The 72089-nt window shown below is 37.8% G+C and overlaps 1 protein-coding gene across 1 annotated transcript; it reads right to left on the bottom strand.

Moving 5' to 3' along the window:
• Positions 1–25863: 25863 nt before the first annotated feature.
• On the bottom strand, positions 25864–69170 carry LOC121376435. Its single transcript, XM_041504301.1, has 21 exons — positions 68671–69170; positions 66195–66297; positions 63832–64032; positions 62859–62986; positions 60180–60288; positions 55560–55720; positions 53841–53963; positions 51327–51438; positions 49855–50018; positions 48538–48615; positions 48096–48179; positions 46244–46367; positions 43717–43890; positions 42555–42779; positions 39663–39775; positions 38464–38533; positions 35983–36219; positions 33181–33423; positions 31571–31810; positions 27879–27947; positions 25864–26965 (listed from the first exon to the last, which is right to left on the bottom strand). The coding sequence occupies exons 1-21, from the start codon at positions 68674–68676 to the stop codon at positions 26814–26816; spliced, it is 2916 nt and encodes a 971-aa protein (XP_041360235.1). The 5' UTR covers positions 68677–69170; the 3' UTR covers positions 25864–26813.
• Between the last annotated feature and the right edge of the window lie 2919 nt (positions 69171–72089).

Below are 72089 nucleotides of genomic sequence, written 5' to 3'. Positions count from 1 at the left end.
ATACCTAGACACCTTTTTCTCTTTCACTAACCATTTATTTAACTCACTGTCCTGGACAGACAGCCCAGATAGCTGAGGTGTGTGGCCAGGACAGCGTGCTTGAACTTTAATTGGATATAAGTACGAAAATAAGTGGAAAAAATGCCCCTCCGAATAGATTTCTATTCTATAAAGTAATTTTGTTGTGCTAGAATTGATTTGACATGTAAATTAACCCTTCAGTAATAACGTCTCCTGAGATAAGACTGGTGGAAGAATGGTAGGTCTTACATGAATGCAACTGGCCCCCTTGCCCCCCTGCTAGCTACGGCCCTGCAGATTGTAAAAGTTGCACCTGTATTAAAATAACTTTTTTATTATTAAAAATTCAAGTCTCCCAGTTGTTAAAAACTTAGCCCTCTCTAAAGTTTGAGAAAGAAGTGACTTCACTCTATGATTTTGACCTTGCGTGAGGCCTGATATTGATTGTGTGGGTTTTTAAAAATTATTATTGCACTTTAATTACATTAGGCCAAAAACGGCCCAGTACTTTGAAATCTGTTTACAAGAGCCACCTAACGAACATAATGCTTAGTGACGTGTTCTGGTGGGCGGGCGAACAATTTGACTGGTACCATCATCTTGTATCATATCACATTTCATAAAACGTCAAGCGCAAAAACCAGTCGCTCGACCTCCAGAACATGTCTCGGGTAACATTTAATGTGCTATTAATACGAGCTACCGGCCTCGGTGGCGTCGTGGTTAAGCCATCAGACATAAGGCTGGTAGGTACTGGGTTCGCAGCCCGGTACCGGCTCCCACCCAAAGCGAGTTTTAACGACTCAATGGCTAGGTGTAAGGCCACTACATCTCTTCTCTCCCACTAACAACTAACCCACTGCCTTGGACAGACAGCCCAGATAGCTAAGGTGTGTGCCCAGGACAGCGTGCTTGAACCTTAATTAAGTACTAAAATAAGTTGAAATGAAATGAATAATCGGAGCAAGCTGTTGTGAAGCGCGCCCAACACGATCACACGTTCTGAATTTGACTTTGTGTGTTCAGATTAAAAAAAATATATATACATTTTTTAAAAGAAACAAAATAAAAAGCTAAGTGCCTTATGACTAGATGGTTTTTATAAACCGTTAAAAAATACACGCATGGGGAAATGTATCTCAACTGCCCGGTATAGACAGGTGGTTGTTATTCAAGGTGACCTTAATATCCGATTCGACTACGTGAACCAGTCGAAGTAAGGCTTGAGAACGTCATTGATCTGTTAGCAAACAACACCATCAATGAGGTTCTTTTTCGAGTCTTGTTCAGATCGATAAGGCCGACAGCTACATTTTCGGCTTCAACGAACCAATTATTATATTTCACAACAAAATGGTGCCTGCTTTTTATACCCGTTTTAAAACATTATTGGGGTGAAATAAATCGATATCAGTCTAATAAAGTTAAAAGTTTACTTTGTTTAGCAACATCACAACAGCACATTGATTGATGAATCGCCGGCTATTGGATGTCAGACTCTTTTTTATATATATTTCTGACACACTGTACATGCGTTGAGAGGAAACCCGCTACATTTATTTCCATTAGTAGCAAGAGCTCGTGTATACGGACTTTCAAAGAGTGAACTAATAAGGCAGAATGTCATATACTGATCTGCAAAGGAAACGACACGTCAGTGAGGTTTCAATACGTTTATTTTCAAATGGTCGAATATACATGTATGATTTGGAACTTCTGAGAATGTCTATTTTTGTACACATCATCTGTGGTATCTGGGGGATGCTTCCTCAATGTCATATTGACGAGAAGGACACACTATTTACAGGAAACAGTTCGGATGCTGCAAGTTGGCCACGAACAAACATTTCCCTTGCATGGAATAAATAAGGTGGTTGATGGTAGTACTAAACCAAATAACTTCCGGCTGGGTCAAAGTTCGAGGTGCACCCAACTTTTGATAGAGAAGTGAACACCACAAGTCCTGTGATTGGTTATAAATGTGAGTGTGTTGGTTGTAAAAAAATAATAGTTTTATCTGGGTAAAAATAATATGCAATTTTATTTCAGCTAGTACCAGTGTGTCAAGTAGCCTTGTGCTTGAAACATGTATGGGGTACCTGTGAAAAAAGAGTACTTGAATTTTGTGCGGAACTAGGGTAGTCATAGACGCTACCCGTTATCTCAGAAACGAGCAACTTCACCCCCATTTTTTCTGATTCACTTTAAGTGTGAGGGGTGGTAGTATTTATATCCGTAGCGTTTATGTCGATTGATACGCTGCAGGTAGTTTTAGCCACATATATTACCATTGTCGTCTATGGGACTTGATTTGGTAGTATACACCCTGATAAAGGTCATTGGAATCTGGGTCCATATCCCGAGGAACGCTGCAAGTAGATCTACTGCAGGTCTCGATGGAGCTTTCTTAGGACTTCGTGTCACATTTAAACCCGACCTGAGGGCAGACCAAGGCATGGTGTTGTGCTGCCATAGAAAGTCGCTGGTGGCTCTGGCAGAGTGGACTCGAGAGTTGTCCTGCTGGAACATGTAATTCTGGTGATGGGCAAAATTTGAGGTCTAATATATATATATATATATATATATATATATATATATATATATATATAGATAGATAGATATCGGAGGGCCGTGACACCATTGTCTCTGTCAGGACTAATATTCTCTGAAAGATCACAGGTCCATCTTTGTGATTGATCCCGAATCCTCCCCAAAATATGATGCTTTGCCCTCCCCCCCCCCCCACCCCCATGCGTCTCTCTCCATCAAACACACTTCTATGTAACGTTTGTCCCCTTCTTCAGCAAACCCTTCACCTGCCATCCGTCACGAAGTATTGATTTGCAGCCTCCCAACTGTTTCCTGTAATGATTGTGTCCTCCTCGTCAGTGTGAGGAAACATTCACCAGGCACCATGATAGATAATATGTGCAAACAATGGACTTCCACGGATGTTCCAAGGTATATATATTAGACCATTTTAAAATAAAAATATTAAAACCTCACTTACATGTGACGTTTCTTTTGCGGCTCAGTATACATAGATTCTGATTCGTTTATTATAGCCTTAAGAATCAAGAATCTTTTTTTTTTTCGAGAATTGTTTTTCGTTACAAATGCCCACTGTTCCCGTGTCCATCTCTCTCTCTCTCTCTCTCTCTCTCTCTCTCTCTCTCTCTCTCTCTCTCTCTCTCTCTCTCTCTCTCTCTCTCTATCTCTATCTTTCTCAGCTATTAGAACTATGACAGTGTATACTATGATTTACGGTGTTTGCTTTATTTTCTTACTTTTAGATTCATTCGCTACATAAAGGTTGTTTTCTATTAAATATAGTGTGACTGTCAATAAATATTCAAATTAAGAACAACTAATTATTAATTATTGAATGTGCATGTACAATCATTTCTATGGTTCGTGGTTTAGCTAGTGCTAAACTTGAAATAACTACTCACGCTGTTTGCTCTATTCTTTAACAAACAAACGGAGAAACAAAAATAATTGATAAACTTCATTTATAATTAATTTAAACATGCACGTCTAGTAGTATTCACTTGTCAAGCCAAAGGGAGGATATTTAAAGCAGGGTTCTCGAGTTAGCTAAAGGGTGCAGGTATGTTCAATCGTGATTTTTTTATTATTATTTTTTTTTTTTTATCTCTGCATGGTCATGAGTGCAATTTTCCATACAGTAATGAAAACAAAATAAGCTAAAATCGATTTCATATACAGTAATGAAACAATAATCGATTTCATATACAGTAATGAAACAATAAGCGATTTTCCATACAGTAATGAAAACAAAATAAGCTCAAATCGATTTCATATATAGTAATGAAACAATAATCGATTTCATATACAGTAATGAAACAATAATCGATTTCATATACAGTAATGAACACATAAGGTACACATAAGGTACACATAAATATATATAATTTTCAGATGAGACGAAAATTGTTATTTAAAAGACCGATTTGCTCTTCTAGAAATCGCATTAGGACCAAAACAAAATATGACTTTCAAGTGAAGGCGAATTAAACTGAAGTGGAAAATTGAATGTAGTATACACATTTTACACCATTTCCAGTCTGACAAACTTAATATGTGTGTGTGTCTGTGTGTGTGTGTGTGTGTGTGTGTGTTAGCAATCCATAACTTTGTAATGAGGACGAACCCAGACAGGTGTTCAAGGGGATTCTGCTGTCCCTCTGAGACAATCTGTGCAGGCATAGAGGGAGGGCACAATCTCTACTGTGTGTGTGTGTGTGGGGGGGGGGGGGGGGTCACAAACCACATTTGAATCTTTTTGTATATTTAGTAGGAAAGAAAGAATGTTTTATTTAACGACGCACTCAACACATTTTATTTACGGTTATACGGCGTCATACATATGGTTAAGGACCACACAGATTTTGAGAGGAACCCCGCTGTCGCCACTACATGGGCTACTCTTTCCGAGTAGCAGCAAGGGATCTTTTATTGGCGCTTCCCACAGGCAGGATAGCACAAACCATGGCCTTGTTGAACCAGTTATGGATCACTGGTCGGTGCAAGTAGTTTACACCTACCCATTGAGCCTTGCGGAACACTCACTCTGGGTTTGGAGTCGGTATCTGGATTAAAAATCCCATGCCTCGACTGGGATCCGAACCCAGTACCTACCAGCCTGTAGACCGATGGCCTAACCACGACGCCGGTGTATATTTAGTAGGATAAACACAATTCCAAAAAAAAACGTACATTTCTTTCTGTCCACGATTAGGGGGGTAGATGCCTCCTGCCCCCCCCCCCCCCCCCCCCCCAGTTATGCCTTTCTGCTGTGTTGCCTTTCAAATCCATGCAATGCCGAAAGAAGTAGTATTTAAAAAAAAAAAGCAGTTTAAATTCAATTTTATTCTAAGGGCGCCTTGAGAAGTCAAAGCCGCCATCTCTTCCAATAATCTTGGATCTGCCCCCTGCTCTGTAAACACACTTTAACAATAATTACTTCCAATTCGTATTTAACGTCGACCGGAACAGTAAAATCAATAGGTGCGAGACACCGAGAAAAGATCATGAACGCGCGAAACGGTTCCTTACCACTTCCGCCGCACGAGCTACACGTTATTTAGCTTTAATCAACCCATTTCGTGGACTGCTAACACAAATGCGGTAAAGATTAAGTAGGCATTATGATGGAAATTACGTTTTCTCCGGATCTCAACGATCAAGTAAACATCGTGGAGATGGAATATCGCCGACAATTACTTTAGTAAACTGAATTGAAAAGCCGAATTCGTGTTGAGCGTATAGGAGAAACAATAATCCCATGCATATTAGTGCATTTTAGGATCGAATCCCGTCGGCGGACCCATTGTCTCATCTCCCTTCGCCAATCCCAAACTGTCTCACAACAGTAGTAGTTATATGTGTTTTGTCTGTGAGTAAATCAAGCTCTAGCCCCAATTCTGAATAAAAAATATTATTGGCAGTAAATATTAAGGCAGAGATAAATTTTACTTGTAGAATGCAGGAAGAAATTGCATTTCAGGAAATCGATTTCAAACATACATTTATGGATGAACTTTCTAGAAACTTTGCGCCCTCGAGCTGAGTCAAACTCCCCCCCCCCCCCCCTCATTTACTTGCTTCCGCCGTGCCTATATATGTGTGTATATATAAAGGATACCTTGGTGCCATGGCTACTAATGGAAAAATGTAGCAGGTACCAGAATGACCATATGTTTAACATCCAATAATGAATATACTCTAGGTGTGTTATTAAACAAACCATTTTTGGTAGGTTTTTATTTGTTTTGCCGGTTTTTTGTTTTTTTTTAGGGGGGGGGGGGTTGCTATTTCTTCCTTGTGTTGTTTAACTAACCACATGCTTCAAAATCAACAATTCTATAAATTCGACTTTCAGAGCATCTAAGTACTTGAGCGAACGTTCCTATTTCTATTTACAGATACAGAATTTTCTGAAAGGAGTGGACCGAACCATGTCACCGGGTGAGGGAGGGATGAGCGGCTGTTCCTGCCCTCTCCTTTTCTAGCAGCTAGCTACGCTAATCAACTGCTTAAAACAGGCTTGCTCTTTATTGATATCTCATTGCATGTATAATAAAATTATATACATTACTATTCTCTTTCATTATTGATTCGCGGTAACAACAGTGAGACCATGCACACTCGCGAAGTGTTTTCCCAGCTATAGCATTAGCATTCGCTTTCCTCTAACATTCTAATGTCGCTCGATATAATATGCTACAAAATTGCAACGATCCAGTATATTTTGGCGGATATTTCTCCTGGAATCCACAAATCGATGAGTTACGTATTTCCGACATATCTCTAGGATCATCGCCTTGTGCAAACTAAAATTTCCATGATAAACTATCTTTTTAAATCAATCGAATGTCACAACTCGAGAATGTCGATAGATGAATGAGCCGTATTGAACGATTCCATGACAGAGATGCATTTCGCTGGATTTGATGACGAGCGCTCGAAAAGTGCGACCATCAAGAATCGCGCTATATATATTTTTTAACACGCTGAGAAGCACCAACAAAATGAATTTAGGCAAAGGACTTATCTCTGGAAGCATTTTCTTGTAGGAAATATCTTGCCTGTCAGTGAGATTTCTTCAAGTATTCACCAGGCTTCAAGGATGTTGGATGGATCTGTCAATATTCGTTGGTTTGGTATCGGTGAATGGGATCTCCGTATAAACAGACCGTAATAGTATTTCTCGGTACTTGTAAAAAAACAACACCTGGATATTTTTTGGAGTGCGTATTGAAAAAGGTTGTTTTGGATACATTGGTGTGCTGTTAACAACATATTCTTCTTAATTAATTCATATTTTTCTACATGTTGAAAGTTAGAAAAATACTATTTTTTTCTGTATTGGAGTAGAAAATAAACGCAGAATGTTCGATTTCGAATGAGGATGAAATATTCCTGAATTCGTTTATGTGATGTTAGAACTGTAATTCCTTTTACGGAATATATACGTCTGGTGCAAACTGCCCAATTCTTGTCACGGAATCTAGGATGGTATAGGCGGCCTATGGAGTAATATAATTATAGATTAACGAAAGAGTCTTGAGAAAAGCCAGTCTGTGTTTACGTATTGTTAAGTGTGGAATTCTTTTTAGGGAATATAAATGGGCATTTAAATTCTTTCGAAATGTATGAAACAGAAAAACCCGTTTAAAGAGTTAAATTCATTTTGGATTTCTGGTGTTATAATTGTATGAAACATTCGTGTTCAATGTGTGCCCGTTACCTAAAGTGCTCTATTAACCTTAGAAGAAAACATCTATCATACAAAAGACCAATGATATGTTATCTAACATATATTTAAAGAAAGAAATATACTAAAAGTACTCTTAAAACGACAGCAGCAGCAGCAGCAACAACAAAATCATCAGCAGCAGCAGCAACAACAACAACAGAAGCAACAACAATAACACAATTCACACCAGAGCCTAAAATAGTGTAGGTCGAAATGATCACGTGAAGTTTCAAGGAGTGACAATCCCAGTTGGAGGTATGTCAAAATCTAACCCCAACATCGAATCGGCCTTTGTATCTGCCGTGTACCGCGCGTGCGTGAAAGTCCACAACCACACCTTGAACGGAACGGGAGAGAGGAACGGAACGGACCAAAATGTGGACCCCGAGTCTGAAAACACGGATTTCGGCGCCATCATGTACATATCGGCCGTGCTGCTGTTCTACTCGACTGGGATCATCATCATGATCGTCAAGTACCTGAAGACGGAGAAGGCCGAGATAGAGGAGGATCTGGCGCTGGAGCGATTCTTCAAACACATGCCAAGTAACAGGATCGAAAAGGAGTACCACGTGAACAAGATGGCGATTCGCGCCTTCCACACGCTGACGACTTCCGGTCACGGCCAGGTGGCGAAGAGGGAGATACCCGGCGAACGCGGCTCGTTACGATACGTCGCCCCGAAGTCTAGTGACACCGTCATCAATGTAGACAACGACCCTAAGACGTTGCTCGTAACAGACGTTTGATCGTTATATAATAATTATTATAATTAATATGCTGCTAGAAAGAAATAAGGGAACATATGGTGGTCACAGAAATATATCCGCGCGAGTAGTCTGCTGTTTGACTGATTATTTCATGGCAGACAGCTTTGAAGTGGCAACCATTAGACTGAAGTTGACGGGGGAGAGCATGTAATTTCCAAACGTAACTTGTTGATATTGAAGACTCTTTTTGTGGTAGTTCCGGCTCATGCAAATGTAGTGGGGTTTGTTTTGTTTTTTTAGTAAAATAGGTATAATTCGGCCAGGTTTAGTGGGTGTGTTTGTTTAAATCAGTATCCTGGAAGAAAGAGCTGGACAATAGGGGTTGTACCATTTCAGGGTATGTTGCCCTTAGGAAGGCAAATGTGCAGTTATAGCCACTAACGCTATATAGACTCATATAACGTAGATAATTGTGGTCTGTGGCCTGGTGCTGAATATGCAATTTAATTCACTATTAGCGTCATACTGTTGGTATAAAATACACATAGGTAAAGTTGTACTGAATGTCAGTAATGTGTGGGATTCATTACCAACATCACGATTAACTTCCTGACACTAAGGGTGATAGGCTTGGTTGCAGCTACTGTTTGCTGTTAGTGTTGGTGTAATCCCTTATTTTCTCCATCAGTATAGTACTGTATTAAAGGTACTTTGTCCTCTTCCAACATTTGATCCTGGACACAGTCAATGGCGATGCTAGACATCGAACCCAGGCGGGGTGGGGGTGGGGGGATACGTGCCTGAAACTTTTTTAAGATGGGGAAACGTAAAAACAAAAAGGTTGAGCAAGCAAGGGTGCAACATTGTACAGTACGTGTTTCAAAAACATAGCTTCTTGCTTGAAATTATAATATATCCTGGCAGTTCGCTAGGGTGTATTTCTAATAACAGTCCTCCACTTCACAGCCATCGCTTTATAATGAAGCGATCGTGCGATAGCATTGCTGTGAGAATATAGAATATTTTGGGCCATCTTATAAAGGCTCTTACAAAATGTGATGTGTGATGATTTCGGAATTCCTGCGTTTCATTGTATGATTTACGGCCACCAAGTGATGATGCGACAGGGAATCCATCACACGATCACCAAGTACAGGATGGTCATAAAAAGTATTTAAAAATCCACTGTCATTCAAATTCTGGTAGGCGCAAAACTGTGACACCAAGAACATGTCTTGAGCTCTGTAGATTCGAGAACAACTCGGAACACACCGTGTGCACAGGAATGTTGATTCTAAGCAAGAAACTAAGTTTCAACCACAGGTACTAAACATGTTAGAGGACTACATGCATGTACTTTTATAGCTGAGATATTGAAAATAATCGTATATCTTAACAATAATAAATGTATGTAATTGTTTTTGTATAGTTTTTAATGCTTTATATGATGAAGATATATATATATAAAACTGGAACACTAATTTGATCAATGTATTGATTTTGATTATATTCTGGAGAATCTTTTTGTCTATTTGAAACGTTATTTTTTTCCAAAATTGTCTAGATTATACCCTGATATTTGTTTGTTTATTTGTGTTTCTTCATTTGTTTCTTTAATTTATTTTATGTTATTTAGTTATATTAGGTATTTATTTATAGTAATTGTTTGTTTATTTATCTTTAATTTTGTTAATGGTGGTCAAGTGATTGTTAGACAAAATCAGTCGTATGATTGGTTGTAATGAATTCAGCGTATACCTGACCTGTCTGGCTTTTATGAAAATTCTGTTTATGACGTGTGGTCATTATGAGGGAAACTGCCCACTTAGACTTGAGGATCTAAATTCCAGGCCATTTCATGTCGTGTATTGTGACCTTTCGTCGTGAAGAGTTATTGAGTACGCGTTAAGGTTGCACTATACCAATTAATTTCCGGCTGGGTCGAAGTTGGAGGTGTACCGAACTTTTGATAGAGAAGTTAACACCACAAGTCCTGTGATTGGTTATAAATGTGAGTGTGTTGGTTGTAAAAAAAATTAGTTTCATCTGGGCTAAAAATGTATGCAATTTTATTTGATGTAGTACCACCGTGTCAAGTAGCCTTGTGCTTGGAACATGTATGGGGTACCTGTAAAAAAAAGTACTCAAATTTTGTGCGAAACTAGGGGTGTTGCAGAAACATCTGGTTATATCGAAAATGAGCCATGAAAGGTACCATTTTCTGCAGTTAATACTTTGAGGTAGGGGTTGTAGTACTGATATTTATGGGTCACAGTTTGGTTGATATATTGCATATAGTGTTTTTAAACACAAACGTTAACATGGTCGCCTATGGGATTTGAATTGGTATAGTCCAACCTTAAGGCATCTTTAGCTGCTGCCATTTTCCCATGGCCCGCAGTCAGTACTTAGTTACGCGAGTATCTAGTCTTTCCAAATAGTAAGATTAGTATGTTTTTTTCTATTGGATTGGATTTATAACGCATCCAATATTATTATTACGAGATAGACAGTTTCTTTCTTTAAATATTAATTTTTGTACACATTTCATTGGTATGTAATCTTTCTGTAGCTAAAATATTTCTAAATTCTTTAAAGGAAAAAAAAAACATTGAAGAGGTTGGTGTGTGTGTGTGTGTGTGTGTGTGTGTGTGTGTGTGTGTGTTGTGCGTGCGATATTAACAACGGTCAGCTGATATTAATAATAATGCAAATAAACAACAGACGAACGTTCTAGCCTCAAATAGGGAAAACCCTGCGTGAATTATCGCAGAGGGACATCATATTTAACGGCGAATAACAAATTTCCAGTAGCTTGTTGGCAAGGTTGTCCACCTAGGTTGTGATCCTAGATATATGTAGATATGATTTTAGGTGGTAAACCTTTTACAGCACGCCGGGTTCATTTTTCCATTTTGCCCACCAGGGGATTAGCGTGATCTGGACCGGGGGGAGGGGGGGGGGGGGTCGAATATGAACCAAGTGGACCCTTTTTCTATTTTGTTTTTGCACCACCAGAAACTCCATATGTATAAACCTGTATGTTTTAGTTCTGAAAGCGGACCATTTTCTTCAGCGGGGGGTGGGGGGGGGGGGGGGTGGTCGTCCGAACCCTTCCCCCAGCCAACACCCACTGCCCCCGCTGGGTATATGTTGGCTGGTCACGGTCATGTGCCTTTTAATAGTTCATGTCATGAAACACTTGAAGTATGTGTGTACCATTTGTTAAAGCTGTATTATACAAAAACAGTTAGTTACATGATAGAGTTTTACGGATACTTCAAAAATATTTAAGAAGTAAAATCACCTACAGCTCAGGTTGATAGTAATATGTGACATTGATTATTTTGTGTATTCCAGATCAATTAATATATTTTTATTTCATACACATTTGTTATGCAGTATACATTTAGATATTGAAACTAGTACAATTAAAATACATTTTTAGCAAATGCTGGTAATAAAACATTCTTTAAATTTCTGTAAATGTCACGTTGCACCCCATTTCTGCAGGTATATTAAACAGGTAGTGTAGAAGTCCCACTATTTGACATGTGACCCTGTTAACATCATCAGCAATGATTTGGCCCAAAAGAACCTATTATTTGTATGATCAATAATATCGAGTGACACGTTTGGAGGTGCACCAGGTCAATTATAGGCGTACGGGCTCTCATTTTTGTAGGGGGCAGGCCGAATTCTGCTCGAATTCAACTAAAATGTCCGAATTCAACGAAAATGCGCAAATCTGTATAACAACATTTATTCATATTAGCAATACTGCCAAACAGCTGAATAGGGACTGGACTGGACTGGACTGGACTGGACTGGAAACAATAGTAACGTCCTCATATTCACTTAAGATTCAGGCACAACCATCCCGGAATTAACCTCTGATATCGCCAGTGACTAATTTCGGGACAGGAGAGGCTTAACAGTGTTGCAAATGAATATAAATGCAACTATGCATTTTTACATGGATTACCAGGGCCGTAGCTACCGGGGGGGGGGGGGAATCCGGAAAAATATTATAGTAACTTAAAGAAAATTTATCTCCTTAACCGTTTCAGAAGTTTTAGACTATTAACAACTCAGTTGCTTCCCCCCCCCCCCAAAAAAAAACAACAAAAAAACCAAAAAAAAAAAAACAAACAAAAAACATCCTAGCAACGGCCCTGATTACAACCAATATTGTGGGTAGAATGATGGAAATATATGGTGAAAAGGCTTCATGCCAGCTCATTTTGCTCGAATTTCTCTATAAATTTTGTCCGAATTTGATTATTTGCCCTCCCCTGCCCCCGTCTCGTACGTTTATGAGGCCAATGTATAAAGCCCACTAGATCTTTGCATCATTGTGCAATTAAAGCCGGGTGCATGTATCTCTGTGATTCCGCCGTACAATAAATATCGGTTGTTGGTGCCGATAAATCGGAAGCCGTCGGGCAGTTCTTGTTTGCAACGAGAGTGCTCATATCTGTGAGATATTTGCACGCAAACCTGTTTTCCCGCCGACATCCGAAAAAAAAGTGGTGTTCTCAGTACCATATTATTTTTAACTACATGCTTGGCTTGGAGACGTTTAGATGTGACGTGGTGGCCATACAATGGGTCCCCCCCCCCCCCCCACACACACACACACAAAATATGACCGCCGTGTAGATAGCCAGCCCTCACTAGCCGAGGCTATTATTCATGGCTATCGTGTATATAGCCACTTCTATGTTAAGTGACAAAGATAGCGACTTCCATTGCCATTGAATTTATGAATTTTACCTTTGTACATAATATTTAGCACGCTGTGTGTACGGTAGTCGACTGGACCTGAACGCCAAAAAGCTATTAAAGCAGCCTTACGTGCCTGAACCTGGAAAGGATATAGACACGTAAATACAGCTTAAGTCTAACTGTAAAACGGGTTTGCGTATTATATTATAGATTAATTTTTCGGGATTAAAATCGTCTTATATAAATGTCCATAAAGTCGGCCAAACATATGTTGTTCCCGATATCATATCTCCTGGGCCGAGACGTAGCCCAGTGGTAAAGCGCTCGCTCGACTGGTATATCAAAGGCCGTGGTATATGCTGTCCTGTCTTTGGGGTGGTACATATAAAAGATCCCTTGCTGATACTCAAAAAGAGTAGCCCACGAAGCGGCGACAGCGGATTTCCTCCCTCAATATCTGTGTGGTCCTTAACCATATGTCCGACGCCATATAACCGTAAATAAAATGTGTTGAGTGCATTTCCTTCCTTCTTTATATCTCCACGACGACATGTTGGAAGAAACAGTCTGACACTGATTCTATTGTACGACAGAAAGAAAGAAATGTTTTATTTAACGACGCACTCGTCACATTTAGTTACGGTTATATGGCGTCAGACATATGGTTAAGGACCACACAGATATTGAGAGAGGAAACCCGCTGTCGCCACTTCATGGTCTACTCTTTTCGATTAGCAGCAAGGGATCTTTTATATGCACCATCCCACAGACAGGGTAGTACATACCGCGGCCGTTGATATATCAGTCGTGGTGCACTGGCTGGAACGAGAAATAGTTGTACGACAGCTCCTATTCCGACAAAAAAAAAATGAATCATAAAGTATCTCACATTATTCAGACACAGCTGTTTAATCAAATTTTATCGTACGACGGAATAGCAGAGATGTGTTCCCGGCTTTAGTTGCATGCCACAAAAATCGTACTTAATTGCACCGAGTGGCCAGCGATGAGAGTTTTGTTGCCTGCCACAGAAATTGCTCCGATCTAACCAAATTGCCGCACGCAACTAAAATTGCATCTTGTCGCAAAGGTCTTCCTCGGTTTAATTTGTGAAGGACGAACGATAATACGATACTGGCTCATTTGTTTAGACCAAATTACCATGACACTGTGCAAACAATATACGAGTCTACTAAACGTCCTTCGGTTGTTGTTTTCTCTTTGTGGTTTACTATACACAGTAAGGATTATCTAGAGGATATGAGAAGAAGAAAAAGTTTGTTTTGTTTAACGACGCAACTCAAGCACATTGATTAATTAATCATTGGCTATTGGATGTCAAACATTTTGGTATTTCTGACACGTAGTCATCAGAGGAAATCCGCTACATGCAGCAAGAGATTTTTTATATGCACTTTCCCACAGGCAGGAAAGCACATACCACGGCCTTTGTCCTTTGTATTAAACACAGAATCAACTAATGACGATTTTTTGTTTCATGTAACAAACAAAACGCCTTTCTAAAGTAAAAAATTACATCCACTATGCGTTAGTGAATCGTTCTAAAATCAATGCCAACGTAAATACCAATGATGTTTCGTTTGTCCAATTAAAATATGGTTAAATTCCACCTTTATTTAAAAAACCATATACGCGGTCCGTGTGGGATCGATGGCCGTCGGCGGGCCCAGTGGGCTATTTCTCGTTCCAGCCAGTGCATCACGACTGGTATATCAAAGGCCGTGGTATGTACTACCCTGTCTGTGGGGTGGTGCATATAAAAGATCCCTTGCTGCTAATCGGAAAGAGTAGCCCATGAAGTGGCGACAGCGGTATCCTCTCTCAGTATCTATGTTGTTCTTAACCATATGTCTGACGCCATATAACCGTAAAAGAAAATGTGTTGAGTGCGTCTTTAAATAAAACATTTCTTTCTCTTTTTTTGTCTGTGTCACAGTTCGACTTATGATAAAAGTAAGTGTAGCTCTGACTGGAAGTAATTATGTGAAGCGGATTATTTGCACAAATACTATTATCTAGTTCCAATAAATCGATAATGTACTTTTATTTAATGTGTTGTTCTTGTGCGGCGTACATTATTGTTTAAAACCAGAATGGCATACTATTTTTAAATTTTCAACTGTGATTTTCAGAAAAAAATAAGGATTATAATTAAAGAATAACAGTTATTATTATTTTATTTTTTTTTATTTTTGGGGGGGGGGGGGGGGGGGGGGTGGGGGAGAACACCCTTTGGATAAAACACTGCGGTATTTTTCCTATTGCACGGAACTGATTGGCTACTACATGATGATGACTTTGACAGCAAAACTAAGTCAGCTAATAAAATGCGCCAAAAATAAGCAGTACACGAAGTAATTAGAAAAGTCGTTTAAATTTCATTCAACTACATGGCTTGGTTGACACACTGCTTATATCAGAATATATAATAATAATAAATAATAATAATAATAATAATAACAATAATAATCTAAATATATCAGGGCCGTAGCTAGGATTTTTTGTTGTTGTTGTTTTTTTTGGGGTTTTTTTTTTTGTTTTTTTTTGGGGGGGGGGAGGCAACTGAATAGTTAATAGTCTAAAACTCCTTTTCTTTAAGTTTCTATAATGCTTTCCGAATTTTTTCGGGGGGGGGGGGGTCAACTGCCCCCCTGCTAGCTACGGCCATGGATATATAAAGGGTCCAATGGAATAACCTCTGGTGTCACACTTTTTGTATTTTGAGATCATTGAATTTAAATCGTGGAATATTTATATCAAAGCAAACACGATTTAACAACAACCCTTAAAGAAATATTGTCACAGATCACTGACCTATTTAATGACCTAACAAAGTATAACCTGAACAAATATAATTTGATTTGTCCTTAAATGTACTTTATTCAACCATCTTCATAACCACCATAGTCCATTTATTAATGATATTTTGTAGAAATAATTAAATTATGGAAATGGTCCATAATTCAAAACTAAAATTGCCGAGAGGGTTGGCATGGATTTCACTCCATCATGGATCAGTTAAGGTGATGCGATAGCTAGATTTGGTTTCCAGCAAGTAATGTAATTTTTATTTATTATCCATTTATAGATAAATAAGTCCTTAAATCCGTGACAGTATGCCTTTAATGGCCTACTATATGGCTTTATTCTATTGTGTCATTGTGACCTGGGCATACATGACCTTTATAATATTGACTCTGTTTGGAAGGGTGGGACGTAGCCTAGTGGTAAAGCGCTCGCTTGATGCGCGGTCGGTCTAGGATCGATCCCCGTCAGTTTGACCATTTGGCTATTTCTCGTCACAACCAGTGCATCACAACAATCAAAGGCCGTGGTATGTGCTATCCTGTCTGTGTGATGGTACATATAAAAGATCCATTGCTACTAATGGAACAGTGTAGCGGGTTTCCTCGCTATGATTGTCAACATGGCCATATGTTTGACATCCAATAGCCGATGATTAATATTCAATGTGCTCAAGTGGTAACCTGGTATTCTAACACAAGCTGCTTAAATTCTAGCTATTTTTTATATTTATTATGGTGTTGTTATCTTCCATTGTTGCAAACTATCATTACATAATAATGCAATGAACAACAGAAGGTTGTTAATTTTAAAATGATAAAAAAGGGTTGTTTGTTTTGTTTAACGACACCACTAGAGCACGTTGATTTATCAATTTAAAATGATAGATAAGCGAAGTATATCAAAATACACTAAACATAATTGTAGGATATAAATGTCTTCGAGACAGAATTATATTCTCGACACGCATTATTATATAGCAGACAAGACGGAAGCAAGTAGACATTGAGGGGGGGGGGGGGGTTATCACTTTAAACTCGTTGTTTAAAAACGTATCAAACTCGCTTTTGCTCGTTACGTTTTAAAACAACTCGTTGTGAGATAAATGGTATCTAACGGCCACTCGATGGTGCATATAAAAGATCCCTTGCTGCTAATCGAAAAGAGTAGCCCATAATGTGGCGACAGCGAATTTACTCCCTCAATATCTGTGTGGTCCTTAACCATATGTCTGACACCATATAACCGTAAATAAAATGTGTTGAGTGCGTCGTTAAATAAAACATTTCCTTCCTTCTAACGGCCACTCATGTATTATTCTCTATTAAACAGGCGAATCCACCGAGCAGGTGCAAAGGTCTGATCTGACTATATAATTATAGTTTGTATGTTAGGTAGGTATTAATGTGCTTATATCCATGACTTCAAACACTTACTGTGGGCTCAGCCCCTAATTAAAATCAGGGATTGTTCCCATAGTAAGACGGGGAAAGGAAGGGAGAAATGCTATGTGTAGAAGTTTGCAATACGGTTTGTTTACTAGTAAAATTTAATTCAGCAAAAAAAAAAACCCCACAACAACAACAACCCCCCCCCCCCCCCCAAAAAAAAAAAAAAACACCCAACATTTTAAAAATTGGGTCACAAATTTAGATGGTTCACCAAAATAAAGTGCTGACTATTAATGTATTTTAGAATAGCGGTGTAAAATTTGTCCGTCAATACGTTGTCTTTGCACACACAATTGCAAATCGACTGTACAAGTTAAAGTTTGTTTTGTTTAATGACACCACTAGAGCACATCGATTTTTTTAATCATCGGTTATTGGATGTCAAACATTTGGTAATTTTGACATCTACTCTGAGAGGAAACCCCCTACATTTTGTCATTAGTAGCAAGGGATCTTTTATATTCACCATCCCACAGACAGGATAGCACATACCACGGCATTTGATATACCAGTCGTGGTGCACTGGCTGTAACAAAAAATAGCCCAATGGGTCTATCGACGGGGATCGATCCCAGACCGATTTGTTTCAGAGCAAAGATCAGAGTCCCACACTTCTATATCTTGTGACCTGTACTGCGCAATGTTCTGCATTCACACAAAGCACCCCTGTGCGTGCTGTAACCTCACCGTGGTGCAGGGGTGTAACATTTTCTTTCAGAATGGCCAATACAGCACAAAATTGAAGTTTTCAGTAAAATTCAGTATCCGTAAAATTCTGTGATATTTGTGTTTTTGCACAGTTCTTTACACTGTTCTTTACACTATTTTTGTTTAAACCTTGAATTTTTATATTGATGTTAATCATCACTTTATTTATTTGCATTACCATAGTTTGACACCAATAGCCGATGTATTTTTCGTGCTGGGGTGTCGTTAAACATTCATTCATTCATTCACACAAAGCAGGCCCGTAGGAACGGGTTGGGGGGTAGGGTGGGGAGGGGGGACAGTTTGTCCCTCTATATAAATAAAGATACAAATATAGCTTGTGCCCCCCCCCCCCCCCCCCGAACTAGAGGCAATTAACCTATCACTAGAGCGTGTGCCCCCCTCCCCCATTCCATATATCGTTCCTACCGGCCAGCAATGGCCGTCCATGATTCTATTGATGTTTGACCGACCTCGGTGGCGTCGTGGCAGGCCATCGGTCTACAGGCTGGTAGGTACTGGGTTCGGATCCCAGTCGAGGCATGGGATTTTTAATCGAGATACCGACTCCAAACCCTGAGTGAGTGCTCCGCAAGGCTCAATGGGTAGGTGTAAACCACTTGCACCGACCAGTGATCCATAACTGGTTCAACAAAGGCCATGGTTTGTGCTATCCTGCCTGTGGGAAGCGCAAATAAAAGTTCCCTTGCTGCCTGTCGTAAAAAGAGTAGCCTATGTGGCGACAGCGGGTTTCCTCTAAAAACAGTGTCAGAATGACCATATGTTTGACGTCCAATAGCCGATGATAAGATAAAAAATCAATGTGTTCTAGCGGCGTCGTTAAATAAAACAAACTTTACTATTGATGTTTGAAGACATTTGCACTTAATCAGGGCAGGAATGGGAAGCAGGGCTAATCCTATCCTTAGAAACAGCATTACGTACAATTCATAAAGTTTTATAGGTAATTCACCGATTTCGATTTCACCCTAAATAAATACTTATAAGTTTATAAATAGTTTCATAATTTATTGATTTTATGTGGGTGTGAATATTTTTTTGGCAACCTTTCCTCAGAGAATACTGTTCTTACTTCGATTGAAAGTGCTGTAAAATTGAAGAGTTGTGTGTAGTAGCTTATTATTGGCATTAATCATTAGCGTTATGTAACACGCGGCGCCAGTATAACTGCATGACTTGACAAGGGTTCCAAGAAAAACAAAATCTTTATTTTCTGTTTACGAAACACTACCGTTAAATCAAAAACGATTGTTGATTCATGGCAAATATATATTCGAGTTACTTTATGGAATAATTTCCTTTACTCGTAAAAGTTTCTTTGGTCTGTGATTTATTGAGCAAGCGCCGATCGTTCCATATATAACTCGAATAGATCTTTTGTGCGTATGGATTTGACCTCTTTGCTTTGCTCACAAAAGTTTCTATTCAATAGTTTAATGAGCAAATCACCTAAAGTCGTTATTTAAACAAACATACAGAAAAATACAGCACAAAGTGTTACATCTATCGAAAATAATAAAGATCCCAGACAGTAGCTATTTGAGTTACAGAGCGATCATTTTGTGTACGGACTAACGGAACCATCAAAGGGATATCTGATGTGTGTGATGAGTGTGGGACAGATATCGGGTAATCAACCCCTGATTTGTAAATGTTAAAAGACCCCCCCCCCCCCCCCCCCCCCCCCCCCCCCAAACAAACCAACCTATCAACAAAAAAACCACGCTGTTGAAAAACATTAATAAAAGAGTTCCGTGGAGAATTAAAAAACTCCACGGCATTACCGATTGTTGCCGGCAATTGCTGGGAGTTTGGATGATTTAAATAAAGTCTCATTTTATTGAAGATGAATAGCGGGAAAATATTAAATGAAGAACATTGGAGTTTTACGCAAAATCAATTTATTATATATATATTATCTGTGGATAATAACAGTTTGGCTTTGATATACAGTTTACATTTATAATGCTACATGATACACACACATGACGTAGTGTCCAACATTGATATACAGTTTACATTTATAATGCTACATGCTACACAAACATGACGTAGTGTCCAACATTGATATACAGTTTACATTTATAATGCTACATGATACTCAAACATGACGTAATGTCCAACATGGCTATACTGATGAAAGGCTACTGTATATACTGAAGTTTGTTTTGCTTAACGACACAACTTGAGCATAATGATTAATTAATTATCGGCTATTGGATGTCAAATATTTGGTAACATTTTGACATGTCTTAGAAAAAAAAAGATAATTTTCACAAGCAGCAAGGATTTTTTTAATGCATTTACCTCACAAACATGACAACACATACCATGGGCTTTGATATACAAGCCGTAAACAGCTGGTTAGGGCTACGTACTGAAAACGATGGTCGCTAAGAGCACCGTCTTCGTTTTAACCATAGCCCGTAGTGTTTTCTTCCAGGATGAAACGTATTTTCCTTCATCTTTGAGAGTTTTAAAATCCATCAACATTTCGAGATATTCTTTTTAAAAGCTGCTCTACTGCGAATGTGTTCGCACGACCGCTATGGGGTGTCCCGTATAGAAAGTTCAAAGGGTTGTAGATTGGAGACGTAAAACGGAAATCTCGAATTGCTGAGAAAAAAAACCTCTTGAAGAAGTCTGAAAGTGCATTTCATCATGTAAAAAAAAGGACTACGGTTTGTGTGTGTGTTGTGTGTGTGTGTGTGTGTGTGTGTGTGTGTGTGTGTGTGTGTGTGTGTGTGTGTGTGTGTGTGTGTGTGTGTTTGTGTGTGTGTGTGTGTTTGGGTTTTGGTTTTTGTGACGGTACATGCTCTTATTTTGTTTCGCCTGTGGCGATGTTAATTGTTTCAGAGGGCCGTGTGCGGCGTGGTTACGTAATACCCCCGCGCGATGGTGGTAGAGGTGTTCCCAATATGCACTTAGATGAGGTGGGCACTTTGTTACGTAATACCTCCGCGCGACCGTACCCCCTAATAGACACCCAGACCAGGTGTGGAGGCCATGTGGCCAGTAGTTACGTAATAACTCCGGTAGAACGGTTTATGACCGGGGTATTTCTGGCGAACTGGCGACGGTATGTCTGGTCATCTAAGAAAATATATTGACTCTGGGAGTGGTGGAAATTCACATGATAGGTGAGGGACCGCGTGTGCCTACAGGCGATATTCGCCGTCTCTGAGATTTTTTTTGAATAAATAGATAGAATTTTAGAGAAATCGGGAGAAACATATTGGAAGGCTTCCGGGGAACGTGTCCGTTTGGACTGGTAAATATATATTTCTGCTCTGTTGTATAACCTTGATGTGACTGATATGACTTTAAATATTTTAATACTGTATATACCAATATTATTTAGACAGTGTTTCCGGTAATCGGACGAAGTAACTTGTAGGCTTCACTGTTCTAAAATTATTAAAGCTTAACCTTTCATCCTAGAGGACCTAGGTAAACTGTAGGTTGTTGTCTTTATTGTGATAGGTACCAGTATTAATTCTGTATTATAAGGTTACTGAATGAGTAGTTAAGGGTTAATTAAAAATTAACCAGTTAGGAATAGAGTGGTAATTCCTTTATTAATTAAGTTCCTCTGTAGCGTTTCTCAATTATCACACGTGTGTGTGTTGTATCACGGTGAAGTGATTAGAATATTGTGTAAACTAGCACCTAGTGATTAACTAATTAAGTGATTAGTTCTGGGTTGTTATTATTATTGTTGTTGTTAATTAATTAACTGAGGCAAATATATTTGTCAGCGTAGTGTTAATACAGATTCCAAAGTGTATTGTGTTTTGTTGTGTTTTCTAGTGAACTAACGTGCTATATATTATACTTTATATATTCAGTTACGGGTATTATAGGATCCCCGTGACAGTTTTGTTTTCTTTTTAAAGATAATGGACCAATTGATCGTTTTTAGTACGTAAAGCTGAGTAGTTTCTTAAAAGCATTTTAGAACATTGCGTTTTATTATCATACATTATTTTAAAAGCTATACATAAAAATGAATATTTTCTCGGACAACGTAATAAAATGGTATTACGCATTTTATAATGTTCTATGATGCATACTTTTCCGCTGCCAAACGAGCGACCTTTTTCAATAAATCATTCGATATGACTAATAACCGATATTGATAATGAAATGTGCAGCGAAATACTTGAGGGTTTTTTCGTATTGTACACAGTGTTATTTCCGTTCGGGGACTTCTTAAATAACTGTTCTATCATTTTAAAAGTGACGACCATGAAAGAAAAAAGAAAGAAAGAAATGTTTTGTTTAACGACGCACTCAACACATTTTATTTACGGTTATATGGCGTCAGACATATGGTTAAGAACCACACAGATTTTGAGAGGAAACCCGCTGTCGTCACTACATGGGCTACTCTTTCCGATTAACAGCAAGGGATCTTTTATTTGCGCTTCCCGCAGGCAGGAGAGCACAAACCCTGGTCTTTGTTGAACCAATTATGGATCACTGGTCGGTGCAAGTGGTTTACACCTACCCATTGAGCCTTGCGGAGCACTCACTCAAGGTTTGGAGTCAGTATCTGGATTAAAAATTCCATGCCTCGACTGGGATCCGAACCCAGTACCTACCAGCCTGTAGACTGATGGCCTAACCACGACGTGACGACCATGAATAAAGTGTTGTAGAAGATCAATAGGATCTCGTCCTCATTTGGGGACTAAAACGACTTTCGTATCTACAATTTTACAGAAAACAGGAACTTCCGCATGCAGCTTCTTCGATGCACCAATGTTCAAGTCACAATGTAACAGAATGCGTATAACAACATGCTGATTAGTATTTTTTTTTATCATGTTTCATATTTGAAATGTTTTCATTATTGTTCTGGGACTCTTTTATTTTATACGCCACAAATCAATATGTGTTGTCAACTCGGTTCATAGCGCCTACTTCAAAAGTATCTCTAAAAGAAGAACTTTGAAAAAACCACCTTATTTCAGGCTTCGGCAAAACTGATTTATTTTCTACTTTGTGACCTTCTCGGCGACCGTTTTTTTTTAAATATTGTAACATTGTTTAAACAGTGCAAACAAAAAACGTCTATTGGATCAGTCTTCGCTTGCGCGGACTACACATTATTCTATCTGTTGCATGCATTGATCGCTTTTGGGTTTTTGTTGAGGCTTAAAGATTTTGCTAATAGAAAGAAATGTTCCCAGTAATGGGTTAAAACATATATATTCTGTCGTGTTCGTCAAAGCACTCATCGACTGATGTCGAATTGCTCCGAACGCTAAGCTGAAAGTAATTTCTTTGTGTCATTTTTCTAATATAAATTCATGGGGGATCAGTCATATGCCAATATGAGTCGTATTCTCGAGCAGAAAATAAATTGGGTATTAAATGCGCAGTTGACATATGCCGACGAAATGGTGTGCGTCTGTCGATGCTGCTTGTAGCTTGGTCTGATGAGTTGTGTGGGTAACATTCTTGTTATTATTTGACTGGCTGTTAAAGGCATAATCTCACAGAATTTTTTACCCATGCTACTCTGAATGGCCCAGCATATCATCTGAACTATACATACATTTTTTTTTTAATGTGGAGAGAGCATTTGACACATACATTTGTCGGTTACCTAATGTTACATGGTGTCATTTCATAAACATAATATATCCTCCAACTCCACCGATCTCGATTTGTATCCATCGGTTTATATCCACACAATAAACGCTTAATATTCCAACGTTGTGTTGTAATAGCCATAGCTTTCTAGGCTACAAATTAAATTATTATTTTACATCCTATTCTCATGCAAGTTCGTCCCCAATGCCTTGAATGATGACAAAAGGGAAATGGGGGGAAAAAAACATTCATAAAATAATTAAATAGTGCGTAACCAGCGACCAGTCAATCAATGACAATTATTTATACATTCGCCAATCATCTCTTGTGTTGCAGAACTCGTTCACGCCAAAACTGATGTTTGATGTTATTTAAATACATAGTGATTAGTGCACTGAGAAATGCCCATTAAGTCCATTAAGTATGCAAATAAGTAAACACTCTATTGATGTGAGGTTGAATGGCATCATTGCAACCCAAAGTCTAATGCCAAAATGAATGTGATGTACACACGCGTGCCATGAAAGGATCGTACGCATGCTAAGATAACGGAGTGGGATGGAGAATCGGGAACATTATTAATATTATAAGGTCCTATCCAGCTAGATAAAAAAAAGTACCGGCCTCAGTGGCACAGTGGTTAACCCATCAGACTACAGGTTGGTAGGTACAGGGTTCGCAGCCCGGTACCGGCTCCAACCCAGAGCGAGTGCTTAAGGGCTCAGTGGGTAGGTGTAAGGCCACTACACCCTCTTCTCTCTCACTAACCAACTAACAACAGATAGCCGAGTTGTGTGCCCAGGACAGCGTACTTGAACCTTAATTGGATATTAGCACGAAAAATAAGTTGAAATTGAAATTGATAAGAAAAAAGCAGTTTTAACTACAAAGGACATTTGATCTTATTTGAGCTGTCCTATTTATTAAACCAGCCATGGGAGTGGCAGTCCTCCTACAGGCGATTCAAGGATGAGATGTCCGGCAATGGATTTTTTGGGGAGTTGCGGCCCTGTAGACGAAGCATATGCATCTGATAGAGATTCATGGAAGCAGTCACGATTTTGCTAAAATTCCCTTTCGATTCTTCCTTGTGCAAAGATACGATTTTGATTGCCAAAAACTGGGGGGATTTGTTCAGATTTCGTAGAACAATTATGAATATTCGATTTATATAAATATTTATTTTGTGGGTGCCTGGATGGTGTGATCAATTCTGGCTACAGTGTTTTTCCACTGCTCATACTAATGGGGTAGAAAAAAGTTTCAAAACAAACACACAATTAATAAAAATTATCAAACGACAGACAGACAGACTGACAGATATTTTTTTTATTTAAGTCTCACCATATGTACACAGGTTTAAAAACATTAAAATACAAAAATACAAGAATAAAAGTACACAAGCCACTCCATACGGAATTACGAGAGACTGACATTAAAATAATACTTTAAATAAAATCTATATATACTATATTAATATAGTTTTATATATATATATATATACACATACACACACCAAATAATTATTACATAATATAACTCTTTTTTTTTTAAATTAAGAGAATAAAAAAGGGACTTGACGTCGAGTTAAAGTAGAACATCATTTTTTAACCATATTAAAATATAAATAATACAAATTTAAGAATACAACAGTGCCCATCGTCGGGACAAAATTAAAAATAGGTTTTTGGCAGTATTGTGGGACATTGAAAAACAAAACTTGTGCACGTCTGATAAGAGGTCATACTGGTTGTTAAGAAACAGCTAAATATATTAAATTAAAACGTAAGTCAGTATACATGGGGCACACGGTTAAAAGATGAACCTCGTCTTCCACAATTAGTTTTACATAGGGCATATGCGCTGTTCCACTGGACGGTTCTCATAGCGCCCGGTCTCAAGACGAATTGGACAAATGAAAGAGATGTTTTAATTTTTACTCATTAGAATTTAACAAGACATGTACATCTTGTTGGTATCCATCTGGGTCTCCATGTGAAGAGATTCGATTTTGTCCAATGTTCAGGTTTTGATGCTTTAACTAAAGGTTCGTTGATTTAAGCCTGCTGTATTTAATTTGGAAATGTTCAGTTTTGGGCCCGTTTTACATATGAAGAGATGACATTAATATTACTTTGGTGGTGATAGTGGTGGTGGTGGTGTGTGTAGTTGTGCCTGTCTGTGTAAGTATGTATGTATGTCACAGTGTGTGTGTGCTTGTGTGTGTGTACGCGTGCACGCCCGCACATGTCCCTGTGTGCACTTTAAACAAGTTGTTTGCTTTTTGTAAAGCAGTATTACATACCTACTAATCTGTATTCTATATTTGTGGTTTTGTTCTTAGATTTGATTCCTTTAGGACATATTCTTGGAACCCCTTTTTATTCAATGTTTCACATATATTTCCTGAAAGTAACGTCTTCCGCTGCTTGTGGTTTCTAAAGCCAAACATAAATAATGTACCTGTAATGCACGTTTGCTGTACATTTTATAGATACACAACAAACAAAAAATATTTCGTAATTAACAATTTTAATTTCAGTTTACATTTATCAGCACAATTAAAAATCCTATGACAAAATAACAAGCATTATTCCTATGACAAAATAACAAATATTATTTAAATACCCGCATTTGTTACCATCACACGTACATCAATGGAAAGACTGTCATTTGGTGTCAACATACTCTCAACTACAAGGTGGAAACTCAAGACCTCTGGACAGATTAGCAGTGTGTTAAGGTATCCGTCCTTTTTGTAAATAAATATAACAGTGTCTAGCCTGAACTCTTAGTCACTGTTTTCAACCAATATATTTTTCATTGTTAAAATTATGACACATTTATATCTCTTGCTTAGAATATGAATATCTGTATATCAATACACTTCTGATTATTCTGATGTTTTTGGCAGCTTAATATTGATTTTTGTCTACAATAATTTTGTATGTAGCATTTTATCGTGTCTTCCAACCACCAAAGATGAAACTGGAAATAATTGAAACCAAGGGAATCCTGAATGCATTTTGCAATATAATGTGGATTTGTAAAATTATTATTTCAATTGTCCGATACATTTTATTAACCAGATGTACATTTGTAGGTGTATTTTTCTACTGTGTACTTTAATAGCTTATAACTTAAGACTGTCATTTTAATCTGTATCACAAATAAAATTCTCTCTCTTCACAACACAAAGACCACTATGACTGTCCTATTGTAAAACATCACAGTTATTCTCTGAATGTTATAGGAACAATATCCCGTAATGTGGTGTTTTTACTTGCAATGATATATTTAAATGTGACACAAAATTAAACCTGTAGTGATTATGGGGTTGATAAAATGTGCTTAATGTTGTGATACAAAAGATATATACAAACAAAAATACAAATTGCTGTAACGGTGATGAATACTACACGAAACAGATATCAAGTGAAAATGATTATTCCTGCTGCTCCTGTGTCACTCGTCGGTAGACACCGTATACTTGTTGGTAAAGGCCACGGCCATTTCGTCAAGTGGTCGGTTCGTGAACTTGGAGAACGCCAATACACCGATTACACCGATTATCAGACCGATGACAATCGCACCGATACCAAGACCAGCCATGGCACCTGGAAATATATTTGAAGAATGTTTTTATTTTCGTTTTAGTATTTGCAATTACTGTTAATTTAGGCCTAAAAATATTGTGTTTTTCATATGTTCATACATGTGTATATATATATATATATATATACATATATATACATATATATATATATATATACATATATATATACATATATATATATATATATATATATATAATATATTATATCGGTACAACATACACGTAGAAATGATATGTTCTAAAAGTTCCATTTAATTTTTTTTTAAAAAGGTTAGTAATATATATAGAGGATAATAAATGGGTTACCAGTTATTATCAAATGTATGTCCCAATTGAAATAATTTTCACTTGTCGTGAGCTTTAGTGAGTGACAAGTGAAAATTATTTCACGATGGACATAAATTTGATAATAACTGATATCGAGTTTGTTATTCTATTTATTACCCCAGATAATTTTTCTCTAAAAGCCTTTATTTTGGACACACATGCATTTACATGTATAGAAACGATACAAACCACTTTACGCACTGTTCTGCATATTGCTATAACTTAGTAATTTAATCACGTTCATAGATAATTTTTAAAAACAACTGTTCTCATTATTCTGCTGAAAATGTATAATGAATTGCATTAAAATTACATTTTGTTATAAATTTAACACTGAAAAAGGAAAGCCGTAAATGAAAACTCTTTAAACAACATGACGTCATTTTGTGTGTTTGCCAAATCGTGATGATGTCACATTTAGTACAGACAAGGTCATTGGTTTGTAAGTGTCAAATTGTCCAATAGTATTCTATGTTACACCAATGCAGAATATTTCTCACTGCGAAAATATGGAAAATATTTTCCATGTTATGAGGGATCGCTGTGGTAATAAAATGTAATATTGTATTTAAAATGGGTCTACCAACCTGGCGTGTATTTGGCAGACGTAGGTGGTGGAGGAGGTACATACACTTTTCCACTTGGGTAGTACTGACCTACAACACAAAATATAGCACTATTGTTAAAATAAAAGAAAAAAAAAACAAAAACAAACACCACTGAAATAAAGAAAACTAAAATAGCATATTCAAATATATTTTCCAAATGTGAGTGCATTTTCTGAAAACATGTACTATTAAACACTGAAATAAAATTAAAAAAACCGTGGCCATCGAAACATATGATAATGATAATAACGATGTACGGGAACATACTACATTAATAGCAATATTTTTTTTTATATGTTCTTGTCAACAGTCTTTAATAAATCAGCAATGCCAGTGAGAGATGTCATATTACTGTATGTGTGGGTATTTAATTTTTTAAAACCGAAGCATGTTATGGGGTTGAGGAGGGGGGGGGGGGGGGGGGCCAAGCACTCACTATAACTTCATTGGCATGTTCAGGTTGGTGAGCGCTAACTAACAATTTCACTGATTTCCATTATATCCTATCTTATAAATAATAAATAAACAAATGTCACGGGGATCCTATAATACCCGTAACTGAATGAAACACACAATTATCCAAATATCTCTCCTAACTGTATATCTATTAGATCTCTCTGTAACCCTGTTCAACCCGCGTGGCTCGTCTAGGTATGATCAGAGATAAGATCTTATATAAAGTATATATTATTATAGCACGTTTAGTTCACTAGAAAACACAACAAAAACACAATACACTTTGGAATCTGTATTAACCTACGCTGACAAATGTACTTCCGCAGTAGTTAATTAACAACAACAAATAATAACAACCCAGAACTGATCACTTAATTAGTTAATCTCTAGGTGTCTAGTTTACACCATATTGTAATCACTTCACCGTGACACAACACCCACACGTGTGATAATTGAGAAACGCTTCCAGGGGAACTTAATTAATAAAGGAATTACAACTCTATTCCTAACTGGTTAATTTTTAATTAACCCTTAACTACTCATTCAGTAACCTTGTAACACAGAATTAATACTGGTACCTATCACAATAAAGACAATAACCTACAGTTTACCTAGGTCCTCTAGGATGACTGGTTAAGCTTTATATATATTAGACAGTGAGCCTACAGTTTACTGTGTCAGTTTACCGGCAGCACCGTCTAAATAATATTGGTATACTCTTCAAAAAAAGAAACGCAAAAGGGTACAAATGGGTTATAACTCCGATTTTATGTTTCCTACCGGTTCATGCTTTGTGAATATAAGGTCATTGCATGTCCCAAACACATTCCCACGGTTACATTCGATAAAACGCAGCTACTGTACAATAAAGTTCCAAAATGTGAATATTCGCAAAAACGCAGCCACGTGCAAACCATGTCACCACTGCACGTGCGTTGTCTGCACGTGCAACATGAACACCGACAGTATAAAAGTGCAGGGTGTTCGCTTGCTTGGCCTCTGTATCTGGCCGACAGTTGACAATCCAGGACATGCCACGTCTCAGTGAACCGCAGAGAAACAATGCCATCGGCCGACTAGACGCAGGCGAATCCAGAACGGGCGTTGCCAGGGCATTCCATGTGTCCCCAAGCACCATCTCCAGACTGTGGGACCGTTACCAGCAACATGGATCAACACGTGACCTCCCTAGATCCGGTCGACCACGGGTCACTACCCCCGGGCAGGACCGCTACATCCGGGTACGCCACCTTCGGGAACGATTGACTACTGCCACCTCCACAGCCGCAGCAATACCAGGTTTGCGCAGGATATCCGACCAGACCGTACGGAACCGCCTACGCGAGGTAGGAATTCGTGCCAGACGTCCAGTTCGAGGTGTCATCTTAACACCACAACACCGTCGACTCCGACTGCAGTGGTGCCAGATTCATCGACAATGGCCTCAACTGCGATGGAGACAGGTGTGTGGTTCAGTGACGAGTCCCGATTTCTGCTCCGACGTCATGATGGAAGATGTCGCGTGTATAGGCGTCGTGGTGAACGTTATGCGGAAAACTGCGTGCAGGAAGTGGACACATTCGGCGGGGGTAGTGTCATGGTGTGGGCAGCCATCTCACACACTGGCAGAACTGACCTGGTCCACGTGCAGGGCAACCTGAATGCACAGGGCTACATTGACCAGATCCTCCGGCCACACATCGTTCCAGTTATGGCCAACGCCAATGCAGTGTTCCAACATGACAACGCCAGGCCTCACACAGCACGTCTCACAACGGCTTTCCTACAGAACAACAACATTAATGTCCTTCCTTGGCCATCGATATCACCGGATTTGAACCCAATTGAGCATCTATGGGACGAGTTGGACCGACGCCTCCGACAGCGACAACCACAGCCCCAGACCCTGCCCGAGCTGGCAGCAGCCTTGCAGGCCGAGTGGGCCACCATCCCCCGGGACGTCATCCGTACTCTGGTTGCTTCAATGGGCAGGCGGTGCCAGGCAGTTGTCAACACACGCGGAGGCCACACCCGGTATTGACTCCAGATGACCTTGACCTTGGTGGTGTGTCCTATCACTTACTCACAATGGACTAGAGTGAATTGTGAACAATCCTGCAACATTTGGTAATTATCGGACTCACCATTCAATAATTAAATCAATTCTCCAAATGTTACGACAATGTGGTTTTGCGTTTCTTCTTTTGAAGAGTATATAATACAGTATTAAAATATTTAAAGTCACATCAATCACATCAAGGTTATACACAGAGCAGAAATAAAATATTTACCAGTCCGGACGGACAACGATCCCTGGGAGCCTTCTTATGGTTCTCCCCGATATCTCTAAAACCCTAGCTATTTATTATAAAATCCCAGACTGGTCCGGAGACAGCACGCGGAACCAAATCTTATGATGTGTATATTTCCACAGTGACCAAGCGGTATTTTTTTCTTACAAGCCTAGACTGGTCGTCGCCTAGTTCGCCAGCAATACCCCGAACGTACCGAACTAGCGGAGGTATTACGTATCTACTGGCCACATGGCCTCCGCACCTGGTCTGGGTGTGTATTAGAAAGAGCTCGACGACCGTCGCGCAGAGGTATTACGTAACAAAGTGCCCATCTGGGCTTAAGTGCATATTGGAACTGCACACGACCCTCTAAAACAATTAATATCGCCACAGGCGAAAACAAAATTAAGAGCATGTTCCGTCACAACAAACAAACAAATAAATCAATCAAAATCAAAAAGAAGGCAGAAATATTTTGTGAATGATAACGTAGTATGTTTAAACTACAGCTATTTTGTTGTCTTCTGATTAAACTAGATCGTGCACCCTCTCCACACCTAAAAATAAATGAGAGAGAGAGAGAGAGAGAGAGAGAGAGAGAGAGAGAGAGAGAGAGAGAGAGAGAGAGAGAGAGAGAGAGAGAGAGAGAGAGAGAGAGAGAGAGAGAGAGAGAGAGAGAGAGAGAGGAGAGAAGTGGTCAGACTAAGCCCACAGCTAAAAGCTGATGGGGAATGGTAAGCACCTGTCCCGGTTGGAGAGACAAGGACTGAGATGTGGATGTGGACAGCGAAAGAAGTTGAAGGATAGGAAGTGTTTTCAGATCGGTAAGAAATTAGACAGATTTCAAAGGAGAGAAAGGAAAGTGGGCAGTGGGATAAAAAATAAATAAATAAAAAACAAATAATAAACGAAATAATTTACGGTTGTAGATGCTGCAGAATGCGCTGCTGTCGACGGTGACCTGGCCCACTCTGCTCATGGCGGCGGTCGACAGCCGACACTCGGACGAGTTGCCGCAGTAATCGAAGCTGCTGCACTGGAACATCTCCTCCTCCACGCACATCTTGGCGCACTGCTCAGCACTCAACCCAAACACGATGCGGTTGTCTTGCAGGCGGATCACTTTGTTGGTGATCTTCTTAAAGTCGTCTGCGTAGTTCCCTAAAATACACATGATATGGGTACATAAGCGTACGAGACATGAGGGGGCAACTGCCCTCCCCCCCCCCCCCCCCCCCCAGTCCTGGAGAAAAATCTTTAAATTCATGCAAAAACAATGGAGAATTTGGGCAAAATTAGCTCGCCTGAACACTTTTCACAATGTATTTTCATTATTCTACCCAAAATATCAGTTGTAATCTATGTAAAAATGCGTGGTTATTCGTTTGTAACCCTATATAGCTGTTTGGCAGTAATGCTAATATGAATAAATGTTGTAATCCAGATTCGGGCACTTTTGTTTAATTCAGGCAAAAATCAGTCTGCCCTCCCCCCCCTCCCCCACCCCCCGTACACCTATGTATGGGTAGCTTATCTTACACGATTAAATAGTTGTTATTTTCATGGTTGTAATGGTCTTATGTTTTTTAATCATAGGCATACCTACTCCCATTGTAGTGGGGTGGGGGGGGGGGGGGGGGGGGGGGGGGAGACAGGCTGGTTTTTGCCTGAATTAAACGAAAATGCCAGAATCTAGATAACAACATTTATTCATATCAGCATCATTACTAACAAATCACTATGCATTTTTACATGGATTACAACTAATTTTGTGGGTAGAATGATTGAAATACATGGTAAAAAGGTCTCAGGTTAGCACATTTTGCCCGAATATCTGTATCATTTGTACCCCCTCTCCTCCATCTCATACTCTTATGCTTTTAATGGGTTTTAAGTTTTAGTGTCAAATTTTAAAAATGTGGTTGTTTTAACATATGATTTAAGTAAACATTAATTGAATAACAAGATTCAAATTTTAAAAATGCGTGTGCCTTATATATAATTTAACGTGAGGACATTGATTTTGAAATTTTAAGAAAACAACTGGTACCTTCTATTTTTGCTGAATCTGTGTATGATAAAAAAAACCCTTAAAAGTGACCAGTGTCTCGCTATGAATACATCTTTGAAACTTTCACGGGATGATTCTTATATTAAAGAAGGAAGGAAGGAAATGTTTTATTTAACGACGCACTCAACACATTTTATTTACGGTTATATGGCATCAGACATATGGTTGAGGACCACACAGATATTGAGAGAGGAAACCCGCTGTCGCCACTCTCATAGACTACTCTTTTCGATTAGCAGCAAGGGATCTTTTATATGCACCATCCCACAGACAGGATAACATATCACAGTCGTGGGGCACTGGCTGTAGCGAGAAATTACCCAATGGGCCCACTGACGGGGATCGATCCCAGATCGACAGCGCAATATATTGAAGAAAGACATAACTTAACAAGGTGAGACTAGATCTTTAAAAAAATGTGTTTTAAAATTCATTTTTTTATTTATCTCAAAGAGCTTACTGGAATAATGGTTGCATGTCGGCTGCACATTTATCTGAGCCTTGGGAAGGTCGAACACATGGGTTCGTCCCAGGAAACATGTGTGTATGTCCGGGCAGTAGTCGAACGACTTGCAGTTGAAGCCGTTATAGTCGGTACATAGCTTGGCACACTGGTTGGCGTTGTTAATGCTCTGGTAGATGCTATCCGACTTCGATAGAGTTGTCGTTCCTGGTAGTTGTGTATATTTTGATGTATAGTCTCCTAAAAACAAACAAAAATAACAATTTAACATATAACTATAATTATATATAACTATAACTATAACTATATATCTATATCTATATCTATATCTATATCTATATCTATATCTATATCTATATCTATAACTATAACTATAACTATAACTATATATACTATAACTATAACTATATATATATATATATATATATATATACACATATACATATACATATACATATACATATACATATACAGTCAAACCTGTCTTAAGTGGTCACACAAGGGAGTAGATAAAAGTGGCCGCTGAAGACAGGTGGCCGCTGAAGACAGGTGGCCGCTGAGTACAGGTTGCCACATATATGGTCTTTAAAACATTTGTTGTTGTTTCTTGTTTTATCGTCTGTACTGCTAATCAACGGATATGTGCTTCACAGTTGATTATAAATCAACATTTAACATGTTGTCTACGTCAGACATAATGCAAATGGAATGTATTAACCGTTCTCAACAAGTTTGTTTTCTTTTTCCATTTAATTATTTAATTCCTACTCCATGCGGTGTATTGTCATAGAAAGTGAATCTACAAATGTCAAGTGTAGCCTGCCCAGAGGCAATTAGATGCATTGCAGAGGCATACTTTCTTAATTGATACACAGTAGAGATGTTGGGGACTGAATGGGTACTAGTATTCCTGAAGGTGTGAAGATCGGTTATTTCCTGCACCTGATCGCTGTTGTTAAAATATCACTTTTATATAATAGTAAAACTTTACTGTGGCCACTTAATACAGGTATTTTAGCGATTTGGGATCCAATTTAGGTGGCCGCTGGTTGCGTTAGACAGGTGCATTTACATTATAAATCGTTTTGGAGGAAAAAAGTGGCTGCTTAAGGCAGGTGACCGCTGAGTACAGGTGGCCACTAGGACAGGTTTGACTGTATATATATATCAAAATAAAAACTTCACAACTGTTTCATCTTGGCTAATTAGCAAATATGACAGAAGAAGGTATTAAATAAGGTGGTTTTTTTATTGTATGACATCCAAAGAAAGAATAGGAATAAATCTGTTTGATGCACCCACAGACAGTCAAAATGGTAATTCACAAGCAGGGTCGTCTGATGAAATCACAGGTTCAGTAGCGCATATGCCCTCCATGTGTACCCACAACTGCAAAGCAACGCCTCCTCATTGACTGCCTGATGCGTGTAAAGACTGCATTAGGGATACAGTGCCATTGTTCCACTAATTAGGCACCAAGTTCATGCAGGGTCTGTGGAGGGTTCCTGAGAGTGCACAGGTGTCTTCCCAGCACATCCCAGATGTACTCCCAGATTCAGGTCGGGCAACCTTGAGGGCCAATCCATGACATTGATGCCCACGTTCCTTAGGTAATCCCTCGTCAAGATGGCCATGTGGGGTCTGGCGTTGTCATGCTGAAAGATCAGGCCTGGACCATGAGCTGCCATGAAGGGCACAAGTTCCTAGGCCAGCACCTGGTAGCGGTATGCAGCAATGTTGAGGTTGCCACAGAAGACAAGAAGTCGAGAACGTCCATTTTCACAGAAAGCGTCTCAAACCATAACACTTCTGCCTCCAAATATATCAACTTCACTGACACAACACTGAGCATGACGTTCACCACATTGCCTCCAAACCCTCTGCCTGCCATCGGCAAATCGCAGTGTGAATCTTGATTCATCGCTAAACACTACTCTATTCCATTCCCTCCGAGTCCATCGCAAGTGGCGCTGTGCCCACAGTTGACGATGACATTGATGAAATTGGGTCAAAATGGGTCCAACATATGGGTGCCGTGCGTGATGGTAAGCGGTTCGCAGCCGATTTTGAATCATTTGCACGGACGCACAATGTCTGTAAAGTTCATTACTGGTTGCTGTAGCTGTCATGAAATGGTTGCAGAGGTGACGTAACACAATATGATGGTTATCTGACTATGATGTCACACATGGTCTACCCGAAAGGGGGCGATCAGCTGTGGTGCCCGTTTGTTTTACTTGTGTCTAAAGATCATAAACTGTCGACTGCAATCCAACGCCCTTGCACCGTCAGCTACAGATGTTCCTGCATGCAACATGCCAATGGCACATTCACACTACACATTTCTGAGGCGTGGCATCGAAACAGGTTGTAACAAATATCATTTTAATGTGTTTCTTCTTTGTGTCAGACTACTATGAGCAAATAATGATAAAAACATGTGTGCTATTGTAGTCACGTGACTAGTGGCACTTGCAAAACCACTTTTGCCTCAATGGTGCTGTGCACGTGCTATGGAGTGGGTCACGTGGGCTGTGGTGGGCTTCAAATGGAGTGTAGACATTGCCATTACAATATTTATTCCTGAAAAATACCTGCTTTCAACATTTATTGACTTTATTCAAATTTTAGATTGTGAAGTTTTTAATTTGACTCAGTATATATATAATATATACACACACACACACACAAACTCCCCACCCCCACCCCACCCCACAAAAATCCCCCACAAAAACCCCCACAAAAAACCCCCAAACACCCCAACAACAAAAAGAAAGAAAGAAAACCCCCTTCACTTACTGACAAAGAGGTCACAGGTCTGACTGGAGATGATGGAGTCCGGGTGCTCGTCGGGGTGGATGTGGCTCATGATGCAGTTGCCAGTGTCATAGCAGAACTCGAAGGACTGGCAGTCGAAGACGACCTCGGCCTGGCACTCTGCCGCACACTCGTCCACCGCCAGCCCGGTCAGGATGAGGTCATCGAACCCGCGGACCTGCTTGTTGATGTGGTCCGTGAAGTGGTGGATTGACTTCACTGTGCAATTACAACCAAACTCGTAAAGTCACAAACCCTACTCCCTACTTTTTAAACACTATGGCATATTTTTTTTACTATTAGAGCCATTTTTGGCAATAGAAATCAGGAAAATACTTATGTTGCCGAAGTGTTTCTGGTCACCCTAGTATTTCTAATATAGCGAAATGCAATTAAAAAAACAAAACAAAAAAACCCACACATAATTTCTGAGAAGTAATGGTTAAGGAGGCAGAGTGGAAGCAAGTAGACAGTGTGTGTGTGGGGGGGGGGGCGGGGGGAGGGCTGACTGAGATCAAGGGTGCAAAGCAAAGTTTCTAGATATTTCGGGGGTATGCTCCCCCGTAAAATTTTGAAAACTAGATGTCCTGAAATGCAATTTCCTGTATTCTGCAAGTAAAATTAATATCTGCCTTAAGATTTACTGTTAGTAATATTTTTGATTCAGAATTATCGGCGGGGCTACTCCCACCCCAGCCCCCCCCCCCCGTTCCGCTGTGTCTGCCTAGTTTTGAACACCATGGCATATTTTTCACTCTTAGAGCTGGGTTTTTGTTTGGTAATTGAAATCAGACATTACTTATATATTATTGCTCAGATTATCTATTTCCATACTTCACAAGGGTTTCTAGTCATCCTAATATTTCTAATACACGAAATGCATTTTTTTTAATATTTAAAAAATACACATATTTCTGTGGGCAGTTGATCCCATGATCCACTGTAAGCTTTCTACTGTTTAGTTACATCGAGACTGACAATGTTTTGTGCCATTCCAACTTCAAGTATACCAATCGCTTAAAGATGTTTATTTTCAGAGAGTCGTGAACTCACGTTGATGACTATCGGATCCCACCAAAAGTGTTTTCTGAGTGCTGTGAAGCTATACAATCGTTTTGCGATCCAATCATAAGAACAACGACATCAAGCGGGAACTGCACCTTTATGACCAGAAACCGGCCTCGGTGGTGTCGTGGTTAAGCCATCAGACATAAGGCTGGTAGGTACAGGGTTTGCAGCCTGGTACCGGCTCCCGCCCAGAGTGAGTTTTAAAGACTCAATGGGTAGGTGTAGAGCCACTACACCCATTTCTCTCTCACTAACTACCAACAACTAACCCACTGTCCTGGACAGACAGCTCAGATAGTGAGGTGTGTACCCAGGACAGGTGATTGAACCTTAATTGGATATAAGCACGAAAATAAGTTGAAATTAATTAATATGACCCAAAATATGCATAAGGCAAGCTGTGTGCATAAAGCGGAATATAGCACATGCAAATGACAAAACACCTCTGGAATATTGAAGGGAATGGAAGGAAGGAAGGAAATGTTTTATTTAACAACGCACTCAACACATTTTATTTAAGTTTATATAGCGTCGGACATATGGTTAAGGACCACACAGATATCGAGAGAAGAAACCCACTGTCGCCACTTCATGGGCTACTCTGTTCGATTAGCAGCACGGGATCTTTTATATGCACCATCCAACAGACAGGATAGTACATACCACGGCCTTTGTTACACCAGTTGAGGAGCACTGGCTGGAACCAGAAATAGCCCAATGGGGCCACCGACGGGTATTGATCCTAGACCGACTGGGCATCAAGCAAATGCTTTACCACTAGCCTACATCCTGTTCCTGAAGGGAATGGCTACAAAATAATTTTCTGAATTTACATGTAAATGCAATTCTGTATACATTAATTTGGTGCACAGGAAAATACAGACATACACAGCTCAGATTTGTTAAATTCCCAGAGCGTAGTGTAAAGAAAAAATATCGGATGATATATTCTACATGCTTAAATTTTAATAATATTGGGGCTTTAAAGGGATTTCTGAGTTTGCTGCATTTTTTAAGATGTTATCGACTAACAGAGACTTCTTAACGATTGTAATTAAAAATCAAATATATTTTTCTGCATAAAATATTAGTAGCTGTATATTAAACGTGTTTCTGCTCATTCTGATATTTGTATTAGGTTAAATTTCATTTTATTTCATAAACATATTTTTTTCGTATGTACGAAATTACATGTATTTGAAGACAAAATCCAGTTTGGACTTCTTACAAATATTCAGACGACCAAAAACACATTGAATACACAGACACTGATATTCTAAACAAGAAAATATATTTAATATGAAAGTTTAATCGTAGAAATATTTTATTAGTCAGAAACATCTTACAATGCAGCAAACTTTAAGAACACGAACAGAAATTATAATTATAACTTACCAACTGGTTTTCCAGCAACTGGGTTTCTTATTATTTTATCAGTGATGTCGGACGCCCTGTAGACTTCATTCTGAAACAGAAAACTTAAAGATTACTAACGCGATTAATCTTTCAATAAACAAGTAAAGCGAAATTAGCTCTATTTTTACCCCCATATAATATTTGTAACACTAATTCAAAATCCAATCGAAAATTAATAACGATTATCATCCCCCTCCTTTATGACTGACCCATATCAACATGCCAGATTTAAAAACAAATTAAATAATAAAAAATATTTTCCATGATAATAATATTGGTCAATACTAGGGGTGGGGCTAATGCAGACAACCTAATTTTTTCCAGAATTAAATAAAAATTCCCAAAACTAAATAATAACCTATATTCATATTTGCACTACAACTATAGCATTCCAAAAGAACCACTACACATTTTAACTAGGATTAAAACTAATATTGTGATTAAAATGATGGAAATACAAAGTGGAAAGGTTTCAGGCCAGCTTGTTTTTCCCAAAACATCTCTAAAGTTTTTGTTGAAAGGCAAAGAATTACTCCAGCACTCAGGGCATAGTAAATTAACCTGCCTGACAACCCCCCTCCCATCATGTTTATGACCAATCACAGTCCTGAATGTGCTATATGAAAGTTAAAGTTTGTTTTGTTAAAGACACCAAACATTTTGGATGTCAAATATTTGGTAATTCTGACACGTAGTCATCAGAGGAAACCCGCTACATTTTTCCGAATGCAGCAAGGGATCTTTTCCCATAGACAGGAAAGCACATAACACGGCCTTTGACCAGTTGTGGTGCACTAGTTGGAATGAGAAAAAAAACAATCAGTTGAATTGATCCACCGAGGTGGTTCGATCCTGCAACGCAAGCACCTCAAGCAAAAACTCAACCGATGAGCTAAATCCTGCCCTGTGCTATATGAAAAGTTTGTTTCTTTTGTTTAACAACACCACTAGAGCACATTTATTTAGTAATCATCGATTATTGGATGTCAAACATTTGGTCATTAAATTAGTCTTAGAGAGGAAAACCACTACATTTTTCCATTAGTAGCGAGGGAATCTTTTATATGCACAATTCCACAGACAGGATAGCACATACCACAGCCTTTGATATACCAGTCATGGCATGCTATATGAAACACATTTCTCCAGTGTATCAGTAAGAAAAATCTATGACCCACCACGCCTGGAAATTTGATAGGAATGAGGAATCCCCCTCTGTACACGCCATCCTTGATTACTTTGTAGGCATCTCCACTGGCAACCTCGTGATCCACCGGGCCCGTCAGCACACCTATGTAATAAATAAAGAATACTATATGAGTGGCCGTTAGATACCATTTATCCAAATGGTGTGATAACTGCATGGTTAACCATACTACTATATGTATCACAAATAAAACTCGTTTCTTACACACCCGTTGGTGAGAACACCATGCATTATTTTTTATAACACATGGTTGTTTACACACGTACATGTGTTAAAAATTTCAAGACATACGACTGGCTGCTCATAGGTGATTACCAGGTCACCAATGCCATACGTCCAATAAAAAATCAGCACTGTGGAAATTGATCACACTGTGAATTATACTATAGTTAACCTGGCAATCATGTGTCTGTGACGCGTAAGTCAGCTACAAGCGCAAAGGGTTGTAAATATCTTTTAGTAGATAAACATGTTAAAATTTGCTTAAAACCTGGTTTTTGAGTATATGTTAGAAATAGAATAATACATTTGTGTCTGTTAGATACCATTTATCTCACAACTTGTTGTTTAAAAATTTATCAAGCTTGCTTTCGCTCATCAGATACATTTTAAAACAACTCGTTGTGAGATAAATGGTATCTAACGGACACTCATGTATTATTCTCTATATATACCATTGGCAGTATGACCACATATATAATAAACATGTAGTTCGCGTATGTTACTTGAAATACGACTCCAGTAAACCATACAAACATGACTCCTGTGTATAAACCAGAAACTGTTATAAAACCTGAGTATATTATCCAAGTGTTACTAATTTACATTTATTGTTGGAGAGTAATCACGCAAATCTCTGTATCAAACACGAATTAGAGAATATTTATGTATATTTTAAAATATTAGAAAACCGGCCTCGGTGGAGCAGTGGTTAAGCCACCGGACTTAAGGCTGGTAGGTGCTGGGTTCGTCTATCGGTACCTGCTCTCACTGAGAGTGAGCTGAACATAGGTGTAGGATCACTAGCCTGACTTCTCTCTTACTAACCGCTAACCACTAACCACTAACCTACTGTCTTGGATAGGCAGACCAGATAGTTGATGAGTATGCCTATGTGTATGAACCTTAAAGGCATATTGTCACAGACCACTGACCTATTAAATGACCCAACAAAGTATTACCTGAACAAAAATATATTTGATTCCCCCGCAAATGTACATCTATGTAACCACCATACCCTGTACTTCACTTATTTTTTGTGAAAATAATTGAATTATGGCAATGGGCCATAATTCAAGAACTAAAACTGCCAAGAAGATTGACATGGATTTCACTCCATCATGGTTCAATCAAAGTGATGCGATAGCTAGATTTGGTTTTCAAAACATTTCATTTATTATCCACTTTAGTGAAATAAGGTCCTTAAATCCATGACAGTATACCTTTAATTGAATATAAGCACGAAAATAACTTGAAATGAAGTGAATGAATTATATAGTTCTAACAGAGTAGAGGTGGTCTTCTTTTTGTTTTTGTGTTTGTTTGTTTTTTGTTATTCTTGTGGGGTTGTGGGGGTTTTTGTGTGTTTTTTGGTGTTTTACAAGTTTTACAATGCTGTGTGTATTATTAAAATAGTATACATACCTGAGTATTATTAAAGTGTTGTCTATCACAAATACAAATTACTGAAATTTATTATAATGCTGTGTGTATTATTAAAATAGTATACATACCTGAGTATTATTAAAGTGTTGTCTATCACAAATACAAATTACTGAAATTTATTATAATGCTGTGTGTATTATTAAAATAGTATACATACCTGGGTATTATTAAAGTGTTGTCTATCACAAATACAAATTACTGAAATTTATTATAATGTCTTTGTATTATTAAAATAGTATACATACCTGGGTATTATTAAAGTGTTGTCTATCACAAATACAAATTACTTAAATTTATTATAATGCTGTGTGTATTATTAAAATAGTATACATACCTGGGTATTATTAAAGTGTTGTCTATCACAAATACAAATTACTGAAATTTATTATAATGCTGTGTGTATTATTAAAATAGTATACATACCTGGGTATTATTAAAGTGTTGTCTATCACAAATACAAATTACTGAAATTTATTAAAATAGTATACATACCTGGGTATTATTAAAGTGTTGTCTATCACAAATACAAATTACTGAAATTTATTATAATGCTGTGTGTATTATTAAAATAGTATACATACCTGGGTATTATTAAAGTGTTGTCTGTCACAAATACAAATTACTGAAATTTATTATAATGCTGTGTGTATTATTAAAATAGTATACATACCTGGGTATTATTAAAGTGTTGTCTATCACAAATACAAATTACTGAAATTTATTATAATGCCTTTGTATTATTAAAACATGGGGTGGGATGTAGCCCAGTGGTAAAGCGTCCACCTGATGCACGTTTGGTTTGGGATCGATCACTGTCGGTGGGCCCATTGGGCTATTTCTCATTCCAGCCAGTGCACCACGACCGACATATCAAAGGTTGTGGTATGTACTATCCTGTCTGTGGGATGGTGCATGAAAAAGATCCCTTGCTACTAATGGAAAAAGGTAGCGGGTTGAAATGAAATGGAATGGTGAAAACCCAATAGGTCCATCAAGAAAGTTCGATGCTACGATCCAAGCAATCAGGTGAACACTCTATCCAGATAACTCTAGTTCGCTATTCGACAACGATTATGGACTGTAGTTTACTTTCAGTCTTAAGAAAAAAGGAAAAAGAAAAAAGAAAAAAAAAGGGGGAATATATATATATATATATATATATATATATATATATATATATATATATATATTTACTTACGTGAAAAATGACTGCAGGTTGGTGCATTGGAGAGCTTTTTGCCATCAGACGTGTATAGACCACTGAGAGAGCAGACTTGGCTCTTGGGACAGTAGTCGAAACTGTTGCACGTGCCTCTGGTCTGTTGGTCGCAGAGGTCAGCACACGTTGTGGCGCTGCCTATCTGCTGGTAGTTCATGTCGTCTTGGTAATTGGCCATTAAACCGGACCACTTTTGAAACTTTGCTATAACAGACAACACATTAGGTATATGCATAGGTGTACAGGCTCCAATTTTTGTAGGGTGTGTGTGGGGGGGGGGGGGGGGGGGGGGGGGGGCAGGCAGGCTGATTTTTGCTCAAATTAAACAAAAGTGCCCAAATCTGGATTACAACATTTATTCACATTGGCATTACGGCCAAACAGCTATATCGTCACAAATGTTTACATGGATTAAAACTAATATTGTGAGTAGAATGATGTGAACATACATGTACATGGTAAAAAGTGTTCAGGCCAGCTCATTTTGCCCAAATTTTTCTATTGTTTTTGCCTGAATTTGAAGGTTTTCTCCAGGACTGGGGTCTCGTATGCTTATGGGTATATATCACAAAGTATAATATATAAATGACTTATAACTTACCTTTAAGAATTTTAATATAAACTTAAAAATAAAGAAAAAATAATTTTTATTCAAAATTTAGATTGAGTAGATCTCACAAACATGAATATTGCAGACACACAGTGACCATATGGAGAAACTTGTATGTTCCTGGCTGCTGACTGTTTTGAGTTTGGAGCTTTAATAAATGACCATTGTTTTTGCATGCTGGCGATATGGATAAAGCAATAGTGGTTGGATGAATTACACCACAATTATTGCACCACCTTTTGTAAGGTAATAATATCTGCTCAATCATGTCTGTACTGACATAAAAAGGAATCATTTGGCAGGTTTTAAGTGGAGCTGTGGTTTTTGGTTGTTGTTTTCTGTTTGTTTATTTGTTTGTTTGTTTATTTGGTTATTTTTTTGTTTTTAGGGTTTTCTTTGTTGTTATTTTTGTACTAATCAGTAGAATTTTATTATACATGTATATATATATATATATATATATATATATATATATATATATATATATATATATATATATATATATATATATATATTGAAATATAAGCTTACCTATGGATGGTGCCATTCCGACGATTGTTGCGAGAAAGTAGATGTGGTCGAACGTCCAGTGTACCTCTGTTTTCTGAATTCTCACTGGTGACAGCTGTCCCAGTTTAGATAGCAGCTCGAGACACGTGGCCTGAAACGCCCTCTTGTACACCTTCAAGACGGACCCAGCATTGTCTTCAAGAACATCAGTTTTAAAGTAATGAGTCAATGTAATTATGTACTTTCTACTGACAGCAGGGGCGGGATGTAGCCCAGTGGTAAAGCGCTCGCTAGATGCATGGTCAGTTTGGGATCGATCCCAGTCGGTGGGCCCATTGGGCTATTTCTCGTTCCAGCCAGTGCACCACAACTGGTAGGACCTACATCAGAGGCCATGGTATGTGCTATCCTGTCTATGGGATAGTGCATATAGAAGATCCCTAGCTGCTAATCAAAAAGAGTAGCCCATGAAGTGGCAACAGCAGGTTTCCTCTCTCAATATTTGTGTGGTCCTTAACCATATAAATGAAAATAAAATGTGTTGAGTGTGTCATTAAATAAAACATTTCCTTCCTTCTACTCAAAGCATTGTCTCAAAGAACATTAATTGTAAAGTAAAAAAAAAAAAGTTAGTTAGTTTTGTTTAACGACACTTCTAGAGCACATTGATTGATTAATCATCGGCTATTGGACGTCAAACATTTGGTAATTTTGACATGTAGTCTTAGAGAGGAAACCCACTATATTTTTCCATTAGTAGCAAGGGATCTTTTACAGTGAAACCTCTCAAGACCGGACCCTCTTTAAACTGGAATTCCCTAAAATCAGACGTTTTACAGAGTCCCTACAGAGTCCTACAGAGACCAGGACAAAACTTAACCTCTCTAAACCGAATATCTCTTAAAACTGGACATTTGTCTTGGTCCCAAGGATGTCCAGTTACACTGTATATACACAATCCCACAGACAGGATAGCACATACCACGGTCTTTGATATATCAGTCGTGGTGCACTGGCTGGAACAAGAAATAGCCCAATGGGCCCACCGACGGGGATCGATCTCAAACCGACCGCACATTAAGTGAGCACTGTACCACTGGGCTACGCCCACCCTTGCATTGTCTTAACGAACAGCAATTGTAAAGTAATAAGTACATGTAATTATGGATTTATGGATTTATGGATTTTCTACTAAAAGTTTTAATAATACTTTGTTACTTGTGTTTTACAACCATAGCTTCATTATACTAGATACATTATACTGGTAATATTAGGAATTTGATTCATTACTTTATAGTATGGTGCATTATATTCATAAATTCAAGTAGATAAATTATATTTAAATATCAGTATGTATATTTGTCCGGATTTGTGTAATAAGAAAAGTATGATTCGTGTTTTATCCCCAGCCCCAATCTGACTCAAACTAAGTTTCTTTCACAAATAAAATGGTTACCGACTTTCCTGGGTCTCTATATGTGCTATAGTTTGTACGCATGGATATGTATGTGTGTGTGTGTGTGTGTGTGTGTGTGGAAATCCATTGTTACATGTGCCGTATGTGGTCTGGCATTGTCCTGCTGAAAGAGTTCTCTCTGTCGATCCAAAACAGGAAGCATATGACGGCGAAGAATTTCATCCCGGTAGCATCTATAAACATGTTGTTGTCCATCTCGTCGCTGTAGAAGGAAACGCGACTCGTCGCTGAACCATACACGCCATCAGCTTACCAAGTTCCACCCCTGTACATTCGTGTACCAGCGAACACGTAAATATCGATGTTGATGTTGCAGGACGGGCCAACATACAGTCTCTTAGCCCATAAACCAGCTTTTCGAAGTCGGTTCCGAATGGTTTGTGCAGACACCCTTCTCAAACCAGATATGCGTCCAGCAGTGTTTGTTGCTGTGGCAGTTCGGTGACGCAAGTGCAGAACCCGGATGTAGCGATCTTGTGCTGCAGTTGTTATGCGAGGTCTTCCACTTCTGGGCCCGTCTTCAGCTGATTGAAACTGCTGGTACCTGTCCCAGAGACGTGAAATGGTGCTCTGATGGACGTTCATGTGGCATGCCACTGCTGACTGCGATTCACCTAACTGGATGCGGCCTATTGCAATGTTTTGATTCGGCAGGCTTAGTCTTGGCATCTTGTAACTTGTCTATGTCGAAATGGAAATGAGGCATCATTGCGAGCATGCATTGTAATGTAAGATTGCCTGAATGTTTTGTTTATTTATGCTTAGATTATTTTCACACTCTTATGGTCATTGTGTTTGCATGGAACAAGAGTGTCAACAGACTGGGTGTTTTTTGTTGTTAATGTTATGTTGGTTGTTTTGTTGTTGTTTTTGTTTTGCTTTTGTTGTATTTTTGTTTGTTTTGTTTTGTTTTTTTGTTTTGTTTTGTTTGTTTTTGTTTTTGTTTGTTTTTGTTTGTTGGGGGGGGGTAAAACAATTTTTGTTGTTGTGTTGTTTTTGCTTTTGTTTTTGTTCTTTGGTTCATATATAATTTCTAAGTAAAATGATTATTTTCTGTAACAATCAACTCACATGGAAAGCTAATACGGAAGCTAATTTTGTCTTCGTCTGAGTAGCAGGGAGTAATGTCAAAAGCATTGAGTATATTCGGATGTTCTTGGTCAAAGTCATACAGATTGTACAACATCTGCGTATTCTACAAAGTGAATAAAAAGGGTGCATTAACACTAACCTATCATTCACATAATTTACAAACTTAACATATTTCTTATATCGACAATAACACTGATACTGATATTATTTAATTTAATTAAGCAGGGATGTGATAGACATTTAAAAATAAAAGCTGAACTGATTTTAAGAAATTGAAACCTCGGTATCATACCTACATGTATATAAAGGTCATTTTTTTTAGCATTTCATGCAGATCAAGTCCAGTCTATAGTAAAACTTTGTGAAAATTATTTTACATAAAAAAGCTGAAATCAGATAAAAAATTGAAAAATCACATCCCTGATTAATTAAGGTAATTTACTGTTTAAAACTGTGATTGCGAAAGTAACATGAACAGTTGAAATGGGTAGGTTAATTATTTCGAATTTAATGCTACTAGTGCTACATTAGTTAATAATGATTTATGGACACTGTAAAGACAAATGATTAGCACCCTCAAAGTATGGTATCAGGGGATTTCTTGTCCACAATCAGTTACAATTATAACTAAGTAAAACAAAAATCATATATTGGAGCTTTTTCTCGTCTGCCGTACCCCAAAGTAAATAATGGATTTGCACCTCTGCAGAACACCCCACCCATGTGGAAAAGACCTAACTTGTTACAGCAAGATGTAGCGAAGCAGGATATAGGTCTACTGGTATATTTATCTGACAGGAAAATAAACTTACATTAGAATATGTTATCGAAAGTTCTATTAGGTAGGTGATCGGAAAGTAGCAAACCAGGATATAGGTATACCAGTACATTTAACCGACAGAAAAAGAAATCTTATGTCAGAATATGTCATGAAAAACTCTAGCACAGGCACATCGGAATACAATAGACATTGGGGGGGGGGGGGGGGGGGGGGGGGGGGTGTCGCTGACTGATATTGAAGGTCAAAGCAAAGTTTCTGAGGGGTTTGGGGGTATGCTCCCCTGTAAACTTTTGAAAACTAGATGTCCTGAAATGCAATTTCCTGCATTCTATAAGTAAAATTCATCTATCTGCCTTCAAATTTATTAAAAATAATATGTTTTATTCAGAATTATTGGGTAGGCTAGAGCTCTCCACCAGCCCTCCCTCACTACTCCACCATGCCTGTAGCAGATAGGTAGGTTTGTAAAGTAGTAAAGCGGGATATACATGTAGGTTCACCAGTACATTTAACTGAGAGGAAAATAATCTTACGTCAGAATATGTTATGGAAAACTCTAGCAGGTAGGTAAGTTCGTAAAGTAGTAAAGCGGGATATAGGTAGGGCCTACACCAGTACATTTAACTGACAGGAAAATAGTCTTACGTCAGAATATGTCATGGAAAACTCTAGCAGGTAGGTAGGTTTGTATAGTAGTAAAGCGGGATATAGGTACACCAGTACATTTAATTGTTTTTTCTGTTTGCTTTATTCTTTCTTCTTTCTCTTTTTCAATAATATTTATTTCTGTTCATATTTAAATTGCAAAAATATATTACTGTCATAAAATGTATATATTATGGAGAAGGCCTAGTAAGTCATATAACTTGTGCCTAATCCATTTGTTTTTTTAAAAAGCAATAAAATATGTTTCAATCAATTTAACTGACAGGGAAATAATCTTATGTCAGAAAACGTTATGGAAAACTCTTGCAGGTAGGTAGATTCGTAAAGTAGTAAAGCAGGATATATGTACACCAGTACATTTAACTGAGAGGAAAATAATCTTACGTCAGAATATGTTATGGAAAACTGGACTGGAACATCAGGTGTTGTAGGATCAATTCCCGTGTTGTCGGTGGCTGTCCAGTCTTTCTATGGAAACAATGTATTTAATGAGTACATATATGTACCTGAATTCATTGGTTTCTTACAGTCATTGATCCTACTTTTCGAAATTTATGTATTTTCTGTTTAGCAGAAAATGCAATTTAAGCTATTACAAACATCACAATGACCAAAACATTTTGGATTTGCCAAAAATGGAAATAATGTATAATTTATTAATAAAAAAAAGAGCTCTGTCATAGCCAAAAATGTTTTGCACTACCTAAACACTAAAGTGAGTGCCTTTACAAAAAAAAATTTTCTTAGTAATCATCAGGTACCAGTGTATGGGAATCTTTTAACATTTTTAGAAGTTTAAAACAGGTATTGTAATAACTGAACTTACTGACAGAAAGTAGATCTCCATAGTGGTGCCGTTCTTAAAGCTTGCATACACGTCGCATAGGATGCCTCGTGTAGGTCTCTGAAACACAACCTCTTACAGTTATAACATAACAGTACATGTATTACATATTACACATTGCCTACCAACTAAAGTACATGTCAGAGGCCATGAAAGCAATGTATATTATGAGATCTACTATGTGAGCACCATAGGAAGAGAGAAAAAAACATTCCTGGCCCAAAAAGTGGTACAGCAATGGTCGTATCAGCCGTACCGCTTCCGACACAATTTGTAAATATAATTGTTTTACACGATTGGAGTGCAGATAGTAATTTGTGTGTGTGCGCGTGTGTGTATACTATATATATATATATATATATATATATATATACACAGTGAAACTCCTCTAAACCGGACACCCTAGGGACCAACTAAAATGTCCAGTTTTAGGAGGTATCCGGTTTAGAGAGGTTCACACACAATGTAATATATAATGTGTGTATATATATATATTCTAGTACACACACACACACACACACACATATAGAAGGGGAATCGTGATACCATTTTTTTATTTATTGTTTATTTTAACCAATATGGTTAATAATTGCTATTATTATGATCGTAAGATCTATTCTCCTTGGAGTTGGACATAATTGGAGTCCTAACCATAGCTTGATGACTGATTTATGAAAGGTATATGTTATCCTGGCTGTGTCAAAATGAAGATAAAAGATATCTTGCTGCCAAATGGTAAGAATCCTAATTGGCTGGTTTCATCGAGGTTATTTAAATCAAGTATCACAGTTGAATTATGTTATTACACTTATAATGGCAAATAAAAACTGCGAGCTGTTTTGTATAAATCTAAATGAAGGAAATGGTTTATTTAACGACGCACTCAACACATTTTATTTACGGTTATATGGCGTCGGACATATGGTTCTCGCTTCCTTTGAATGCATATATGTACTTTTTGAACTTAGGGGGCGGGACATGGCACAGTGGTAAAGTACTCGTCTGATGTGTGGTCGGTCTGGGATCAATCCCTGTCGATGGGCCCTTTGGGCTATTTCTCGTTCCAGCTAATGCACCACGACTGGTATATAAAAGGGTGCTTTATGTACTATTCTGTTCCTTGCTACTAATAGAAAAATGTAGCGAAAGACTGTGTCGAAAATTACCAAATGTTTGACATTCAAATTTCAATAACCGTTGATGAATAAATCAATGTGCTCAAGTGGTGTCGTTAAACAAAAAAAACATTTAAACTTTTTTTGTAACTTAAGTCCATTTTAAACCAGTGCAGTGGTGTACCTGTCCAGCATAGGCAAATGTGTTATCGAGATAGAAGAGTTGTTCGGGGTTACGCAAGGTCAAAGCTTGTTTCGAAGATGCTGTGTGGATGGCGTCCCAGGTCGAGTTGGCGATAGGCTCAATTGTACAGTTTCCGAATACATGGTCGATTACGTAGGAGGCACCTGTGAACAGAAATTATCGATATATATACAAAATTAAGCAAAAGTTACAACTAGGTAAAGATTCCAACTCTAATACAATACCACTACATTGATCATTTTCGAGGTCGCTGATAAAAAATATTTGACATATTAATCACTAATATACACACTACAGAAAGAAATCTGTCAGCACCTACTTACATTATTGAAAGAGGGTACTGTCAGGTTTCTTTCTGTAGTGTGTGTGTGTGTTGTTGTTGTTGTTGTTGCTGCTGCTGCTGCTGCTGCTGCTGCTGCTGTTGTTGTTGTTGTGTGTATTATTAGTTAATATGTGAAATATTTGTTATCGGCGCACTCGAAAATGATATTTAATGGCAAAGGTTTTATTGTCATATTAGAGCGGGAATCTTTGCCCAACCGGTGTTAGGCAGCCATTCCATGTCTAGCTCTCGAACAGCAGATAGCCCGAGTTCTTTGACGGTAAGAGAGCTAGACGGACATTTGGACAGCTGTAAGCTCTCTTACCGTCAGAGTACTTGGGCTAAGTTACTATTTAAACGTACAAGTGTTAGACATGGTTATTTGCATACCTTCCATGGTTTGATTGACAGCCGATAGTCCTGAGTGCAATATCATAGCACGAGTCTATTGGCTGTCAGTCAAACATCGAAAGTGTAAAAATAACCATTTATACCACTCGTAAAGTTTAGGCGGGAACTGATTTGTACCACACCCCTAAGTGACGTTGCATGATGCGATAAGGAAGTTTCACTGAGTGATAGGTGGGGTTTTAACAAATGTGTGGTTATACTGATTTATTGCATACTTTTGTCAGTGCAAAAACAACACAAATGTGGTACAATTATATTTAGAGAATGAGAAAAAAAAATGTTACCACTACCAACATTCTTCTTTGTAATTAGTAGCAAATGGTTTACTTTTCCCACATATGGGATAGAACATACAGAGACCTTTGATATATACTGGTTTCAAAGTGCTGCTTGAAACGAAAACTAAACCAATGAATCACAGTTGAAGATCCACTGTATTAGCCTACCCATCACACACATCAAATGGAAATTTTTATTTATTAAAATAATATATGTATCATTTAGAAGAATGCTAGGTGTGGACCAAAGGGGTGGGCACTGAGGGTGCATATCCCCTTCTTGAATTTGCAAGTGTCTCGAAAATCTAATGTTTCCCGGATAAATATAATACGTTTATGTTTAAGTATGGGAGATGTACCGGTAATAACTTGGTTGGTTTGGAATACTGTAGGTATTGTTTTTAAAGCTGCATTTCTCCTTATAAAATGTATAAACTCACCTGTATTATAGTCTTGAATTCTCGAGAGTGGATTTTGAGTCCAGAATGGATAGCCTGGTTCCACTGGCCGGTAGTCATAACGAACCAGTTTATATCCATAATCGTACCATATCTATACAAAAAAAACAAAAAACCCCACCAATGTTCAGTAAATTAACATTTATTTTTACATTAAAGCTGTTAATATAAGGGACATTAACACTTTGTTTAAAATTACAAGTGTGATATTTAAAAAACTGTCTTAGGATCTGACAAATACACCATTTCGTACAATTAATCCAAATGTTTTACATCTTGTTTAGCACCGTGACGTTTTGACTGGTCGAATGAAATGTCACCAGGACATTGGCCAGAGTTGCCATACGGCTCCGATTTCTGTTGGTTTCTTACTGTTAGGGATAGTCCACTCAAACATCCATCATTGAAAACACTGAACAAACTGTCAATGATGAATGATGGAATGTACAGACAGTGATATATTTTTTATGGCAGTTTTAATTTAAATTAGAACTGACGATCTGTCCCGGGTCAAGCCCCTGGCTATCCAGAGACGGGACTCGGGACAGACATGCTCGAAACTCTAGTGGTATATGAGCATGTGAAAAATAGTGGACTTGGACTAGAACTGACGCTCTTTGACCATCCTTGGTAATTCATCACTGACACTGGTTTATCAGTAATGTTGATAGTACGGACAGTACGAGGTGCATGTGCGTATGAATGTGAGGGGAGTTGACCCTCCCCCAACCCACTCACTTTTTCCAATATATTGTCCTGGGGTGTATATCTTGACACCCCCCACCACACACACACCTCTATAAAGTTCAACTGTCTAGTCTCTAGACCCACCTGGTAAACTTTCTTCACCAGTGCATGAGCACATCTTTTATGACCATCAATTTAAAATTATTCCAAAAGCCAACGAAAACACTATAAAATATGAGGGCGTGGATACAGTTAAAATTTGTTTTGTTTAATGACACCACTGGAGCACAATGATTTAATAATCATCAGTAATTTGATGTCAAACATTTGGTCATTTTGACATATAGTCTTAGAGAGGAAACCTACTACATTTTTTACATTAGTAACAAAGGATCTTTTATATGCACCATCCCACAGACAGGATAGCACATACTACAGCCTTTGATATACTAGTTGTGGTGCACTGGATGGAATGAGAAATAGCCCAATGAGGACAATTTAAGACGAACTAAGACAGATTTTGAATGGAACAGAGAATTTGTTCTCAATTCCACAGAATTTGCATCGTTCTCTGTGTATAGTTTCTATGTGATATTGACTTTTATTCTAAATTTTAATTTGACCTATCTGTGATATTTGTATTTTTATACAGAATGGGGCTATAACAGTGACACCAGATTTTCTGCAATATCAAAGCAAAACTGAAATGAAGATGGCGTTTTAGAATGCTGGCTTTAACTGAATGTATGGTCAATTAAATGGCACTGTCGGTTATAACAGGCCATTTAAAATGTTATTGTGGTCAATATCACGTACCAGCCTCCGTTTTAGATATTTTTTATCATACACACGTACAAAACAGATCTTCCCTTACTAGAGACAGATTTTAAAAAACCCCATAATAATTAAATATAGAGTTTAGAAAAAAATAATTTTAAACTCCAAGAGTACTATGAACTATGAACAAGTATTAATAATTTATTTGTATCTTGACCAATGTTTTTAACCAATTACCCATACAAATAGAACATATTTGTTATTCTAAAGTACTTTGCCTTTTCTTTTTATATAACCCCAAACTAAAATAACTGTAATTTTTTTTAAATAATAATAATAATGTAAAAAACACCTAAAGCCAGTGTTTCTGCCAGAGGGTAAAATGGGTATGGCGCCATACCCAAAAGTTTTTGCAGATTTAAATTGATTTAAAAAAAATTCCAAGTTAATCTTTAGACAAAATTAATTACTGTTATCATTACTGTATGATTTTCTTAACCCTAACCCTAAAATTAACCCAGTTTCTTTCTGGAGAGGCCCCCCATACCCCCTTTTGACTGTGGTTGCATTCAGTTCCATAGTGCCATACCCAAAAAACTATTTCTGGTAAAAACACCGAAAGCACACCAACACTTAAAGTTCCAGACCCTAGTTTCAACCCGTAAAATGGATACTAAGTTTAATTAATCTACAAACCTGTAACACATTTGCATAAATTTACAACAAAGTAAAATAAGAATCTGTGACTTTCAAAGGGTGAAATACCCTTAAAACTAGACTAAAACTCGACTCCATAACCATTACTTCTCAGACGCACATGCATTTTAAAAAATATGAAAAATGCATTTTGTGATATTAAAAACACCAGAATGACCAGAAACACTTTGGGTGGATAATCTAAACAATAAAATCTAAGAGAAGTACGATTTCACTTTTCAAAAACGGTTCTAATAATAAAATATATGCTTTAGTGTTTAAAAACTAGGGTATGTCACTTTAAAATGAAGGGTGATACTGTTTTACGACACTTACATCAGTCTGTATGAGCATGGCTCCCGACTGGTCCACAACCTCCTCCCGGTACTGGTACTGTGGCTTCAACTTGGGCATGGAGCGGCCGCTTTTCCGATTTGGACATCCCACGCCTGGCGGGGTCTGTGCACCAAGGAGAAAAAGGAATATAATTGTCTGTCTAAAGGACTCTAGTATATTCTGTTTGGCTTTAATCCTACGGGACATTTGCAAATTCAATAGCACCAGAACCAAATCTCTCCCTTTACTGACCCTGGTCGGGCTGCTTGTGCTCCCTGGCTGGCTCCCCCTCTCCCACCCACCCCAAACCCTTTTCTGTCCTGGATGGAGGAGCCGGCGGACATTGACACCTGCACCCATGACAGGCATGTGCTACAACAGCTTGTTCTGAATGTGCACGTTAAAACCTATGACCTGACCTGACCTGACCTGACCTGACTCTAGTATTAAACATGGCTGCCTGTTTAAAGAAGGAAGGAAATGTTTTATTTAACAACACACTCAACACATTTTTTAATTTCACAGTTATATGGTGTCAGACATATTGTTAAGGACCACACAGATATTGCGAGAGGAAACCTGCTGTCGTCACTTCATGGGATACTCTTTTCGATTAGCAGCAAGGGATCTTTTATATGCACCATCCCACAGACAAGGTAGGACATACCACGGCCTTTGATATGCCAGTCGTGGTGCACTGACTGGAACGAGAAATAGCCCAATGGGCCCACCGATGGGGATCGATCCCAGACCGATTGCGTATTGAGTGAGCACTTTACCACTGGGCTACGTCCCGCCCCTGCTTGTGTAAAGAATGCTGGAAGCTGCAATCTTTCCTCCACATGATATAATATCGTTTACAGTTGCTGATTTAGGAGGGGGAGGTCGTGTAATGGGAAATGGGGCAATCACACATTTTCCCCCACCACCATTTATAATTTCCTATTGCCCTATAATATGACTCACAGACAGTGTGGTTGCTACCCACCCACCCATCCACCACCCACCCACCCATCCACCACACACCTCCACCACGTCGGTGCCATCCAGTATAAAATTCAGGCTACGACCAATGATGAACTGGCCTCAGTGAGGTCATGGTTCAGCCATCGAACATAAGGTTGGTAGGTACAGGGTTCGCAGCTCGGCACTGGCATCCACCCAGAGCCAGTTTCAATGACTCAATGGGCAGGTGTACAACCACTACATTGACTTCTCTTTCACTAACCACTAGCAACTAATCCATTGTCCTGGATACACAGCCCAGATAGCCAAATTGTGTGCCCAGGACAGCGTGCTTGAACTGTAATTGGATAAAAGCAAGAAAAAAAGAAATATTTCATTTATTTCATTTTAACTTATTTTTGTGCTTATATCCAATTAAGGTTCAAGCATGCTGTCCTGGGCACACAATTGAGCTATCTGGGCGGTCTGTCCAGGACAGTTGGTTAGTTGTTAGTTGTTAGTAAGAGAGAAGAGGGTGTAGTGGTCTTACACCTACTCACAGAGTTGTTAAAACTTGCTCTGGGTGGGATCCTTAAGTCCGATGGCTTAACCTAAATAAGTATAAATGAATGAATGAACCAATGGTGAACATTGAAATTAGATATACAAAATAATAGTTCAATATTCAAATAAACTCGAGATTGCAGCTTTAAGGTATGCTTCGTTTATGCACATGAAATCAGTTATGCACGAGACACAATACAAATAACTTACCTCAAAAATATATGGGTCCTCTATGGAAGCAAGAAATGAAACATATTCATATATGTGGTGAAAACTGTAGTAAACACTTCCATTAGGGGCATACTGCTCTCCTTTTATCTCGGCGCGAACTGGGATCTGAAGTGATGTATCTAAAGTTGTCCAATTACTGTCTGAAAGTAAACATTAATCTTGTATGTCACACTTTTTTTCAGTTTCCTTATCCCATAGTCAAAATGTTTAAACTACTAGTACCACCACCACCACCACAACCACTACTACTACTGTTGCAGTGGCTATTGCTACTGTCACCATCACCACCACTACTAAGTACTACTACTACTACTACTACTAATGTTGCAGTGGCTATTGTTACTGTCACCATCACCACCACTACTAAGTACTACTACTACTACTACTACTACTACTACTACTACTACTACCACTGTTGCAGTGGCTATTGTTACTGTCACCATCACCACCACTACTACTACTACTACTACTACTACTACTACTACTACTACTACTACCACTGTTGCAGTGGCTATTGTTACTGTCACCATCACCACCACTACTAAGTACTACTACTACTACTACTACTACTACCACTGTTGCAGTGGCTATTGCTACTGTCACCATCACCACCACTACTAAGTACTACTACTACTACTACTACTACTAATGTTGCAGTGGCTATTGTTACTGTCACCATCACCACCACTACTAAGTACTACTACTACTACTACTACTAATGTTGCAGTGGCTATTGTTACTGTCACCATCACCACCACTACTAAGTACTACTACTATTACTACTACTACTACTACTACTACTACCACTGTTGCAGTGGCTTTGTTACTGTCACCATCACCACCACTACTAAGTACTACTACTACTACTAAGTACTATTACTACCACTGTTGCAGTGGCTATTGTTACTGTCACCATCACCACCACTACTAAGTATTACTACTATTACTACTACTACTACTACTACTACTACTACTACTACTACTACTACTACTACTACTACTACTACTACTACTACTACTACTACCACTGTTGCAGTGGCTATTGTTACTGTCACCATCACCACCACTACTAAGTATTACTACTATTACTACTACTACTACTACTACTACTACTACCACTGTTGCAGTGGCTATTGTTACTGTCACCATCACCACCACTACTAAGTACTACTACTACTACTACTACTACTACCACTGTTGCAGTGGCTATTGTTACTGTCACCATCACCACCACTACTAAGTATTACTACTACTACTACTACTACTACTACTACTACTACTACTACTACTACTACTACTACTACTACTAACTACTACTGCTGCTGCTGTTGCTGCTGCTGCTATTGCTGCGGCTCTTTCTATTACTATGCAACCACCACTACTGTTACGTACAATTATTACCAGTATATACATACATATAAATGTATTAGAAGTAGCAGCAGCAGCAGCGGCAGCAGGCGCATGTGTATTACTAGTAGGAAAATATTTAGCAAACGAATAGTAGACCGTGGGCCCACAATAACACACACACACACACACACACACACCCCCGGCCCCCCATAGGGATTTTTCAAGATGAGTATATCTTTGAAGCCTATCCATAGACATATTCAAATCAGCTTGTCTGCAGGCAATCTGTTGGTGGTGGTGCCTGTAGGGAACGTTTGAGTGTAGGCACCCTATTTATTTTTAACAGGGTAAATTTTTGATCAAGGTGAATGTTCCACATAATTTTCAAAAATATTTGAAAATAATTCTGGACTATATCACTGCTTTTACTTTAAAGCTGGGTTACTGGTGAATGTATTCCACCAAAAAATAATACATTTTTGGCATCTGACTAAGTATAGTGAGTCAATGAATTTGAAATGTCCTGAGTATTACAAACATATTACATGAAAAAACTGCATGGCAATGTTGAAGTTCTCATCCAGACATATTTTGAACAGGTTTAAGACCAAATTATGAATGCAAACCACAAAGTAATGCAATATATGTGGTATGGATATAGTACCGGGGGTATACTCACCAGCAAAAGTTACACAGTTCCCGATATACGTAATTCTCTATGTACATGTGTATATATACAGACAGTACCTAAAACATTCTGATCCTTTTATTATTGTATTTGTATTTAATATCTGAAGGCAGCATTACTTAAATATGGTGCAGTACATGCTGTCTAAACCATTTACATGGATATTTTGATTTTTATATTACACAAAAGTCTTACAAACATAAAAAGTGAATTTACATACCATTCTAGGCAAGTCTGCATTACATATACAATTTATCTATCTTACAACAGCTAGTTTTTTGTTGCTTTTTGTAATATTTTAGAAATGCAGTTCGTGCACTAAATTTATCATGTGAAAGGGGTTCTTCCAAGCCACACTTGATCTAAGGAATCCCTACAAAGGTCTTAAAAGACTGGAAGACCTTTTAACTGAAAAAAGAAAACTCTGCCCTCAGCTTCTTGGGAAGAGGGTTCTATTTGTGAGACAAAGTACATGTTTCAAACACAAACCATGTCTGGGGGTGTTGTAAAGTGCACAAGAAGATGCAGAAACAAAGATTATACTTCATTGTCTGTACATTGCTGCCAGTTAACCATCCCAGATACGAAATTTTTTATAAACTCAACTTGGCAAAAGAGGCATCTTATAGATGTGCGCAGCATCATTAAGGATACAGGGAAGACACCAACTAGCAATTCCAGCTGTGCTTGCCATTAAAGCTATGATACCAACAGTGCTTTTATGCAGAATGGAAAACTGGAGGTTTTGAATATTCTCAAGCAACACCAAGACTTCCTTGAAATGTTGTTAGCTCATGGAAGTTCAGCAAAAATTAATGTTCATATATATTTAAGAAGCAGATCATTTCATATACCTTCTCTATGGGAGTGCAGGTGCGAATAACATACAAAAACATCATGACTTGAGAAATATCTGGAAATGTTTGTTGCCAAACCAAGGATGATAATATTGAACTACAGTAGAGTATAAATCAGCCTTCTCCACTCTACATGTATGTATTCACTGAGAATGCTCTGAGAATGCACATAAAGAGAACAATTTGCCAAGTTGTCATTTGGTATCAGTCAAATTGTCATATGGCTGAGACATTTTAGAAGGAACACTAGAGATGAAATAGTGATATTATACTATGAGCGCTGATGGACATACTGATGGAGGAACCAGAGCAGAGCCTAGAGAAGGAGAATACTAGAAACTGTGAACATGACAGACATATTTTAATTGCATGAAAATGCAAAGGAATATGAAAGGAAGTCAAAACTTTCCTAGACAATATTATATACACCTGAGCATAAGTTACGCACAATGTAAATATAAAGGCAAATCTAAAAATATTAGAAACACAGACTAGTATAAGATGAACTTCTGTGATATAGATGACTTGTACATGTAATGCAAAAGAAATTATGGTAGGTACACAAAACTGATGCTTTAAATTTTTAACACTGGTGTTAAACTTAAATTTTTAACACTGGTTCGGTAAAGAGGGACATATTCATAATACTGATGCACATACATGTATACTCAACAAAATTAATTAAGGGCTAGAAAACTTTCTTATATTATAATATAATTCTTTGTTACTGTCATATTACTTTAGCATGTTTTGGTCATATATATGGCTGCTATACATTGTTTCAGTAAACATTTACTGGTTATACATGCAAAAAACACTGGGTATTTCACATACTTATGAAAAATATTGAAATGAGCATTAATAGGCTAGTATTTGTTACACATTTGTTCAGAATGATATTTGTTATTGTGTTCCCTCAAAATTGTCATTTAAGTCATTAAGTTTAAGAGCATGCCAAAATGCTGACAACTTTCAAGAGAAAAATATTTTCCCCCATATTTAAAGGAAAATACTAAAATATCTATTGGACCTTAATTAATTTTGTTGAGTATAGTATAGGCAGATATACTGAACTATATTTGAATAATGCTGCCTCAATATATTAAATACAGTGCAATTTTTAATAGTAAAAGGTTCAAGCAGCCCAAAATATGTGTAAATATAGAAAATAAAGCATTTCAGGCATTGCTTAACTTTTGCCGATGAGTATATCATTATTCATACCACATATTGCATTGTTATTTGGTTTGTTACTATTAACATCTAGTATAGGATGAATATCATTAATTTTGGCCTTATATCTGTTAAAAATGTATATGGATGACAACTTTATCACTATATTTAATTTTTCAATATAGTGTTTTTGGGACACAAAATGTGCAACGGTACCCTCATTCAAATGGCGATATTTTTTTAATCCACCAACATTTTTGCTGCAGACAAGCAGATATTAAATTCATATATAATGAGGTATCTAAAAATACTTGTCTCCAAAAATCCCTAGGTGTGTGTGTGTGTGGGGGGGGGGGGGGGGGGGGTGTTTCGGTATCTGGCCCATGGACTATAGTGCCTGGAGAAGGTAATGAGTAAAAGCCTAATGCTAGGGTAGGACTACCAATTGCCAGCACAAGGTTGGCCAACTTTCTGCTCTCATGACTTCTACGACTGTTCAGCTGCAAGTCTGAGCACTTTTTAGATTTGTACCTGTGAAATAGTAGTCCAAAGTAAAGATGTCTGAGAATGAAGTCCAGTTCAAACATGACCTCCAGTGGTCGACCTTGATTCCGCGAACTGTTGTCTTGCCGATGTATTGCTGAAGACAGATGCAAAAAGTTGATTACAGCATACAGTCAGACTGGAATCATTACTTATTGATTACAGAATACAGTCAGGCTGGAATCATCACTTATTGATTATAGAATACAGTCAGACTGTCATTACTTATTGATTATTGAATACAGTCAGACTGGAATCATTACTTACTGATTACAGTATACAGTCAGACTGGAATCATTACTTACTGATTACAGAACTATATAATACATGTATTAGAAAAAAAACACTTTAATGAAATATGTATTATATGCATGTTTTCATTGTCAATCATCCAAATATGTTTTTCACTGCAGGCAGTTACATGTATTATTATAGGAACCAAATACTGTGCAGTTGTAGTTATTGCTATTGCAGCTACAAACCCGATTACTACAGGGTTGCACCCACATCTGGTTAAATCCATGAAAGAACTGTGTTTGCCGACACACAATTGGTAAGAGTACTTTTAATTAAGTGTGTATCTTTTGTCCAGCTAGGGAACCGTTTTATGAAATGAATCTTAGCACTAAAATCACCTTAAGTGCGTACCTGCTTAATGTATAATACATTTAAGATGATCTTAGCTCTAAGATCGCTTTGTAAAATGGGGTCCAGGTATGCAACTGAGTATCAAGTTCTGACATTTATTTTTTTGCTGATTGGCCAGTTTGCAAAAGCCTTTTTATTGCTAAAAAGCAGCACGGTCCTTGATAATTGACATGCTAGAACGTTGTCCACAACAAGCCGACATGATTGCTGTTGCCTCAACTTGCCTACACAATAACTTAATTTATCAGTAGTCAGCATCACGTACCTTAAGAGCAGTTCTCTTACCTAGCATATAGCAATATACTTCATATTATTTGCATAACTATCGTCCCTAACTGCACCATTCACCGGTCAAAGAATTACCAGTTTATGACAGTGCATCTATGACAACTTACATCTATGACGGAGATGGCAATGATACTAAATGTCCTCCCCAGATGACTAAACCAGAAGCTGTCCTTTAAAGGGACATTCCCGAGTTTGCTGCCATTTTTAAGATGTTTTCGACTAACAGAGACTTTTTAACGATTGTAATTACATATTAAACATATTTTTCTACATAAAATATTAGTGGCTGGATATTAAAAGTGTTTCTGATCGTTCTAATATTTGTACTAGGTTAACTTTCATTTTATTTCCTAAAATATGATTTTTTCGTATCTACGAAATTATTAGAAGACAAAATCCAGTTTGGGCTTCTTTCAAATATTAAGACAACCAGAAACACACTGAATATACAGCCAATGATATTCTAAACAAGAAACTATATTTAATATGCAAGTTTAATCGTAGAAATATTTTATTAGTTGGAAACATCTTACAATGCAGCAAACTCAGGAATGTCCGTTTAACAATAATTTTGATGTGGTTGCTCTCATATGTCCTGTCGACTTGAGCACCAATCCATGTAGTGTAACCGATGATGACATTTTTTGTTGTTGTTACCACCATAGTAAAAGTATCTAATTAATTTCTTTTGCAAGCATTGGTGTATGTGCTCCAATTTTTGAAGGGGGACAGGCTGATTTTTGCCTGAATTAAACAAAAATGCCTGAATCTGGATAACAACATTTATTCATATTAGCATTACTGCCAAAGAGTTATATAGAGTTGCAAACGAATCACTACGCATTTTTATATGGAATGCACCTAATTTTGCAGGTAGAACGATGGAAATATATAGTAAAAAGGTCTTAAGTTAGCACATTTTGACCGAATATCTCTATCATCTTTTCCAGAGGTTTTGCTCTAGCATTGTGTGGGTTGGGGTGGGGGGCACTTGCCCCAAGCCCCCTGTCTCGTATGCTTATGTTTGCAAGCAACTCGCTCCAGAGTTTGTCATGCATCTAATGTCATTTAAGTGCCAGACTGTGTGGTACTCATGTTAGTAGCTGAACTTGAAGTGCAAGGTATTTGATGCTGTTAAAAGGTAATAGTTTTTGAGTGTATGAAGACACCGTTTGATTAGTTAGTAGTAGTATATATATATATATATATATATATATATATATATATATATATATATATATATATATATATATCTATATATATATATATTATACTCGCATTGAAATCCATTTGACAATGACTTTTAATGATCATTACATTTTGAATCATTTGGATCATGGATGTATGATGTACTGTGACAGTGGCAGTGCTCTGTACAGTGATTGGTGTTCCAATATAAATATATAGGCCCGAATTTACGAAGCCTGTTTTTCTTAAACACAGGTGTTTAAACTTTGTAAATGTGAGTAGTTACAGACGTGTGAGACATAAACAGGCTTTGTAAATTCGGCACTTAATGTTTTATGATTCATGCACGCTACCTTGAATTTCTAAAACACCTGAATGTGACCGTGGTTAATTAGCCAGATTCTCAAAAGATATGCCTTGACCTACACAAATCAATCAAGAAAAACACTATATACAAAAGTTCCGGGTTCAGCTGTGGTTCTGCTAAACTATGTACAAACTTTTGGTTTCAAGTTATTTAATTGTATTCTGTGTGGCAATTACCTCACCATATCGCTGTGCAAACCTAAGCATGCTTTGAGTGGAAAACCCATGCTTCATTGACCCAAATCCATTTCCCAGCAAAACAGCATCGTCGTCTGTCGATATATTCATTACAGTACATTTGGCATCTGAAATGAAGAAGGAATCGTCCAGTTGACCAGTTAATTACATAACCATTTGATCTCTCTCTCTCTCTCTGTCACTCTCTCTCTCTCTGTGTGTCTCTCTCTGTGTCTCTCTGTCTCTCTCTCCGTCTCCTCTCTCTCTGTCTCTCGTCTCTCTCTCCTCTCTCTCTCTCTCTCTCTCTCTCTCTCTCTCACTCTCTCTCATTCACTCTCTCTTTCCCTACCTTGTCCAGTCACATATCCATTAATCAGATACTTATAAGCATTATAAGTCATTACTAAATGTAGAGCATGATGTCACCAAAATCTCAGTTATCTTAGAGAAATTTATACAATGCCATGTCATTGTCATTACTAAATGTAGAGCATGATGTCACCAAAATCTCAGTTATCTTAGAGAAATTTATACAATGCCATGTCATTGTCATTACTAAATGTAGAGCATGATCTCACCAAAATCTCAGTTATCTTAGAGAAATTTATACAATGCCATGTCATTGTCCATATTGTCTGAATAAAGATTATTGAGGATGAACTTCATATTTTGCTTGTATATAAGTGTTTTGGTGTATTGAGAGATATCCATATAAATTCTAAATTTATGAAAATCATGACAACAAAAAAACTGGATGTACTATTTAACACTTGTCTTTATCTTTATGTTGTATATAAAAAAAATCAGAGATGATAACTGTTTAAATAAACATATATATTGTGATTTTTTTTTTTTTTTTAACCTGTAAGCTGTATTATGGGTATACGGTCTTTATACTAAATAAACTCTTATGTTTTTTTCTGTTCTGCATTTATTATCTATGTTGGTCCGTGTGTGTCTTGCCTATACTTACTATTGTTGATGTGGTAAGACTGGTTGGTGTTGTAGTTTACGATCGCTGTATACACTTGATTGTTAATGGTCATATCCATACGCGCCATTCCCGCAGCCGAGTCCGAGTACTCCTTGGCTACCACGGTCATGCCGCTGTTGATGATGCTGCCTTCTATCACCGTCTGGAACTGGGGAGGAAGGAAGGCTGGAAGTCTTGGATCTGAAGTTTGTACAATATAATTTGTACTGGTATAACAAGCATTAAGAGAGTATTTGCTAAAGCAATACATGTACATGTCCCCTACCGGACCAAACCAAGTTGCATATCTCCTAAATTCAAGGGCCATAACACTGTAAAGCATTGCAAAAAACAAAACAAAACAAAAATGACAACAACCAAATATGTCTGAAAACTAATTTTTGTTTCTCTTAAGTTCAAAGGTCATAACTCTGTGAAAAAATTGATAAATCGCTATGAAAGTAACAGTACATGATAAAGCTATACACAAAATTCAGCTCAATAACTTAAGGCATTGTGAAAAACAAATCTGGTAGACAGACGAACAGACAGACAAAAGGACAGAGTTGAATCCTATAATCATGTACATGGCAATCAAGGATTCCCTTGAAGGAGCCGGTGTGGAGATTGACCACTGCCTAAAAACCCATGTAAACTGTTACTGGCACTTTACCGTAAATATTTGAAGTAATGTGTGGTTTATAAAGCGGTGCATGTTATATACATGTATGAATTGGTCCTGTAAAATGTGTTAAAAACAGTGTTGCGGGTTATACACGGGTGCATTTTGTACTCCGCAAAATACAGTACACACAATCTCTCTGTCTCACTCACTCACTCACTCACTCACTCACCCACCCACCCACCCACCCACCCACTCACTCACTCACTCACTCACTCACTCACTCACTCACTCACTCACTCACTCACTCACTCACTGTATGTCTGTCTGTCTGTCCTCTGTCTGTCTGTCTGTCTGTCTGTCTCTCTCTCTCTCTCTCTCTCTCTCTCTCTCTCTCTCTCTCTCTCTCTCTCTCTCTCTCTCTCTCTCTCTCTCTCTCTCTCTCTCTCTCTCTCTCTCTCTCTGACACACACACACACACAATCAAGCACATAAAAATCGCAATGATCTACACTGGGCATAAACAAGTATTTCCTTCAAGAATATTTCATCACAGATAGTAAAAACGCAGACACATTTACGTCTTAGTCTTGTTTCCATAAAACAGTGATGGAACTTTATTATCAATCATCGGTTATAATTGATTACATAATCGGTTAGAATGATATGAACTTGACAAGAATTTGAATTATAACGACCATTTACTTATCACCATGTGCACTGGGATAGACACTACAAATTGTTAATTTTACCTTTAACAACTATTTAATATATACTCTTCAAAAAAAGTAGGGGAACTCTAATAAGAATTTACAATTGCCAAAATTGTAAGGTATATTAGCCGTGGGGAATGGTTATATGATAATAGTGAATTAATTGGGCAAACATTACAACCAGTAGTTCAGTATTACAGTAGGTTTTATGACCACCAAAGATCTTGAAGGATGATTGGGGTCAGAAGTGAAATTTTAAAGTTGACATTTTTTTTATCAGTAAATCGCAAATTCAAACAATAAAAATCACTAAAAACAAAACAATAACAACTGTATGATCAACAGAATGAAAAAGATTGACAGAAATAATGTTCCACAGTGATTAATCAACCTTCCTGGAAATTGTCAAAATCGAGAATGACACCCTACGGGGCAACTGCGTGATGCACATGCAAACTATGGAATGTGTTTCGGTGTGTTGATGAACAGATCTGAACGTTCTTTGCTAGGATATCTGTGGTCAAAACGTATGTTCGGTCTAATAGTTGATATTAACATTAATATTTTAGGTTCCCCTACTTTTTTTGATGAGTATCATTGTTCTTTATTACATATAAAAACAAACCCCAGCCCCAACATATCTGCAGCAATTCCATTATCTAAACTAAAGTCCGTCCCACAGGGATCGCATTTTTTTCATACAAGTTATTTATTTCCGAGCCGACTGATTTGTAAATTGCACACACAGATTGTATTTCTTTGTTATTTCCAAAACACTTTTACTTTTCTTCTTACGTTAAACCAAACTGGAATTATTTACAAAAAAATATTTTAATAGAATGATGGTACTGACTATAGATGAACAATTACAGTAAACATTTCCCAACAATTAATTATAGATTTTTTATAATCAATCATCACATCAGTAGAGCCAAACTGATAATTTTTTTATTATAATTGATCATTCTAACACAATTACCGTAAGATGTGTATAAAATCCAATAATTATGAAAACTGGAGTTACGAACCATTAGGGGAAACTGTTACCGATGGATTGGTGGTACAGAATGGCTGTACTGCTTCCGACTGTCGTACCAACAGAGCGACACCCACTAGTAACAGATACCATACCTTTAATAGAAACAAACATTCAGTACATAGTGTAGTAGAGGTGTGACATATGCAGTAAAGTACACTTATAACGAACAACCGGCCTCGGTGGCATCGTAGTTAAGCCATCATACTACAGGCTGGTAGGTACAGGGTTCGCAGCCCGGTACCGGCTCCAATCCAGAGCAGGTTCTTAAGGGCTCAGTGGGTAGGTGTAAGACCACTACACCCTCTTCCTTCTCACTAACCACTAACCAACTAACAACTAACCCACTCGCCTGGACAGACAGCCCAGATAGCTGAGGTGTGTGCCCAGGATAGCGTGCTTGAACCTTAATTGGATATAAGCACGAAAAATAAGTTGAAATGAATGAATGAATATAACGAACATGCTTAGAACGAACTACTGCATAGAACGAACTGATCGTAAAGTCCCATTTTATCTCCCTATACATTAATAACCAACTTGTACAAATGTGTACAACGAACCACTGCTATAACAAACTAACTATCATGGTCCCTTCCGGTTCATTATAAGAAGGAGGAAGGAAGGAAATGGTTTATTTAGTGACTCACTCAACACATTTATGGTTATATGGCATCAGACATATGGTTAAGGACCACACAGATATTGCGAGAGGAAACACGCTGTCACCATTTCATGGGCTACTCTTTTTGATTAGCAGCAAGGGATCTTTTATATGCACCATCCCACAGACAGGGTAGTACATACCATGACCTTTGTTATACCAGTCGTGGTGCACTGGCTGGAACGAGAAGTAACCCAATGGGCCCATCGATGGGGATTGATCCCAGACAGACCGCATCGAGCGAGTGCTTTACCACTGGGCTACATCCCACACCTGGTTCGTTATAAGAGTATTTAGTAGTAAATGTTTGATCGTATCAAATGACACTATTGACAAACAAGCAAAATAATATGAAAAGCACATGTTAGATTTTCGTTTTTGAGGGGCGTGAACGCAACCGTGCTCATGTATAATGAATGAATGAATGAATGGAGTGAATGGATGAATGAATGAATGAATGTTTAACCATAAATACATATCGGCTATTGGGTGTCAAACAAAGGTAAATATATTAATGTGATAAAACTAAGCCCACAGCTAAAAGCTGATGGGGAATGACAGATGTGTACATGTGGCATGGAAAGCCACAAAAGACAAGCACCTTCGCTGTTGTGGTGACAAGGACTAGAATGTTGAGATGGACAGTGAACAAAGTTAAAACATAAAAGTTGCCAGATTGGGAAGAAATAAGATGGAATTCAAAGGAAAGGGGGCAGTGGGATAATTAAAAAAAAAAAAAAAAAAATTTTTTTTATGTAAAACCACAGTATAAAGAGCAGTGGTGATGAAAAGTATCATACTACACAGACATTAAGGTTTTGGTATATTTTAAAACTGTATTAAATCTAAATGTTTTAAAATATTTAAAATTAATTCTGGATGGAATTTAAAGGATTCTAATATATTTGTTATCAAATAAATTTATATCTTTTCTTGTCAGCTTTAGATGATTACACTCCACCAAAATGAGACACACAGTCAGTGTACACTGGCAATGTTCACACTGATGAGGATGAGGATTCATTAAAATAAAAGAATGTGTTAATTGTGTATGATCAATTCAAGCACAACACAAGACCGTTTCATCTTTCCTGCACCACCTTTACGAAGACTGCCTCAACAGAATGAAGCCTGTTCCAGTTATCTTGCCAGGTCGAAAAAATATATTGCTGAACATGTTTAATATTACCGTAGGCAGCTGAATCTGCCTTTTCACTGCCCTTAATGGCAACATGTGCGGTCGATCGACGATCGATTCCCATCAGTGGGCCCATTGGTTTATTTCTTGTTACAACCAGTGCACTACGAATTGTTTATCAAAGGCCGTGGTATGTGTTATCATGTCTGTGGGATGGTACACATAAAAGAACCCTTGCTACTAATGGGAAAATGGCACAGGTTTTCTCTCTCTAAGACTATACATGTCAGATTTACAAAAATTTTAACATTCAATTATTAACAAATCAATGATCTCCAGTGGTGTTGTTAAACAAAAACATATTTGAACTCACTCTATTTAGTAATACCTCCACTCGCTTGTCCCATTTCATCAAAAGAGTGTGTGTGTGTGTGCGTGCACGTACTGGCGTGCATGCACAAACATGCACACCTGTGTGTAGGTTTAACTCAAGCATTTATTATAATAATATAAATATTAATTTACTCATATTTATTATAAAAGCCCAATAAGATATCAACATAAATATTTAAAATAAAATAAGTCAAATAAGACTGAAGGTTTATTCATTTACATATATGTAAATAATAATAATAATCATAATTTAAAACTATACACATAACTTACCTTCATTTTTGTTTTCTGTGTAGGGGGAGTAGAGCTGCCTCGTGTGGGGTCAAAGTATCTTCACTGACTGATAACTGTTTAACTACACACATGTATTACACCTACTATGTATTGTTGATAACAATTGTAGCTTTTACCCGGTTTATCTGTGTGATAGAAGTAGTATAAATATATGTACTAGAAGCTACGACGGCACTGTTTTAAGCACCACAAGTTATTAAATAAATAAATAAATAAATAAATAAATAAATATATATAAATAAATAAATATATATATATATATATATATATATATATATAATTAGTATACATATCTATGTTCTACTCTTTTGGTCCTGCCCATGCAGTTTATCACACTTTAAAGGTCCATTATTATAGTTGCAATGTTACATTTCGCCAGTGTTACAGTTAAAGTTTATTTTGTTTAACAGCACTACATGAGCACATTAATTAATTAATCATTGGCTATTGGAAAGAAAGAAATGTTTTATTTAACGATGCACTCAACACATTTTATTTACGGTTATATGGCATCAGACATATGGTTAAGGACCATAGATATTGAGAGGAAACCTGCTGTCGCCACTTCATGGGCTACTCTTTTCGATTAGCAGCAAGGGATCTTTTATATACACCATCCCACACAGGGTTGTACATACCACGGCCTTTTATATACCAGTCGTGGTGCACTGGCTGGGACGTGAAATAGCCCAATGGGCCCAGCAACAGGGATCGATCCCAGACCGACCACGTATCAAGCGAGCACTTTACCACTGGGCTACGTCCCACCCCCATCGGCTATTGGATGTCAAACATTTGGTAATTCTGACATAAGTCATCAAAGGAAACTCGCTACATTTTTCCAAATACAGCAAGCGATCTTTTATATACACCTCCCCATAGGCAGAAAAGCACATACCACGGCCTTTGACCAGTTGTGGTACACTGACTGGTTGGAACAAGAAAAAACCCAATCAGTTGAATGGATCCACCGACTGAGCTAACTTCCACTCACCTCCAGTGTTACAGAGTACAGACAAATCTGCAATATGTTTCTGGCTAAATCAGATAGTTTTTAACCTCCCTTGACTAGGTACTTACACTTATCGCGTAAGATGGGGCCCCTTCCATTGACCCAATTTCTGATGGGGTTTTACCCATCTCAACCAACGCCCCACAACTAGTATATCAAAGATTGTGTTATCTGCTGTCCTGTATGTAGGAACCTGCAAATAAAAGGTCCCTTGCTGTTAATGGAAAATTGTAGCATGTTTGCTCTGAGACTACAAGTCAGAATTATCAAATGTTTGACATCCAACAGTCGATGATTAATAAATCAATGTGATTTTGTGGTGTCATTAAACAAAACATTTTTGTTTGTTTTTTTCTATCAGTCACAGCTATGCTCTGTAGATTTTGAAAAGAAAAAAAAAAAAAGTTTTGTACTTGTACATGAAATTGATTTGTTTAACTTTTTATGATGATGCTGTTGAAGGTATAATATTTACCAATGGCAAAGGGGACAATACTGTTGATTGGGGATCTGAAAGAATTTGCCCTGAAACTTTATTGCTTCTCAGATATTTGCACAAGCACTAAATCAAAACAAATTAATGTATTTCACATCGACTTCCTCGACAAAGCATTAAATACATATACATGTACAGTATATATACTCTTCAAAAAAAGTAGGGAAACTCTAATAAGAATTAACAATTGCCAGAATTGTATGGTATATTAGCTATGGGGAATGGTTATATAATAATAGTGAATTAATTGAGCAAACATTACAACCGGTAGTTCGGTATTACAGTAGGTTTTATGACACCAAAGATCTTGAAGGATGATTGGGGTCAGAAGTGAAATTTGAAAGTTGACATTTTTTTTTATCAGTAAATCGCTAATTCAAACAATAAAAATTACTAAAAAGAAAACAATAACAACTGCATGATCAACAGAATGAAAACAAATTGACAGAAATAATGTTCCATAGTGATTAATCGACCTTCCTGGAAATTGTCAAAATTGAGAATGACACCCCACGCATGTGTACGGGGCAACTGCATGATGCACATGCAAACTATGGAATGTGTTTCGGTGTGTTGATAAATAGACCTGAACGTTCTTTACTAGGATGTCTGTGGTCAAAACGTATGTTTGGTCTAATAGTTGATATTTCAGGGTTGATCCTAAACTGATCACACATCAGGCGAGCGCTTTACTGGGCCACCCTTCCCCCGTCCCACTACCTCCCCCATGCATCAGTGTTCAATTTATTGTAGTATACTGATGCAAAAAAATAAGACACACATAAATATATAGTAACAGATAAACACTGAATGCTACCAGAACCCCCATCCATACCAGGAAGTTATTGTTTCTGACATCCAATCCCACATTAAAGTTTTGTACGACATAGACATTACTATGCTAGTAGTGCATTAAATGTACATGTAGTCTATAATACCAAGTGTTCCCTTATTTTTGCCATCATTATACATTCTTCTTTGGTCTTGGAGGGAATAACGTCTTGCATTTAAAGTATATATAATTATTATGCCAGATAACACAAATAATAATACAATTCTAAACTGAGATATTTTCTGCTAGATTTGGTTCTAAAATAAAAAGCCATTTCTAGCATAATGATAGGATTATGAGGCTGGAAGTGTTGACGGTTAAGACAGAATTATGAACACTTGATTCCATTTAATGAACTTGTTTTTTTGTCCAATATACTCTCTATCCATTGTAAATGTGTGTTCCTTTTCTCAACAATGCTTAGAAACACCTAGACTCTTTTGATGACAGCTTCCAGAAATTAACACAAGTACTGTATGATTAGACGTGAAGACTAAGCAACATGTAATTTAGTTACGTCTTTTGAACAATTGTACTCGAGGCAACAGAATTATATTAATAATTCACCTATTTGTGGAGGCCATTCAACTTTTCTCACAAATAATCTAATACAAAATGATCTGCGTTAAAGATGTTTTAATGGGTCTTCCAACGAGGATTGATCCTTTTACCGCTGGGCCAAATCTTGCATCTTGATTTGCACTAAAGTCCATATAATCCTAGTTCCTGAGGTACATACTTTGAGAACCCAACCCTACATAGAAACTGCCCCCTTCCTAATTTTTTGTTCAAGGTTGTTGGTTTTTTTCGATTAAAAAATATAGGCCTATATATATACATTGTATATACATGTATGTTGGTGAAAAGAGCAAAATGTAAAAAAAAAAAAACCCAACTGTAATGGCCGACAATATATCAATCTGCCTTAGAACTAGGGCCAAACCTTTATTAGCCACTTGTTATGTATTTGAGTACTCCTTTAAATGGTTGTACTTCACAGATTTCACTCAAATACAAGGGCATCCCAACACAAAAAATACACTCCTCCGGACCCATAA

Source organism: Gigantopelta aegis, chromosome 6 (genome assembly GCF_016097555.1).
Source record: "Gigantopelta aegis isolate Gae_Host chromosome 6, Gae_host_genome, whole genome shotgun sequence".
In the NCBI taxonomy this organism is placed as follows: domain Eukaryota; kingdom Metazoa; phylum Mollusca; class Gastropoda; order Neomphalida; family Peltospiridae; genus Gigantopelta; species Gigantopelta aegis.
Note: the sequence above shows the minus strand (reverse complement) of the source record. Positions and strands in the feature narration are given on the sequence as shown.

Excerpts from the sequence above, each read along its gene's own strand:
- LOC121376435 (XM_041504301.1), bottom strand. Across the intron at positions 39,776-42,554 it reads AACCTGCAGTCATTTTTCAC|GTGTGCTGACGGGCCCGGTG; the intron begins GTAAGTAAATAT and ends TTTATTACATAG. Across the intron at positions 26,966-27,878 it reads GTCTGCCAAATACACGCCAG|GTGCCATGGCTGGTCTTGGT; the intron begins GTTGGTAGACCC and ends ATATATTTCCAG.